General features: G+C 37.7%; 4 protein-coding genes and 1 long non-coding RNA gene across 8 annotated transcripts; 2 read left to right on the plus strand and 3 right to left on the minus strand.

Annotated features, from left to right (window-relative positions):
• Positions 1 to 6,144: 6,144 nt before the first annotated feature.
• LOC109191882 (DNA-directed RNA polymerase III subunit 1-like) lies at positions 6,145 to 34,478 on the plus strand. Of its 3 annotated transcripts, none has more exons than XM_019342556.1 (28): positions 6,145 to 6,156; positions 13,583 to 13,720; positions 13,833 to 13,962; positions 14,853 to 15,002; positions 16,022 to 16,199; positions 16,738 to 16,901; positions 18,544 to 18,656; positions 18,747 to 18,846; positions 20,528 to 20,743; positions 20,814 to 20,962; positions 21,052 to 21,193; positions 21,312 to 21,452; positions 21,900 to 22,088; positions 22,245 to 22,446; positions 23,328 to 23,421; positions 29,671 to 29,905; positions 30,648 to 30,839; positions 31,095 to 31,193; positions 31,343 to 31,546; positions 31,630 to 31,908; positions 32,339 to 32,486; positions 32,614 to 32,765; positions 32,847 to 33,002; positions 33,087 to 33,200; positions 33,320 to 33,390; positions 33,465 to 33,669; positions 33,748 to 33,950; positions 34,065 to 34,478. In XM_019342556.1, the coding sequence occupies exons 2-28, from the start codon at positions 13,647 to 13,649 to the stop codon at positions 34,126 to 34,128; spliced, it is 4,164 nt and encodes a 1,387-aa protein (XP_019198101.1). In that variant the 5' UTR covers positions 6,145 to 6,156; positions 13,583 to 13,646; the 3' UTR covers positions 34,129 to 34,478. The 3 variants fall into 3 exon arrangements, with proteins under 3 accessions (XP_019198101.1, XP_019198100.1, XP_019198102.1); XM_019342555.1 differs by lacking the exon at positions 6,145 to 6,156 and adding an exon at positions 13,246 to 13,376 and having other exon boundaries at positions 13,557 to 13,720; XM_019342557.1 differs by lacking the exons at positions 6,145 to 6,156; positions 13,583 to 13,720; positions 13,833 to 13,962; positions 16,022 to 16,199 and having other exon boundaries at positions 14,889 to 15,002.
• On the minus strand, positions 27,513 to 28,072 carry LOC109191883. The gene is made up of 2 exons (XR_002056009.1): positions 27,941 to 28,072; positions 27,513 to 27,704 (listed from the first exon to the last, which is right to left on the minus strand). It is a non-coding gene; the product is annotated as an uncharacterized LOC109191883 (long non-coding RNA).
• Positions 34,479 to 39,033: 4,555 nt separating the features above from the next.
• On the plus strand, positions 39,034 to 44,928 carry LOC109191840. The gene is made up of 5 exons (XM_019342520.1): positions 39,034 to 39,463; positions 39,557 to 39,690; positions 43,658 to 43,805; positions 43,935 to 44,041; positions 44,624 to 44,928. The coding sequence occupies exons 1-5, from the start codon at positions 39,199 to 39,201 to the stop codon at positions 44,663 to 44,665; spliced, it is 696 nt and encodes a 231-aa protein (XP_019198065.1). The 5' UTR covers positions 39,034 to 39,198; the 3' UTR covers positions 44,666 to 44,928.
• Positions 44,929 to 51,305: 6,377 nt separating this feature from the next.
• LOC109191854 lies at positions 51,306 to 52,772 on the minus strand. Its single transcript, XM_019342529.1, has 2 exons — positions 52,745 to 52,772; positions 51,306 to 51,738 (listed from the first exon to the last, which is right to left on the minus strand). Exons 1-2 carry the CDS (start codon positions 52,770 to 52,772, stop codon positions 51,344 to 51,346), a joined length of 423 nt encoding a protein of 140 aa, XP_019198074.1. The 3' UTR covers positions 51,306 to 51,343.
• A 15,358-nt stretch (positions 52,773 to 68,130) lies between these two features.
• Positions 68,131 to 70,582, minus strand: LOC109191903 (homeobox-leucine zipper protein HAT5-like). 2 transcript variants are annotated; one of them, XM_019342583.1, is made up of 3 exons: positions 69,968 to 70,582; positions 69,215 to 69,591; positions 68,131 to 68,838 (listed from the first exon to the last, which is right to left on the minus strand). In XM_019342583.1, the coding sequence occupies exons 1-3, from the start codon at positions 70,113 to 70,115 to the stop codon at positions 68,377 to 68,379; spliced, it is 987 nt and encodes a 328-aa protein (XP_019198128.1). In that variant the 5' UTR covers positions 70,116 to 70,582; the 3' UTR covers positions 68,131 to 68,376. The 2 variants fall into 2 exon arrangements, with proteins under 2 accessions (XP_019198128.1, XP_019198127.1); XM_019342582.1 differs by having other exon boundaries at positions 69,215 to 69,597; positions 69,968 to 70,581.
• Between the last annotated feature and the right edge of the window lie 1,507 nt (positions 70,583 to 72,089).

A 72,089-nucleotide genomic window follows, 5' to 3' on the forward strand; every position in this document is an offset into this window, starting at 1 on the left:
AGTTATTAATAATTAGCTATTTAATATGTATTAAAAAGAATCATTGACTAAGAATAAAAACGACATGAAAATTAGGTAGTTAAAAAATTAAATGATAATTAATACTTGATTGAAAATGCCATGAAATATATAAATTCTGAATATATATCGATAATTATATTAATAATTATAGTATAAACTAATTGATATGTATTAAAAAAAATATTTGACTAAGAGTAAAAATGGTAATGGGATTCATAAAAAAAAGAAAAATATATATTCTATTAAAATAATTAAAAATTTGAATGACAATAAATTTCATATAAAATGAAAATATATATGCTAATAAAATAAAATGAAAATTTCTAGTTCACAATTGATATGTGGAATTTATTTTAATTAGATGCAATTGAAGTGTTTTATTTAATTGAATATCTTTATATTGTAGATATTTTTAAATTTATTTGTTTTGTATTTCGGTAATAATTTTATTTTATTCGAATTTAGTTGTATATATTTTCAATCTTATATTTAAATTACAGTAAAGATTAATATTTGTATTGATTTAAGCATAAAATAATGATAATGATTTGTAGTTGTAATGATTTATATTCATAATGTAGTAATGATTTATGCTCAAAATATCATACAATAATTAAAATTATATTAAAGAATGAATTGTACTCAAAATAATGGTAATGATTCATAGTTTTAATGAATTATGCTCAATATTACTATAATTATCTAATAATTATTTTGTTAATTAAGTTAATAATTACACGGATATTAGTACAATTACAATTAAACATGGGTTGTTGAATTTTTTTTATAATAATTACAATTATTTCATTCAAATATGGAGGATGATGAAAAAACTAAATGCGATATAGTGAAAATGAATATACTTTAGGTATAAAAATATAATTGCACATATATTAGTATAATATATTAGTTTTTTACGCGCTTTGCGCGAATGAGATAATGCTCATTGATTATTTTAAATAAGTACTTTAAAATATATCAATGCAATATTATATACGAGATGTTCATGCATAAGTAATTAAATAAATATTTAATTTGTTTATTTAAATCAGTAATTTAAAGTATATAAATGCAAGATAATATATGAGAGATTGATTATAATTGTCACTAAAATAAATGTTTGCAACTTTGTAATAATGTTAGTCTAAATACTTAGTCTAAAAGTGATAATCTAAATAAATACTATTTCTGACTTAAATTTCTCTAATTCTTGTTAATTCTCTTTTGGGTAGCATTGTCATTGTCTTCATCTTCAGTACATGTCCTCCTTTTTTTTCATTTTTTTTTTATTGATAGTGTGTCATGTGCAATTGAGTTACTGGTGATAGCATAAAGGGATTCATCATGCATTGAGATTATGGTGTAGGAAGCTTTAGATTTGCTTGCTGTGTATATGTTTAGGGTCTTAGTTGTACTATGACCTTGTTCAATTGGAGCAAGTGAGATGTCAACATTGTCAATTCTCTGAAAAATGGTACTACCGTTTTATAGTCCATGTGTAATTGTATTTATGATCAACAACTTTGTAGTTAGGGCGGCGCGCAGGTTTGACAATTATGTAAGAACAATTTTGTCTGATAAAAAAATAATAGTATAATATTTGTAAAGTAATGTACAACTGTACCATTATAAAAATACATACAAAAAGTATTAATACCATAATGACCTAAATCATTCAAATAATGCAAAGGCATAATTGAAATATTAATTAAACGAAAAATAAAACTTAACCTTTTTTTTTTTTGAAAAAAAAAATGCAATAAAATCAAATGATTTTCGAACTTACTGATTTATAATCTTTGATGTTCAACTTTGAATGCTGTGTATTTAGTCGGGCTAATTATTTGACCAAAGTTTATATTAAATTTTATATTATATTTTTAAATACATTTCAACATATTTGTAGTATATGTTTAACAATTATGCCAACTCTAATTAGGATAGGGTTCGAACTTAAGACATTTCTTATGAAAATTAATGAGTAAGTTAAGAATAATAAATAGTTAACGGAATATTTCATTACTAAAGTTTATACTAACGGAATTTAGGATTATTTAAGGGAAGAACATAATATAATAGAGGGTAAATAAAGAAAATCATTTAAAAAAATACTAAAATCCAAATAATATGAACCATTCATTTTAAGAAACAATTACGCCAACATTTTTTTGTACCAGTTAAGGACCTAACATTATTGACTCTTATTAGATTTATATAGATAGATGTAGATTGACTAATAATTATTATGGTAATTAAGCTAAATATTGGTCATTGAATTTATTTTTATAATAATTACAATTAAATTATTTCTCATGTTTCCCATATTAATTTTAGTAATATAATTACATAAATCATATTACATATCGAACTTTTTAAGATAATTGTAGACAAACGAGTCATATATTATTCAATTAATTTACTGATATTTTTGCACTAATCTTATAATCAAATAAATGTACATGTTTAATATTATAATTTTTTTACAATTTTATCTGTAATATTATTATCTAAATATATAATAATAAAAAACTATCTGTGCATCGCACGGATGATTGGGCAATTATTTGCTTGAATTCAAGCAAGGATAACATACGAAAACATATTCGATCCAACAAATTTCATCAATTGCACTATATAATATTCGATGATATAATTTATATAATTGCATATTGATCCAAATATTCTTAAAATATTATAACAGTACAAATCCATCCGTGCAACGCACGTGTGAAAATACTCGTTCTAAATAATACTGAGTATTGTCTATTAAATAAATGACTATATTTAGGATTACTTTTTGATGCATTGTAACACCCCAGATTTTCGAGACTTTTTAAAACTTAATTAATAAAGGTAGAATCTTATTAATTATCAAAACATAATACAAGAGTTCGGGGTGCTATGCCACACCTGAGCTAGAGAACTCAGGTGCACAGGCTAACAGACTAATATCCTTAAAAGCGTAAATGCATAATCATGGCTCGCAGACCGAAAGGGGAACTATCTACTTCTACACTTCAAGTTCTAGCGCGCTCCAGTGACTTAATCTTCTGTGCCTGAAAGCCAAATATATCTGTTCAGCGAGAGATGCTGGTAACCCACTCCAACGCGTTGAAATACAATACATATAGATATATACATAGATATACGAAAAGTCATTTCGAAGCATGAAGATATATCCTAAGAGACTCTAGCCTTCAAATCAGGGAACCGACTCGACAAATAGGGGTACACATAATCATCAGTCATAATCAAGCATATACAATTCTCACATAGGACACAGTTATAGCTAAGTACGACCAATAATCACAATTGAGCATTACTAGCAAGAGCCCTATAGTCATGTTTCCATAACAGTCATATCATCAATCCTTCTCATCTCATCACATAGCACACTTTGTTGGCGCCACAGGACCAATCGCATGCCCATACATGAGGGTCAACGCATATAGCTCTGACACGGTCCCGCAGCACCCTGCCCCGTCTCACAGCACGGAGGGGTCGATCGCAACCGACCGATGAACCGCAGTTCTATATAATATTTATATACCTGACCGGTCTTTACCATCCTGGTTAATAGTTGGGATGGTTCTCAACCCATTCAACTGCCCGTATAGTGGACCTCTGTCCTATATAATATTTATATACCTGACCGGTCTCTACCAGCCTGGTTAACAGTTGGGATGGTTCTCAACCCATTCAACTGCCCGTATAGTGGACCTCTGTCCTATATAATATTTATATACCTGACCGGTCTCTACCAGCCTGGTTAACAGTTGGGATGGTTCTCAACCCATTCAACTGCCCGTATAGTGGACCTTAGTCCTATATAATATTTATATACCTGACCGGTCTCTACCAGCCTGGTTAACAGCCGGTATGGTTCTCAGCCCACCCGACTGCCCGTATAGCCCGATTGGTCTCAACCAAATCGGGGTAACATGCACACATAACACATAGCAAGCACATGCAACCCACATTAACACATTGGGAAGGGGGAAACGTATAACGAAACCTATGCGTGGTCATCCACAACTAAGAATACTCCTAAGGGGTTCATACTTCTTATACCTAGGTCAACGGGATACCAATTCAACCAGCATGCAATATACAAGACTCACTCGACCTACGAACGGCATCCGAACATCAAACTAGACATAGGCACGATAGGAGGGGTCCGTTGGGACGCCACGGGGGTCGGGGGAACATCAAACGGGGAAGCCGGGGTCCCAAAGTGTGGGAATTTCCAGCGGGTAGCCGGTGGGTGGGGGTTCACCCGCCGGCTGCCCGCCGGTATCACTGTTCCGGGCAGCGGGTGCCCGGTGGGCAGCTGCCCGCCCGCCGGCTGCCCCTTTTTGGCCGCGGGTAGGTGGCGGGTCCCCTACCCGAAACCATGCTTAGACACTTTCAAACACAACCGACAACAACACGTAGGCAATTAACGGATCGAAATCAAGGAACATATGGCACATAACCTATCATACTTTTCTAACATAATCAATCCCCAAAACATGCGAATTCCCACCCAATATATCAAGAACAATACCATACGAATTCCACAATACAACCTAGGGTTCTAATCACTTTTAGATCAACAAGAACACGATTCATCTTTTAATATCGAGATTCGGTAGGAAAAGTACATAAGCATCAAGAACATCATATAATCATCAAGAATATCACATAATCATCAAGAACATTAAGAACACCATTTAATCATCAAGAACTTCTCAAGAACATCAAGATCACCCATGGAATCACATTACCAATTCTCAAGATCCTTATAACGAACCGTCAATCTCACAAGAATATGGGGGAAATCCTAAGAGGGGAAACATAGCTATGAAAATAGGTTTTGTTGAGACATGGGTTACCTCTTAGCCTTAATTAATTCCTTGGCTATGAAGGGTCTTTCTTTAAGCTTTCTTGCTTTCTTGGTTTCTTCTAAGGGAATTCTTGGAACCCTTTGGGTGGTGAGAGATTATTGTGGTGGGGATTCTAGGTGCCTTCTAGGTTCCTTATTTATATATCTAAGGGTCTTATTTAGGATCTAGTCCTTTTAGGACTAGGGGTTGGGTTTAGAGATGAGGGCCCACGGACTATGGTGGGCCTTCTTCCCTAATTAATTATTGTAATTTATTCTTTCTCTTGGGCCATTGATTACATAATTAATTGGTTTTAGGGATCGTAACACGGGGTGTTACATGCATCGCCGATGTATAGGTGCTATACACTAGCGGTGAATGAGAAGATGCCACATCATTAAAAAACAAAGTCAATATTAGCCCGATCCTTTTTTACAAATTTCAAAATATTTAAAACTTGTATTTTATTATGAAACTTTTTTTTTTTAATAATTTACAAAATATATCTACTTTTGTAAACATATTTATTACTTCTTATTTCTCATTTTATATTTTCTTTTTAGTATTTGGTGGTCAATTCAACATTTTTTTTCTACATATTTTCTTAAACAATTTCTTATAATTTTTAATTCTGATTATTTTTGTTTAATAGGATTCTTAATATAATTTAAAATATATCAATTTTATTTATGTATGAATATATATATATATATATATATATATATATATATATATATATATATATATAATGGAATAAATAAAATACATAAATAAATGTAACGTTTTTTTTTTATAAGAATGGAATGGAAATAGTCTCCGAAACTCTCTCAGAGACCGTCATGCCGACGGCGACCTCTCAGTCACCGGAGGATCAAGAAATGACAAATCTCATCACTAGGAGGTCGAAAAGAGGAAGGACTGACGTGGAGGCTACCTCCCTGCCAACGCCTGAAGAGAGGGTTCAACAGTCACCACTTGCCACTGAATTTGTATCGCCGGGGTCTGCCCAATGGAAAACCCCAGATGCGACTCCGAACCAAGCTTGGAGCTGCAAGGGATTCGATGAACTCGCCGGCGAAGATGTGGAATCTGAGGACGAGGATATGATTGAGGATGATTCGGACCCAACCAACCCGGTGATACCTGTTACAGAGAAAGAAAAGGAAAGGCTCAGGAAACCTTGGCGTAGATCGTTAATTTGCAAGGTTCTTGGCCGGAAAGTAAGCTACTCGTATCTGTTACAGAGGCTACAGAATATGTAGAAACCGGAGTCTGGCTTTGAGCTGATCGCCCTTGATCAAGATTACTACCTTGCCAAGTTCGATTCACTAAGAGACTACGACTTTGCAAAATACGAAGGGCCGTGGGTGATACTAGACCATTACTTGGTCCTCCAAGAGTGGGAGCCTAATTTCAACCCATCGAAGAATACAACGGAGAAGCTTCTTGTCTGGGTAAGGTTCCCTGCGTTGCCTATTAAATACTTTGATGAAAAGTTCTTGAGGAAGATTGCAAGAAGGATATGTCGTCCTATTAAAGTCGACTATACCACCAGCTTGATATCTATAGGCAAATTTGCCCGAGTTTGTGTGGAAATTGATACCACGAAGCCACTACTCTCGAAATTTACTCTGGAAGATGAAGTTATACCTATCGAGTACGAGGGAATTCACTTGGTGTGTTTCAGCTGCGGTTTGTACGGGCATAGACAAAACCAATGTGGCAAGACTGCCGGTGAAAGGGGCAACGATCAGGCGACAGAGGGTGTTCAGAACAGAGAAGGGGATACACATTTGAACCCCCTTAGGGATCAGCTGGTTCCACAAGTGCGCGATTTTTCTGCCAAGTATGGTTCGTGGATGATAGTCTCAAGAAAAGATAGGAGGGGTCCAAGAAAGACGGGCGCTCGTCAGAACGCCGGTAGACAGAGTCCGGGTAGGATAGATGCAGCTCAGCAAGGGTTGGGAATCCCGTCATGTTTTGCCTCTCTAGATGGGCTTGATGGGGACGAGGGTATGCCAATCAATGCTGCTGTTAGTACGAATGAGGGAGCCAAAATGCGAGGGCAGTCAACCAGTCCGGGATAGGGGTGTAAACGAGCCGAACCGAGCTCGAGCTTGGGTAGGCTCAAGCTCGAGCTCGTTAATGGAAGCTCGGTTCGAGCTCGAGCTCGGAAATTTTCGAGCTGCTCGAGCTCGAACTCGATCTTGAACTCGAGTTCGAGCTTGATCTTAAACTTTTTAATTGTTATTTTTATATATTATAAATATTATATATTATACGGCTCGACGAGCCACGAGCCTAGAATATCTAGGCTCGGCTCGAGCTCGATTATCAAACGAGCTGGCTCGAGCTCAATTTTGACTGATCTCGAGCTGAGCTTTGACCGAGCCGCTCACGAGTGGCTCGCGAGCGGCTCGGCTCATTTACACCCCTAGTCCGGAAACACCAATCTCCCAAGGATCAGGACAAATCACCAAGCCAATGGGAATAGTGTGATGGCCCAGACAGGGAATGCGAACCACAGTTCTGGGGTTCGAATTGTTACCACATCTCTTCCTACACTGGCTCAACGTGGTGCATTTAAGGGCAGGAATGGGAGAGGTGGCACACCACGGAGGGTGGCGGCCGAAATGGAACACACGGTGGTTCGCGGCTCTATTCGAGGGGGACGTACCACCAGTACGGTGGTCTTTAGATCTAATAACCTCACGGAAGCAGCTCCAAAGGAGGTGTTTGAAGGTGGAGGGACTAGAGCCCATCCAGACTGTGTGAGTTTGCCGACAATTCCACCGAAGCCTCCAGACGATCCCATGGGGGTTGCGGGGGGTCGGATTGGCCAAGATGGCCCTATCGCACCAAATGCTGCGTTGCGCTCCTAAGCGTTGTTTTCCTTCGCTGTTTGGAGGATTGTGTGTTTTTCGCTTCTGAGCGTGGTTTTTTTTTTTTTTTTTTTTTTTTTTTTTGTGCAACTGGTTTCTATGATCTGCATGATATGGAATTACCAAGGGGCGGCGTCGACGGCCTTTCGCCGCACCTTCAAACAGTTTGTTAGGATGCATAATCCTTCCATCGTGTGCTTACTTGAGCCTAAGGTGTCGGGAGACCAGGCAAATGTCATTTGCTCTGACTTTGGCTTCTCTGAATGGGTTATAGTAGAGGCGGTTGGATTCTCAGGAGGAATTTGGATCCTTTGGAAGGATTTTTTGTTTGTTAACATCATTTGTACTCATCCTCAGTTTGTTGTTATGCAGGTAGGAGAAGGTAGCATGGAACCTTGGTTCTTTTCGGTGGTCTATCGCAGCCCCAATCTTCAGTTGCGAAGGAGGTTGTTCTCTAATTTGTCAAGTCAGAACTTTGACATACAAGGACCCTGGATGTCAGTAGGGGACTACAATACGGTAGCCTTCCGGAGCGAAGTCAATAATCCAGAGACTTTCAATTCGTCCAGATGCTCGTAGTTCAACGCGTGGATATTCCGAGAAGGGCTGATTGATCTAGGATTCACAGGTTCAAGTTTTACTTGGATGAGGGGTGTAAATACGACAACTTTCAAGAGTGCCCGGTTGGATAGAGCCCTTGCTAACGTTGATTGGAAATTAAGATTCCCGGGCACACATGTTGAGCACCTTCAGATGGTATCTTCTGACCATTCCCCACTTTTGATTAATACTAACCTGTCTCTTCCCAGTGTTAACAGGAAAAAGTTCAAGTTCAACATTGCTTGGACTACACACCCTAAGTTTATGGACCTTATAAGACAGTATTGGATCCCAGGAGGGGACTTGGAGGTTAGCAAGGAGACTACGGCTACCACCCTTCAATACTAGAACAGGAACGTCTTTGGAAATATTTTCCAAAGGAAAAATCGCATTTTGTCAAGGATCAATGGTGTGCAATGCAGCTTGTGTATCAAAGTTACCTCGAATCTATTGAGATTAGAGAGAAAACTCTAGATGGAACTAGAAGAAACTCTCTACCAAGAGAAGCTTCTTTGGTATCAACGGTCAAGGGAGGAGTGGATAACGTCTGGTGACCGAAATACCCGATACTATCACATGGCTACGATGGTGAAGAACTGCAGCAGTAAAATCAATAAATTGAAAGATGACTTTGGAGAATGGATAGCAGAGGATGAGAGGATTAGTGTTCACGTGAGGAACTACTACATGGGCTTATATACAAAGGAGTCAGTTCCATTAGTTCAAGATTGTCTTAGAAACCAGTTTCCTAGTGTAAGCGAGGAAGTTTGGGCAGAGATTGACAAGCCATTTTCTACGGAGGAGGTCAAGGGTGTGCTGTTCAGTATGGAGCCTTGTAAGGCTCCAGGCCTGGACGGTTTTATTGCTGCTTTCTATCAAAACGCATGGGGCCTAGTGGGTGATTCGATTGTCAAATTTGCTAAGACTTTTTTCGGAAAAGGAGAGCTTCTGAACCATTGCAATGATACGGTAATTACTCTTATTCCCAAGGTGCCCTCTCAGGAATTTGTGAAACAGTTTTTCCCAATTGGGCTGTGCAACATCACATACAAGATCTTAACAAAAGTAATGGCATCGAGACTCAAGGACATCTCCAAAAAACTAGTCGGCCCCCACCAGACAAGTTTTGTCCCTGACCGTCAGATTACCGATAATATCATGGTTTTCCAAGAGGTTCTCAACTCCATGAGATGTAAGAAAGGGACTTCGGGTTGGATGATAATGAAGATTGATTTAGAGAAGGCATACGATAGGCTGAATTGGGACTTCATCGAAGATACGTTAAAGGACATTGGACTTAACAGTATTTGGGTAAGGAATATCATGTCTTGTGTGACTACATCAAGGCTGTCAACTACTTGGAACGACCACCAATCTGAATGGTTCAAGCCAGAGCGTGGAATACATCAGGGAAACCCCCCTATTTCTCCTCTCTTATTTTTTCTTTGCATATAAAGATTTAGCCATCTGATTCGTGAATCTGTGGCTCTAGGTAGGTGGAAAGGCTTCAAAGTCAATAACCTTGCCTCTCATATTACACATTTATTTTTTGCAGATGATATGGTACTTTTTGCTGAGGCGTCAACCCGCCAAGCCGGGGAAATGAAGGCTTTCCTGGAAAGGTTCTGTAGTAGTTCTGGTCAGAGAGTTAACTTGCTAAAGTCCTCCATCTTTTTTTTTTTCAAAAAATATCCCCGTTGATTTGCAGCACGAGATAGAACACATATCTGGCATTCCCAGGGTGACGGACCTGGGCAAATACCTAGGAGTCCTCTCTATTCATGGAAGGCTGAAGAATGAGTCCTTTGTGGGCATTATAGAAAGAGTTCAAGAAAGGCTAGCGGGCTGGAGAACTCGAACACTGTCCTTAGCTGGTAGACTGACTCTTGCAAAATCAGTGCTTTCGTCGATCCCTTACTACACAATGCAATCGACGCTTTTGCCGGCTGGAGTAACTTTATCAATTGAGAAATTAATTCGAAGATTCATATGCGGGGGTATCGAGGACTCGAGAAACTGCCACCTTGTTAGCTGGAATATTGTAACCAAAGACAAATCAAATGGAGGTTTGGGTATAAGGAGTTTGGACCGAATGAATGAGGCTTTCATGTCGAAACTTGGATGGAGGATGGAACAGAACGAAGACACTCTTTGGGTGCAGCTGCTTAGAGCTAAATACGCTGTAACCTCTTACCGCTTTTCAGACTGGTCCCCGAAAGCGAACATGTCGAATGCTTGGAAAGGGATCCTTAAAGCTGCCCCGATCTTGCAAAGAGGAGTTAAGAAATTTGTTAAGGATGGGAAATACATGAGCTTCTGGTTGGATACCTGGGTGGAGGATTGCCCATTGCAGCAGCTTGCTTTGGCCCCAACACCACGTTACGAGCTTCTCAAACCAGTAGCTTATTACTGGGATCCTATCACTGGCTGGGACTGGGACAAACTGGAAGGGCTTCTACCAGAAGCCATTCTTAGTAAGATTGCAGCCATGTTTATATGCCATGACCACGAGGTGACGGACTTTGTTGGCTGGTCGAGGGAAGACATCGGGAAGTTCTCCATTAGCTTTGCTTACGAACTAGCTTCAGACCATGCCCCACCGCTGGAGGCGGCAAAGTGGAATAACATTTGGAGGTTGAAGGTGCCAAGTCGTATTTCCTCCTTCTTATGGCTTGCGAAACATGAGAAGCTTATGACGAACAACAATAGAGTAAGGCGCGGATTTGCAATTTGTGATAAATGCTGGCTGTGTAATGATGCGATAGAAGATACGGAACATGTGCTACGCAGATGCCCAAGGGCTGAGGAAGTTTGGAGGGCCATCTCCCCTTCTGATCATTTTCGAGCTAAAAATTCTGAGACATTTGCAAAGTGGCTGGACATGGGAATTGCAGGAAGAAATAGTGGTAGGAATCCTCTGAACACCAATACGTACAGTGTTTGCCTTGACATGTTGGTGGTTATGGAAGTGGTGCAATGAGGTCATTTTTAGGAATACGTCTAAGCCTTTAGCTGCTAAAGTTGCCTGGATCAAGGTTCAAGTTGAAGAAGTCACTAATGCATTCTCTAAAGCCAAAGGTGCTAAACCAAGGCAAGCTGTACCTAGGTGGAATCCGATTAAGTGGGAAAAGCCAAAGGAAGGACGTATCAAAATAAACGTTGATGGGGCGGTCAACTTAAATTCGGGCGAGGCTGGCTGCGGTGGCGTTTTGAGAGACTGGAATGGCCATTGGCTAGGGGGTTTCATGTCAAGTATAGGAGTTTGTTCACCGCTGGTAGTGGAGGCCTGGGCACTATTAAAAGGGATCCAATTCGGCCTTTCAAAGGGCTTCACGAAAGTTGACTTGGAGAGTGACTCCAGCGAGATAGAGGCAGGTATCAATGGTGGCAGAATAGAGAATATCATTGCTCAGAATATCCTTGAGCTTGCAGGATGGAATTAGCCAGAGTGGAAGATTGGAGTGTTTCCCGTATATTACGAGAACAAAACCGGGTCGCGGACACATTGGCAGCTTCGTCCAGAGGTTTACCAAGAGGTCTGCGTACCCTAGTGGCTCCACCAGATAACGTCTGTGTTTTGCTCGAGGATGATGCTATTGGGTTTCCGGCATGGCGCCAAGCTATTGTCTAAATTGTTGTTCGTTCTTTGGGTCTCCCCCTTCCGATAGATATAAAAAAAAATGTAACGTTTTTATAATTTGTATAGATATTTTATCATCATTTATTTGTTAATTATCTAGTTTTTATATATTGACAATTGACAATAATATAATTATATTGGTACAAGAAAATACAAAAATACATACATAAATTTATGTAGGTAAAGCATGAAAAATTCATTCCAAACAAATTTATGATTAAAAAAAAATTAGGTTAGCATTTTGCTTGTGACAAAACGTGTATCTGCAAAATCATTACAATACATTACATTAACTTCCTCAATGAAATTTTCTGATTCTGCTACTGCTCGCACACATACACACTATTATCAATTGACAAATATCATGACATCGTTAAAAAAATTCACCTAATGATTTTATGAATAACTTAAGAAAATAACACTTTCAATTTTATAATTATGTGAATATATATAATAGACGAAATTCTTCCACAGTTAAGATTTTTACTTTTTTTTTTTGGTTTTTTTTTTTTTTGGTTTTTTTTTGTTTTTTGTTTTTTTGTTTTTTTTTTTTGTTTTTTTTTTTGTTTTTTTTTTTAATTTTTTTGTTTCTGTATATAAAAAATTACAGTGAAGAAGTTACAATTCAAAACCTCTCAAATCTAAGTATTATTTTACTAACTATATTACTAACATTCTAAAAAAAAAAACTATATTACTAATAATTTTGGAGAATGTAGCTATCAGTTTAATAATCTTTGTATTCTTTTCTTCCTTAATAATTAATGTTAATTTAAGAGATTTACACTAATTATACCGTAATTGGGAAGAATAATAATATATATAAATTGTGTGGGAATATGCATCTAATAATTAAAAATGTTTAGGAAATTAGATATATAATAATTAAGTAACAAATATTTTTAAGAAAGTAGATATATTTTGTTAGTTAGAAATCAAAGAATTTTTTAATAAAATATGAGTTTTAAATATTTTGCAAAAAAAGACCCAGTTAATATTGACTTTGTTTTTTAGTGATGACATTCTCCTTTACTATCGGTGTATTCCGTGTATAGCATCTATACATTAAATATTAATCCTTATATTTATACTAGAATTCTAAGGTAGAAGTATAATATCATTAGGTTATTAAACAAACTAACAAAATAGTTCAGATGGTAAATATAAGTTGAGGTAGAATGCTGGAATTAGCAATAACCTAGGTTCGATTCTCACCGGTGGCTACATTATAAATGTAGGTTTTTTTTTTTTATCTCGATAAAATTCGCGGCGATCGATAGCAGTCGGAGGAGAAGAATCGACTATCTTCACCGCATGGAAGATAGCAGTCGGAGGAGAAGAAATTCGACTATGCAATCAGTGTATCTGGTAGATTTGAAACTCAGAGTGTTGTATTTATTAAGTAAATATAATTCAATGTAAATGCAATCTTATTTTCAATCAATTTTATCCATTGAACCTTCTTTGATCAATTTAAAGTAGTGTTTGGTGCAATGATGTTGAACTGTTTCGTTGAAAAATTATAACTGCATTGCTGCTTATGCTTAGGCTGAACCCTAAGGACAATATACAAGTGATCAACTTTTCAGAGTAGAGTACCTCCCACAAACAAGTTGATTGAGGTTAGTAGTGGTCAAGATGATGATGAGGAAAAGAGAAGAAATGCAGTTCACCAAGCAGCCTTACATTGAAGATGTGGGCCCTCGGAAAATGTATGCTTTCTGTTCTTCTCAATTTGAGCATGTTCTTTTTTCCTTTCTTTTTGAGTGTTTTTAAGTTGAGTTTAATCTATATATTTATCCTAATTTCATTGGCATTTTACAGAAAAAGTATTCAGTTTTCAACTTTCTCTGGTTCTGAAGTAATGAAATCAGCTGAAGTTGAAGTCTATCGTGGAGTTTACTATGATGCTTCCAAGAATCCTATTCTCAATGGCCTATTAGACCCTCGCATGGTAATGCTTACTTTTGTGATAAGTGTAGAAATGCATTGTCTAAGTTTGAATTATAAGAAGCAAGCTTCAAAACAAAACTATTAGCATTTGGCTTGATAAAAAGCTTGTTACAACTTGGCATGGATGCCATTATTAAACAAGTCATCAATGCAACTTTTAAGCTTGATAGCTAATGAAGTCAATTGTTTTCCGTATATAAAATAATAAATTATAAGTCCTATTCATTTTAACTCTTGTGGTTTTCTTCAATTTGTACTTCATCTTCTATTGACCTCCATAACTGTTCGTATTCTTTATTTTTTGCTTTGATGAGACATGGAGTTCTCTATGGTTTGTAAAATGGTAGGCTGTAGATTTAGAGCCATACACCGACTGGGCAGATTTTTGGGGACAAAGTAAAACATGAATGTAGGTGGGCACATGAAGGCCGAGTAAACTTGGAGTGCTAATATTGGATTAAGAGGATGGATGCTAATAAACATTGTAGTGAAATATGACTGGGTTCAGTTGGCATTCCTTTTGATTCATTAGCATGAAATGCTTGAATACATCTTTTATTTTTTGTAAAATTATGCTGTTAACCATTTTTGACATTATTGATCTTAATCTATATCACTTTACCTGCATTTTGCACCGTCTCTATATTCATTTTGAGAAGTGAATAAGAATAAATTTATGGTATTCGTCATAGATCATTGGAATGGAAACAAATTTGACAAACTGGCAGTGGAAACAATGGTTAAACGTTTTAGAATGACTGCCTCTCGTAGTCTCATTTATGTCCATTATATCTTGCCTACCATTGTTTGGGCAGAGCAAGTCTTGCAAACCACTTGATTATAATTGTATTTTGTAGATAACTCACACAACTTTGGGTTTCACTTTTTCAGGGCCCTCCAAACAAGACCAAATCTTGTGCAACATGCAATGGAGATTTCAAAGAATGTCCTGGTCACTATGGATACTTGAATCTTGCTTTACCAGTTTTTAATGTTGGATATCTACCCATCATTGTGGACATCTTGAAATGCATTTGCAAGGTACTTGGTTATGGAGCACTAGTTCTGGTGTTATTGTCCAAAGGAAATTTTACAGTTTTTGATGTTCGATGCAGGCAGTTTTATTAAAACTTAACTACCATTAACCCATGAATATTAAAATTATGGTTCAACCTTTGTTTTGTATAAAAAGTTTAAAAATTGCTGGTGTTACATAACTTTTGCAGTTTACCTGCGGGTCAAATGGGTGGATTGCATAGTTGGTATTTGACAAAAAGTGAACCATTTTTCTCTTTAACTGCAGTTCAGTCTGGTTTTAATAACATTGGATTTAGGAGTGCAGAGTGCTCAATTGTAAACTCCCATCCCCATTATGTGTATTCCTTCCCAGAAGACTAATCCTCCGTCCCAACAGTCAGCACACTAAGTAGTAGGGGATTGGCCAAATGGTTTGCTCCATTCACATGGGTGGAGATCAAACCCCCAACCTCATGCTTATGGGACGAGGTGCTGAACCACCACGCCAACCATGTTGGTTAAGCACACAGCTCTTTATTCATGAGCTTCATGGCACTTATTTATATCATCTTAAAGGCCCTATAGGTTAGAGAATATATGGCAAAATGGTATGTTGAATGTGACTTGTAGGAATGTAGTTGTTGCAATATTTAAGAATAATTCAGGAAGCCACGATATTTGATTTGTTTGTGTCGGAGGGGAACTGATTAGGAGGGTGTCAACTTTCAGGAAGAGGAATAGGGTGGTATCTATTGAGTTTTTTTAATTGGGATAACTATTTAAAAGAGAGAAGGATATTAATGAGGAGTTTGAACATGATTAACAGTTGGTGAATGATCATGGTTGGAACTATGCTAATAAAGAGCTTGAAGATTAACTACTATTTTTTATGGCTGTTTTCATTTTTTTGCTACCAAACATCAGGGTAGACTCTCGTTCATGATGCTTTATCTGGTGCAAGAGAAAATGGTTTGCAAATTTTCACAACTTGATCTCTGACTTCAAATTGTCTTACATTCATTCTCACCATTTTATTTTTATAGGGTTGTTCCCGCATTCTTCTTGGTGAAAAAGAACGTCTAGACTTCCTACGAAAGATGAGAAATACAAAGTTGGAGCATTTGAAAAAGAATGAGTTGTTCAAAAGAGTTGTGAAAAGGTGCACTGCCATGACAAGTGGTCGCAAGGCAGTGATTTGTTCCAGATGTGGATGCGTAAATGGTTTAATAACTTCTCTGTGCCTCTATGACTATGTGGTGGATAGAATTATTTTCCTATTACACCTGCTCACCCACACAATAAAGAATCTGCAAATCCTCCAATTCCATGAGCCTTAATTCATGATTTTCTTTGCCTATTCTTTTCTGTAGAGTAATTTTTTGTCAATATAAAGGCCAAGATCGTTTCCTTAGATGAAACTTCAACAATAACTTTACAAAAGTGTTTAGGCTGTAAAGGGAGAATATCAAACCAAATGAAAAAGTGAAATGTAATTTTTGGAATTTATGCTTTTGTATCCTTGGCGTCAAAGACATGTAATATTGAAGTGGGTCCCACTTCCAACTTTCACTTTTTTGTGATTTCATTGTTGGACCCATTTTCTAGCTTCATTATTAGTTGAGTGATGTTAGCCATAACAAAGTATTTGATAATCAAAATGGAATGAAAGAAAATTTAGATATGTTTACCTTTTCAAGAAGTATTGTTGACTTTTTGAATGAGCTGTTATTGAGTCAAGTGTAATGATTATCTATTCTAGGAATGGTGAAAAAGGGCCCTTTGAAGATCATCCATGAATATGGAAGTCAGTTTTTAGATGAGTGCCATAATGCTGTTTCAAACAAAACCAAGGGATCTATTACTGTGCCTCCAGAACTCGACTCAAAGACAGTTCACTCCCTCTTCAAGAAAATGATAGATGAGGTAGTGCTTTGTTTATATCTATAGTTACATAGTAAAATCACACAGGTTCCTTTCATTTTCTACTTCTCATTTACAAATTTTATTTTTAATTACTACCTGTGAAGTGTGAACACCTAAAAGATGGTTTGTTTTCATCTGTTTTATGAACTTCTAGAAGATGGTGCATGTATCATTTGAAGATGAATGCTTATGGTTAGTGCAAAATGCCAAAATTTGTGTTGTAGGGTTACTCTTGGGGCAAAAACCAACTGCCTAGGTGCATGGACTAGGAAAGGAAGTATTATTAAGCAGTGAACTAGGAATTAAGGAAGAGAATGGAATAATATTGAAGAGACAGTCTTCTAGGGTTAATTGGAATCCAAGAACACTCTAGGGATAATCTAATTCTATGCTACATGCACCCAGATTTGCACTCACTATTGACATGGCGGGACAGGATTTGTTGCATGAACTTCTATGCCAAGTAACCAATCTTGTCTTGCCATGTTAACATTGAGTGTGAATCTCAGTACAAGTTTCATTTTCCAATGATCAAAATCTCCCTTTTGACCTTCAAAAGAAAGTATTTATAAAAAACACTATGCTGAGTGTTGGTCTAATATGGCAAAAGATGATAATAATATAATACCTTAATGAAGCATGTGCTCAAAACTGTTATATGATAGTACAACTATGAAATTATAACATGAAAATGAAATTTAAGACTTTATTCCTGCATAAAAATTGAAGCTGCATTATGGGTTGCAAATAGCCAGTCAAAAGTATGGTCAGATCTCTAGTTGAGGGTTGCTCTTGATAGATCTGGTTGCATTCAAAATTATAGAGTAGATGGGCCAAGTAATCGTAGGGACATACATAATGATGGCCAATTGACACTCTAGTTGGGTGTGGTAAAATAATTCATAGTAATGTTAGAGGCCAGTGAAGAAAAAGACCAATATTGTGACTTAATAGTAAATATGGCCATTGATGATATTAAGTAGAGAAATATGGTTATTTTTTCTCCCTAGCGATACATGGCTTGAATCGAGTTTAGTAATTTAATATTAAAAATTTCATCTGAATAAATTGGTTAGATAGGCATTTACTTGTTTCTTTTGTATTTTTTAAAGTAAATTTTCACAAAAATGCCTCCAATCTAGATTGCTATACAATAATTTACTTCTACCTTCTCTTGAGTTAAATAACCTTGTTTTCTGTTCGGTTTGTTCCAAAATAGTTTGCGAAATAAAGTTTAACATTTGATTACACTGAAGTTGTAAGACAAAAGTTTGAGTTTGCTGGTGTTACCCTTCCTTGTTTTCAATCCTTTAGAAGATTTTTAAGTGTGGACCAGAAATTTCTTGCCTTTAAGGTTAAGCTCTAGCGTGTATTTCCCTTTCCTGAACAGTGAACACCCTTTAGGCCTTTACACTTATCAATCCATTAAATGAAAATGAAGTGTGGATCAGCAATTTCTTACACATGGTTAAGCAACAGCTAATTTAAACTACGTTTCAGAATTTGAATTCTGACATGAACTTATCACATAAAAATAAAATAACATTGGACATTTGATTTAGGTCACAGTTAGTATTATGTCTGTAGGCTCTTCCTCTTTGTTTGCACATTCTAATTCCTCCTATTTCCATGTGATGTGCAGGACTGTGAGTTGCTTTACCTTAGTGACAAACCAGAAAAACTCCTTGTCACAAGTATCCCTGTGCCACCAATAGCAATACGCCCTTCAGTCTTTGTGGATGGTGGAATGCAGAGGTATGTCTGGCTCAAATGTGCTATTGCTATACTAGATTTTATTCCTTCACATTACATAGTTAGTTGAGATCCTGGGTATTTTTGTTGCAGTAATGAGAATGACATCACAGAGAGGCTGAAGCGCATTATCCAAGCAAATTCAAGTCTTCGACAAGAAATTTCCGATACAACTCTTCCAGCTAGAAGTCTGGTATGATATTATTTTGATGAGCTCTTCTCATATTCTCACAGTAGGTGTACTAGAACAAGAGAATCTTTGCTACATTTTAGTAGATGAATCTCTCAACTATCTTTTCAAGCATATTGTGAGACCATGGATATTTTGTATCATTTTATATTTAATATGGATTGAGTTAATGGACTGCAATCACTGCATTCTTTGTGTAAATTTGAGAAATTCATAAGCAAATGAAAGACTTTGGACAATGTCCTCAGGGGCGAGGCCAGAAAATTTTCAGTGGGGGCAAATATTAAAACAAAAGAGATAGATTTAAAAAAATAAATAAAACGCATCGGAAGCATAGTTATAAATATTGTTGGATATGGACGAAAAATAAAATACATCAAAACTTAATAAAAATAATCATAACAAAATATGAAACATAATTACTTTAATAAAATGATTCGAATATAAAGCACATTATAAATCACACATCTCATTATTAGTATATTTTAAAAAAACAATAATTGTTGGATATGGTGAAAAAATATATCTAAAAAATGATCATTGTTGGATATGGGTGAAAAATAAAATAGTTAATAAGTGTGGGTTCAAACCCTAGACCTCCAACAAATTAGATGCATGCCTTACCAACTTACCACCTCATCTTTTCTTTATATTTATCTATATTTTATACTTATACCCAAACATGTAATTACTAGGGTTATATATGGGGTGGGGTGGGGAGGGGGGGTGCGCTGCCCCCGCGGTAGCTCTGCCCCTGACTGTCCTTCTAACCATATGGGACTGTTAGTGAGGAGAGTAACAGATGGTGTTTAAAGGGTTATTGACTCCAGTGCAAACATTGGAGTATAGTTGAATATATTATTTTATTTTTGATTCAGAGACATGCATGTAGGCAATATGGGATTTATTGGACTGTAGAAGCTTCTCTCAGATTTGACCTTTGTATAAAGCACTTGTAGCACCATCTTGGTGAGTTGGTGTAAATAAGATACTTAAATCTAAAAGAAAAAAATTGTATACAATGTGCTCATGTTGGACTGGTGTACTCCTATATAGTTTCAGTAGTTAAATCAGAGTATGACGTTTTAGTTAATGGATCTGCTAGTCCATGTTTTCTGATCTTTTAGGGGGCATTTGGTTAAGGTAATTTGAGATTACCAAGGTAATGTTATGTTGGGATGTTACATACCAGGTGTTGTTTGGTTCATGTTATGTGATAATCCAAGGGAATCTGATATGCCTACCACATCAGCCTTTTCCCTTCTCTTGAGGGAATGTGATTCCCTTGGTTTTCTTAAGTTATCTAAGATTTTCTTAAGTTTTAATATGACATTTTCTCTACTTTTGTTAAATTTATTTTATTTTCAGCTTTCATGTTGTCACTGTATTTATGCATTTTAGATACTCTCGTGTTGTGCCAACATGTGTAACCTATTTAAAAAATTTAAACATCAGAAGTAGATGCCTTTATTATGTCTTCACTGAGATTTGAGAATTCTTGTGGTTAATTAAATATTTTCTTCCCTTTAAAACAATTGCCATCTATAGAAGTTTATATTTGACATGGTAATGTCTAATACGTTTTGTGCTCCATTATGGTTTGCACTGTGCTGATATTCTGTGGTTTTCTTGAATTGGAGGCTTTTGCTCCTTTAGCCCTATTTATGTTTTAAAATTGTCTCAGGCTAGCTGGGTTGATCTCCAAATGGAAGTTGCACAGTACATAAATAGTGATGTACGTGGATTGCCACCACAAATGCAAGCTTCCAGGCCACTAAGTGGCTTTGTTCAGCGCCTCAAAGGAAAGCAAGGTCGTTTCCGTGGAAATCTGTCAGGCAAGCGTGTTGAATATACTGGACGCACTGTTATTTCACCCGATCCAAATCTTAAAATCACTGAGGTATTGTGTTTTACCATGGTTTTACCACTCTGTTCAACAAAGAAACAGAAAATGATGATATAATTTGCAGGTAGCAATTCCTATCTTAATGGCTCGAATTTTAACATTTCCTGAGCGTGTTTCACGACACAACATAGAGAAGTTGAGGCAATGTGTTCGCAATGGGCCCAACAAATACCCTGGTGCGAAGTATATCAAGCATCCTGATGGTACCGAGATGTAAGTAGGATTGTAAATTCCAATTTCTTCTCAATACTATTTGTATATGATGATTTTTAAATTTTTTTGGTTCATTTGCAATTTTGCAGTTCGTTAATGTACTCTAGTAGAAAGCGTCATGCTGATGAATTGAAATATGGCTACATAGTTGATCGTCATTTGGAAGATGGAGATGCTGTTCTATTTAATAGACAACCAAGTTTACATCGAATGTCTATCATGTGCCATCGGGTGACTGATTACTCAAAAAATTGTTTTTAGTGTCTTTTTTTTTTTTTTTTTTTTTTTTTTTTTGAAAACTGTTTTTTGTGTCTAATTATGTTGATATTAACATTTTCTTTGGGTGTAGGCAAGGATTATGCCATGGCGCACATTGAGATTTAATGAATCTGTTTGCAATCCCTACAACGCTGATTTTGATGGTGATGAGATGAATATGCATGTACCACAAACAGTAGAGGCGCGCACAGAGGCTCTTTTGTTGATGGGGGTAAAATGTTTAGTCAATCAGTGTTCAGTACATTCTTATGTGGCTACAGATATATAATTTTGGTGTCCGCTGTTTTATCAAATAGTTTCAGTCTCCTTTTCTCAGCCCTGGCTAATATTGCAATGGTTTCAATACCTTATGTCAAGAGTTGATTTGTTCTTTGTCCTAAGTTTTTCTTGTTTGTGTTTTATTTGCCAAGTATTTTGTGAACTGTTCAATTTCCTTCATTTGGATAAACTCATAACCTTTATATCCAATATATTTTTGGATTCCAATTTCCAATACTGCTTTAAATGTTATTTTAATCAGCATGAGATCATAAAACTAGTTATATATGTCACTCTTCAATGTGTGTGTGAAATAGACCAACAGGAAAATTGTTAAATATGGCAACATTATCTCCTAATACTCTGCCATTGTTTTAACATACTGCTGATGGTAATGCAGGTCCAAAACAATTTATGCACCCCAAAGAATGGAGAAATCTTGGTTGCTTCTACACAGGATTTTCTAACATCTTCCTTTCTCATTACAAGGAAGGACACATTTTACGATCGTGCTTCGTTTTCACTTATGTGTTCATACATGGGCGATGCGATGGATCACATTGATTTGCCAACTCCAGCTTTAATTAAGGTTGGTTCATGAACTCCATAGTTCTTGTTTGATCAAGTTTCTAGAATGAAATGCATTTCTATATTATTGCTCTCTTCCTTATCCCATTCTTAGGAGTTAATTTGTTTTCAAATTTAGAAAAAAGATACAATAAAATTTGTTTTGTTGCTTTTGCAGCCAGTTGAGCTTTGGACTGGAAAACAGTTATTTGGTGTGCTTCTACGTCCATATAGTAAAATGAGAGTCTACGTAAACCTTACTCTTCAGGAGAAGAGTTACCACGACAAAAAAGGTCTAGAGACAATGTGCCCAAGTGATGGGTTTGTTTACTTCCGCAACAGTGAGCTGATAAGTGGGCAACTTGGAAAGGCCACACTAGGTGAATTTCCAATTTTTATTCATCATTTAAATTTTATTCTATACTAGTCTTATATTACTTTTTTGGGTTAATGGTGTCCTTTTTTACTTTCTACGGAGTATTTTTTTTTCCCTGCATTCAAGTTTGTATTCATTACTGTATATGATATTGAATATTGCTCATTTATATTTTTTCTTCTTCCACTGGAAGCTTATAGTTTCACCAAGTATTGTTTTATCTTCAACGCCAATACATCTTCTTCATCTTCTCTTCATCCCTTTATATATATATATGTAATGTTGTTTTTAACATGAAGTTATTTGTTGTTCTGTATAAATAGTTTCTACTGATCTTGATTTTTTCTTTATCTGACTTAACAATTTTTTAAAATCAAGTAATTTTATGCATGGCTATTGAAAATTTTATTCTAAATAATAATTTGTATTGTGATTACTACAGATTCACATTTGTTTGTTCTCTATTTTATCCCAATGCAACTGTATTTTGTTTCCTAATTCTCAAGCTCTAAAAGTTCTACTCACACATCATGATTTATAGGAAATGCTATCTAGATACTGGATAATTATCTAAATATGGCAGATGTTGACCACAAGTATGTTGGTTTGAAATTTCGTATGTCACCATTTTACTTTTTACTTCATGTTGAAGTAAGGAGGTAAGTCATAGGTAAAGCCCATTGCATAATTGTGGTCAGTGCTGTAAGCACCAGCTTATTGTGTTTATGAAAAATAAAAATGAGAATTAGTCTTAATGTTTCATAGACCATTTATGTTAACAATATCGAGAAGGTTGTCATTGAAATGTTCATTATTCTTGTTGTTGTTAAATAGGGAAAAAATTAACTTAAACTATGAATGTGTATTTTGTGAAATGGGCAATAGGAAATGGAAACAAGGATGGACTTTATTCTGTGCTGCTAAGGGACTATAACGCACATGGTGCTGCAATATGTATGAATCGGCTTGCAAAGTTGAGGTATGTTTATGGCATTTCTAACAGCTTCTCAGCATTTTCCTTGCATATTTGCACATCTATACATGTCCTTTTGATGAGATTTGTTTCCTATGCACTTCACATTTTTTCTTTTTTCTCAATTGCAAGTTTTGTCACACATTTTTCATTCTATATTTGTGTTGTTTCATTCTTTTGTAGTCCACCAAACTTGCTTTAACACATAGTGTTGGATTCTTATGCTCATCCGTATTTATTTGGCCCCTGCATTACTTAAGTATATTTATTTGAACAGGGGCGGAGCTACAGTGGGGGCAGCTGCCCCCCTCCCACCACCCCTACCCTATATATAGCCCTTATATATATATATATATATATATATATATATATATATATATATATATATATATATGGTGTAAATACCACCTATGGTCCCTTGAGTTTGGTGGTTTCACCGCCAATAGTCTCTAACTTTCGTAATTACCATCCGTCATCCTCCGAGTCGCAAAAAGTGACCTGCTACCTTCCTTCCGTCTCAGGCGTCAAAAGTTAATACCCTCACTTTTGACGTCTGAGACGGAAGGAAGTAACGAAGGATGGTTGCAGGTCACTTTTCGCGACTCGGAGGATGACGGATGGTAATTACGGAAGTTAGGGACTATTGGTGGTGAAACCACCAAACCCGAGGGACCATAGGTGGCATTTACTCTATATATATGTATATTATAGTATATACAAAAGATTGGTTAGATTAGATGGTAAGATATGTGTTTGAGTTTAGAAATGGTCTGGGTTCGAATCCTTGCTTCAACATAGTTACATTTTTGGCATACCCCCACTGGAAAATATTTCTGGATCCGCCCATGTATTTGAACCATTTTTTCTTCTGCTAAACCACCAGATGGTATAACTGTCACCTTCAATCGGTTGCTTTTAGTCAAATGGTCATTAAATGTATTCAATTAAAGTTGTTTAAGTCGTGATAAAGGTCAACTCACAACTCTATATAGTTTTTTGTCATTTGGTCGTAACCTGTCTAATTACTCCATATTCTTATCTTTGCTATTGTACATTTGAGCACACTAAATAGTTGTTTCTCACTGAAACAGTTTTGCGGTTATCACCAACTATTTCATTTCATGTTAGTATTTAAGTTCGATAATAATTAAGGTAAAAAGAGTAGTTACTTTTCCCAAACTAGAGCAAACTCTTTTTCAGGATGCCTGAAATTAAGAAAGTATTGATATGAGACCTGGGCTATGCCTGAAGTTTCTCTTTGTTAGAATACTGGAGAGAGGAGAATACCTCTGGAGAGTCCTTCCTGTTTCTCTATCTCTTTAGGGTTAGTCAACTACCCCTTAAATACAAGCTGGATCTAAACTGATATGGTATGCTAATATTTTAGTTTCCTAAAATATAGGATACTCAATCACACAGAATATTCTATAACACTCCCCCTCAAGTTGGAGCAAAGACATTGATCGTGCCCAACTTGTTACACAAATAACTGACTCGGGTTCCAGTAAGGGCCTTCGTGAATAAGTCTCCGAGTTGTTCTCCTGTCTTCACAAATCCTGTGGAGATTAACCCTTGTTGTATCTTCTCACGTACAAAATGACAGTCAATCTCTATGTGCTTAGTTCGTTCATGGAACACCGGGTTGGATGCAATATGAAGAGCAGCTTGGTTATCACACCATAGCTTTGCAGGAATTGGAGCTTTGAAACCAGACTCATACAAAAGGTTGTGTATCCACATTACTTCACTCGTCGATTGTGCCATCGCTCTATATTCAGACTCTGCACTCGAACGAGAGACTACATTCTGCTTCTTACTCTTCCAGGAAACCAGATTATCTCCAAAGAAAACACAATATCCAGTTGTTGATCTACGATCCTCTTTGGAACCTGCCCAATCCGCATCAGTAAAACACTCAATCCGAGTGTGACCGTGATTCTTATACAAGATTCCGTGTCCCGGGGTTCCCTTTAAGTAATTCAAGATGTGCTCTACAGCTGTCCAGTGATCAATAGTTGGAGATGACATGTACTGACTCAAAACGCTAACTGGGTATGCAATATCTGGACGGGTTACGGTCAAGTAGTTTAGCTTCCCAACCAATCTCCTATACCTCTCAGGATCTTCAAACAATTCCCCCTCCTTTGACAATTGCAAGTTCGGTATCATGGGAGTATTGCATGGCTTAGTACCTAGTTTTCCCGTTTCAGAGAGTAAGTCAATAACATATTTTCGTTGGGAGAGTAATATACCTGTTTTGTTCCTCATAACTTCGATACCCAGGAAATACTTCAGTGGTCCCAAATGTTTTGTTTGGAATTGACTGTGAAGAAATGACTTGAGAGACAAAATCCCTTCGGTGTCGCTCCCTGTAATGACAATGTCATCTACGTAAACCACCAACCAGATGATACCTGTTTTGGACCACTTGTAGAACATGGAATGATCCGATTTGCCTTTCACCATTCCAAAATTCTCAACAACTTGACTAAATTTTCCAAACCATGCACGTGGACTTTGTTTCAGCCCATACAACGATCGCCGAAGACGACATACTTTCCCAGACTCCCCCTGAGCAACAAACCCAGGAGGTTGCTCCATGTATACCTCTTCATGAAGATCCCCATGCAAAAAGACGTTCTTGATATCAAGCTGATGCAAAGGCCAATCATGAATGGCAGCCATTGAGATGAGTAACCTGACAGAAGTAAGCTTAGCCACAGGAGAAAAAGTGTCAGAATAATCAACTCCATAAGTTTGGGCATATCCCTTAGCCACAAGACGAGCCTTCAATCGAGCCACAGACCCATCAGAATTAACTTTGACAGTAAACACCCATTTACAACCAATAGATCTTTTACCCGCAGGCATAGTGACCAACTCCCAAGTACCATTGTGATCCAAAGCGTTCATCTCCTCAACCATGGCATTTCGCCACCCAGGATGGGACAAGGCGTCCCTAACAGTCTTAGGAATGGAAATAGAATCAAGGGAAGCAATAAAAGAACACGAGGCAGGTGACAGCCTATCATATGATGCAACAGAGGATATAGGATAAGTACAGGTACGTTTACCTTTCCGGGTGGCAATCGAACGTTCATCAAGTAAGACTGGATTTGATGACACAGAGGTGGTGTCAGGGCACGGAGTCGGTACTGAGTTTGGAATGGGAGGCGGTGCCGGTACGAGTGCGTCAGGTCGAGGTCGACGAGAATACACTTGTAAGACAGGAGGGGTAGGAACAGGGAAGGAACAGAAGACGTTACCGTATACATCAATATATCATCCTCCTCCCCCTTACGAACAGCATCTGGGGATGAAGGAAAGAATGGGACGTCCTCATGAAAGGCAACATCAATGGAAACAAGGTACCTACCAAGCTCAGGAGAGTAACACCTATACCCTTTTTGCACACGGGAATATCCAAGAAACACACACTTCAAAGACTTGGGATCTAACTTGGTGACATGGGGACGGACATCCCGAACAAAGCACACGCAGCCAAATATACGCGGGTCAATATGGAACATAGGCTTTGAAGGATACAGAGTATGGAAAGGTGTTTTCCCACCCAAGACCGCAGAGGGCATTCGATTGATCAAGAAACAAGCTGTGGAAACGGCATCACCCCAAAACTGCTTGGGAACCCCCATTTGAAACATCAAGGCCCTTGCAGTTTCAAGCAGATGCCGATTTTTTCGTTCAGCGACCCCATTTTGGGAAGGTGTATCAACACAAGAGGACTGATGTAACATACCCTTCTTACGCATATAAGAGACAAAGGGGAACGAAAAATATTCTTTTGCATTGTCACTACGTAAAACTTTGACAGGAACACCAAATTGAGTCTCAATTTCAACACAGAATCCACAAAACACCTCAAAAAGTTCAGAACGAGACTTCATTAGATATAACCATGTTATTCGGGAAAAATCATCAACAAACGTAACAAAATACTTAAAACCAAGTTTAGAGGTCACAGAACACGGACGCCAAATATCAGAATGCACTAACTCAAAAGGAGCAGACGCTCGTTTGTAAACTCTAGGACTCAAAGGCACACGATGGTGCTTGGACAACTGACACGACTCACAATGTAAAGAAGACAAACTTGAAAACTGCGGACACAATTTCTTCAACAAGGGAAGGGAAGGATGCCCCAAACGACAATGAGCTTCTACTGGAGTGACAGCACCTGAACAAGCAATAAGCTCTCGCCTCGTGGTGTCAAGAATATAGAGGCCCCCAGACTCGCGCCCCTTACCAATAACCCTCTTCGTCAAAAGATCCTGAAACAGACAATAATCAAGGAAAAACGTAACAGAACAGTTTAAATCACGGGTAAGCTGACTGACTGAAATTAAGTTGAACGAAAAGTTGGGTAGATGCAAGACAGAGGACAAGGGGAGCGAGGGGATGAGCGTAATGGTACCGGACCCAAGAACATGGGAGGTAGAACCATCTGCTAAAGTGACGGGGGAACTATGTGGGCGAGAAGAAAGCGTGGAAAACAAACTAGAGTTACCTGTCATATGATCCGTGGCACCCGAGTCTATAACCCACTTGGAGGAGGATGAGAGAAGGCACGTAGTTGCATTACCTGAGTCAGCAATAGCAGTGACTGAAGAGGAGGATGAACGCTTTAAAGATTCTCGATACTGAGAGAACTCGGCAAACTCATCAGCAGATACAGTGACCATCTTGGAAGATGCCTCAGTTGTGGATGCAACATTACCAGTTGGATTTCCTCATTCCCTCAACCATCTCCGATAGTCCCTTTTTATGTGTCCAGGCTTATGGCAATAATGACACACAATACCACCAGAAGCGTATCCCTGAGAATTTTTTCCATTCCCACTGCGAGGATGACGGCCAACAAGAGCATTATTTGATGGGATGGCAGCCTCAGGCATATTTGGTTGCGATTGCATCGATCGACTTAGACGGGGAAAAATATCAGCAAGAGAAGGGATTGCAGAGCTACTAAAAATTGCAGACCTCGCCGTGTCATACTCAGAAGGGAGACCTGCCAAAAAACTCAGAACAGCCAAATGTTCACGTTGGGTTTGCTGCTCTTTAATGTCAGCAGTGAATGGCATAAGTTGATTAAGTGCCTCATAAGTCTTCTTAAATTCCATAAAGTATGCAGGGAGAGACAAATCACGTTTTTCAGTACGGAAAAAAGACTTGCAAACATCATAAACACGAGTGACATTCCCCTTCCCAGCGTACAAGTATTCCAAATACTCCATCAACTCCTTAACAGAGGCACAATGACTAATGAACCCAACAATACCCTCATCAATGGAATTATGGATTTGTAGGAACAAACGGGCATCATCTCGTACCAAAGTAGCATCTTGGTTAGCCAAAGGTTTGGACAGGTGGTCACTCTTATCCAAACTAGTAAGATAAAGTTTAACGACATGAATCCATTCCAAGTAATTAGAGTCATTAAGCTTACAATCCGTGATTTTAGAACTAACAGGAACTATATCAGTGACAACCACAGACCTATTCTCAGCCATTCCCACAAATATTTGACCCCAAACAGATCACAAATCACGCAAAAAACTGGGCCGAAGGGTTACGAAACAACCTGACCTTAGAACCGAAAATACCGATGCGAAACTGGTCCAAACTGAGCCCGGAACCGAGACCCCCAAACTCAGGCGACCCTGGGAAGACCGACCGGAAAGATTTCCGATCGCCGGAGACGGCGCACGTGCCGGCGCGTGTGGACGGAAGCAGCGGACAGCGGTGGCGCGTGAGGCTCACGCGCAGGTCAGATCGCCGGGAAACTTTCCAGGCGAGGTCGCCGGACGACGGCGAGAGACCCTGGACCGGCGGTGACGATCGGAGACGCCGAAAAAAAAACACTCTATTCTACTGGCTCGATACCATGTTAGAATACTGGAGAGAGGAGAATACCTCTGGAGAGTCCTTCCTGTTTCTCTATATCTTTAGGGTTAGTCAACTACCCCTTAAATACAAGCTGGATCTAAACTGATATGGTATGCTAATATTTTAGTTTCCTAAAATATAGGATACTCAATCACACAGAATATTCTATAACACTCTTCATGGTATAAGCTTAATGATGGTTGGATAGAGTTTGATATGCATTTTGTGTTAAGTAGTTTTTTTTAATGGTACTTGTTCAATCGTTACTCTGATTTCATTATATCTTGCTATATTCAGTTAACTGAAAAGGTTATTTATCTTCGCACAATTCCTGCTGTTGCATTATGACAGTGCTCGTTGGATAGGGAATCATGGATTTTCAATTGGCATCGATGATGTCCAACCAAGAAAGGAGTTAGTTGAAAAGAAGACAATGGAAATAGAGAAGGGGTATGGGACATGTGAAACGTATATAGCTTCATTTAACAAGGGGGAACTTGAGCTTCAACCTGGCTGTGATGCTGCACAGACACTTGAAGCCAATATAACAAAGGAACTGAATGGTATCCGAGTGAAAACTGGGCGAGTAAGATCTTTTTGCAATCATTTTGTCTGTGCTTTGATGGAACCATCCTCATCCTAACTACTGTAGAAAGAAAGGGAATGCACAGTGGCCATTTATAAGTTATATTATAACTATTTCATAGCTACTGATCCTGCCATTAACATGGCATTATTTTTCCTTTAGCTTTCTGGTTTAACCTTTAGTCACCTGGATAACATTTCAAAGTTTTAGACTCAGCTTTTCCCAGTTAGATCTGTGTCCATTTAATGACAACATAATTTGCTATTTAGAACTTCAGATCCTATTGATAGGTACAGTAACAGCTAGGGTATTTCAATGGAACCTTTTGGGTATCTAGTACACAATATAGTTGTATACTTGCATCTAGAAGATTAATTACATTATTATCTGATCTGAAAATATTACATCACTATTAAATTGAGCCTAAAGTTATGGCAATTGAAAAATAACATAAATTTAGGTCTAGCTTGTCAGACTTATTGTTATCATGTGTGTTAATATTTCCGTTTACTAAATACACTAATATTTTCTAATTTTGTAATTAAAATTTCAAAATATTAAATATAATTTCTCAAATTTGAGGTTGGGCAACTGGTAATTTGGCGCTGCTTCTCTCTATTCTAAAAGTTCAACCTTTTAAAAGGCAAAGACTCTATAAGCCAAATAGTGTGTATATGTTTTCTGAGTTTGCTTGTGTTATGAGGAAATAGGTATAGTAGCCTTTTTAACCCTTTTTGTGCAGGTGTGTACTGATACACTACATTGGAGGAATAGCCCCTTAATTATGTATCAATGTGGTTCAAAAGGCTCAGATCTCAATATTAGTCAGATGATTGCATGTGTCGGCCAGCAATCTGTTGGGGGTTGTCGTGCTCCAAATGGATTCATTGACCGGAGTCTTCCTCATTTTCCTACAAAATCAAAATTTCCAGCTGTAAGTTCTTTATGTTTTTTTAAAATGTTATATTGGCTTTCTAAATGGTAGACTGTCAAATCATAATTCTGGTACTAGTTTAACTAGACTGAGAATTTAGTTTATTTAAATGGAAACACTGAATAGGCTTCAAACCCTCCTAAATTATTTGATTTGATCATGTTTATCTTTCTTTTTGTTATGTGAAGATTAAGCTGAATGTACGTAACAATGTATAGTCTAACATCAATTTTATCCATATGATTGTAAATGCAGGCTAAAGGATTTGTCGCCAGTTCATTTTATGATGGTTTAAGTGCTACTGAGTTTTTTTTCCACACTATGGGTGGAAGAGAAGGCCTTGTAGACACAGCGGTAATGCTTTTAATCTTTGTCTTATTTCAGTAGTTAATGATGCTAATTTGTATTAATTTCATTTAAAAAAAAAAATTACAGATTATGTTTTACCCCACTAAACATCTAGACCAATATTTAATCATTTTCAAACTTTCTTATTTATACAGGTTAAAACTGCTGACACAGGGTATATGTCTCGGAGGCTTATGAAGGCTCTGGAGGATCTTTCAATTTTGTACGACAGAACCGTGAGAAATGCAAGTTCATGCATAGTGCAATTTGAGTATGGTGATGATGGTATGGACCCTGCACAGATGGAAGAGAAAAAAGGGCATCCTCTGAACTTTAATAGATTATTTATGAAAGTTAAGGTAGAAGCTTCAAATTTTATGATCTCTTCTCAATTACATATATTTCCAGGTTGAGTGCAATCTTGATTCATTTATTTTGACAGGCAACATGTCCTCCTGGAGAGGAAAAGAGTCTGTCATCATCAGAAATCCAACAGGTGGTGCATAGAAGGCTTTCAGAACATGATATGACTCCAGATGGGGGGTGCTCAAAGGCCTTCTGCGAATCATTAAAACAATTCATTGAAAACAACTGTGTAGCAAGCTTAGAGAAAACACGGAAAGATCTGAAACTTGATGGGGAACATAATGCAGGGGAGGATCTTGATGCTCTTGAAAGTATCGCTTTAAATATATCAGGTGTAACAAGAAAGCAACTACAGGTATATTTTTCACCAATATACCATGTTTGTTAGTGTTATAAACTAAGATTGGGCTTGAGTCACTCAACTGGGCTATAATGCACATGAGCCAAATCATACTAAAAGATTGAATCCAACCAATTAGCTAGTCTAACCCATGGCCTTATGAACCCATATGTTCTCTCTTATTTTATCAATGTCGGACTCTTAACAGTTAGCATAATGTGTATTATATATTTTCAAAGATAGCCCCTAGCTTTAATGCATTTGAAGTTGAATGATGATCTTATCCTTTAGATTTGTCAAAGTTGCTTTCATACTTCAAACATAAATTCCATGTGGTTGTAGATTTTTTGCCTAGCTAGGTGATGTACATAATATAATTATGTGTTGCTATGATGTAATATGCCCTGATTCTCAAAAACAGCTTGATGTGTTTCCAATGCCATAGGTTTTCCTAGAGATCTGCATCTCTCGTTATCATGCAAAGAAATTAGAAGACGGAACTTCAATCGGTGCAATAGGAGCTCAGAGCATTGGAGAACCAGGGACGCAGATGACATTAAAAACTTTCCACTTTGCTGGTGTTGCAAGCATGAGTATCCTTGTTTCGATTGGTGTTGGGTTTTGCTCCAATTTAGTTGGTTTCTTGGCCAACTGAATCGTTATTAGTAGTCATGATTGTATTTTTTTTTTCTTTAGAATGTTTCTTTAACACCTTTTCAGATGTTACACTTGGTGTTCCTCGCTTAAAAGAAATTATAAATGGAGCCAAAAGGATCAGCACACCGTTTATTAAAGCAAAACTTTCATGTGATGATGATCTAGCTTTTGCTAGAATGGTAAAGGGTCGTATTGAAAAAACTCTTCTTGGTCAGGTAGTCATCTTATTCTCCATCTTTTAAATAATAATAACTAGCTAGTATGTTGGTTATTACTAAGCTGATTTTCCTTTGTAGGTTGCCAAGGGTATTGAGATAGTGATGGCTGCGAGAGTAGCATCCATAGTTATAGTGCTTGATATGGAAGCAATTCAAACTTCATATCTTTCCATAGATGCTTATATTGTTAAGGAATCAATTTTGCAGACTAAAAAATTGAAGTTGAAGGAACAGGTAGGAAGGATTTGCTTGAATTCATTTAAGTTTCTTCTATTCATCTTGTGACAGCTCAACGTTAAAATATGCGTTTTCCTTCAGCACATCAGGGTTTTAGATCGTAGAAAGCTGGAAGTTATCCCTCATGCTGATCGAAGTAAACTTCATTTTGAACTCCACCGTCTCAAAAATAAGCTTCCCGGGGTTGTTGTGAAGGTAGGTAATTAATTCAATGGCACAATTTGAATTTTAATAAATTTTTATTTTATAGTGACTGGTTTCTTGATCTGCTCAATTGTGTGGATTCACAACAGTTATTTTGTTTTCCTCGCCAGGGTATCAACACTGTTGAATGTGCTGTGATCAAGAAAGGCAAAAAGGGAAACTACAAATTGCCTGTGGAAGGGTATGGCCACTAATATGAATGTTACTTGTCATGATAAAAGTTAGTTTCCCCTAATATTTAGTCATGTTTTGTAGGACTGGTCTTCTAGCTGTTATGGGCACAGCTGGAGTTGATGGACGTAATACAACAAGCAATCACATCATGGAAGTGAATCAAGTACTTGGAATTGAAGCCGCAAGAAGTTGTATAATTCATGAGATTAGGAAAACCATGTCAAAACATGGAATGACTATAGATTTACGTCACATGATGCTTCTAGCAGATCTAATGACTTTTAAGGTAGTGATACCAGAAACTTGCATACTTTTCAGTGTTTATCCAGCTTAACATAACAAAAGGTTCTTGCAATTCATTCAGGGTGAAGTATTAGGAATTACTAGATTTGGTATGCAGAAGATGAAAGACAGTGTATTGACTTTAGCTTCCTTTGAGAAGACTGCTGATCACCTTTTCAATGCTTCTGTAAGTGGGCGGGATGACAAAATTGAAGGAGTCGGTGAATGCATCATTATGGGCATTCCAATGCAGATGGGCACAGGGATGTTTAAGGTTATGCAAAGGTAAGTGTTTGGCATTTATGGTTGTAACAACAAATGGGTCAATTTATCCGATCTAACATTCATCAGTTAAGTTTTTTCTTTATCAAAATTTATAAATGTTTCTCCTTTCTGCAGCAACACTTCTCATCCAGTTGAGCTGAATTATGGAAAAGAATCAATTATCCCCAGAGACGACTAGGTACCGATTTTCACCATGATTCAACTCTTCAAAAGGTCGTCTTCAAAATTACAAAGGAAGGGTTTATGTTTGTGGAAAGGTAAAACCAATTGTTCTTACTGATGCTGACATTTGCTTGCTTAATTGCTTGCATTACGGTTCTCAAGTCTCAACAATCAGAATATTTTAGCACATGAATGATGTGAATGAATACTATGTAACGCCGTTTTACTCCTTAGGCTGTAGTTTGTTGTGGAATTGTTAGTTGTTACAGAGTATTAGATATTTTCTTCTTCTTAGGATAAATAGGAAATATTGTACTGGAGGTTTTTATGCTTGGATATTAATCAATTGAAATATCTTTTCTCTCACTTCTCTCCCTACACTCTCAGAATTTCTTCTTCTTCCCCTAGCAGTTCTGTTCTGCTCTTCCTTTTACATTCTGTTGCTCTCAAGGTTCATTACATACTATTGCATTGTTATTTCAGATTGTCCTGGTCTCAATATGTGACGTATAAGTTGTAGCATTACTGAGGGGACAAATGTGAGTACATGAATAATTCATGGAAAAAAGTGTTATAAGCATATAACTCAGGAGGAAAAGTGTTATTTTCTCAATCGTATATTTTGATATCATAATATCACCATGGGATATTTATGCTAGGTTAGTATATAAAATAATTTTGTTTCTCAAGTTCAATATTTTAGTTAATATTTTAAAATCATGTAATTATATATGATACCGTTATCTTATTTATTTATTTTAATTTTAAAATTTATTAAAATATATGAAAATATGTTAAGGATATTATAGTGTGTGAATAAAAGATAACCCTACCAAACATGATTATATTACATACCCCAATTTTAACCAAACACAGGAATCTAACATTCCCAGCAATCTAACATTCCCTAAGGTAATCTGACATTCCGTGAACCAAACGACCTCAGAGGGTTTTTGAGTTTTTTGTCAAGTTGAGACAAATACTTAATGTCGGGACTAAACACGCTACTTCATTCATAACTAAATGGTAAATTATAGATACAATCATAATTTAGAGAATGAGCCATTAATATGGGTGACAAACATTTTGTTAGGGTAGGGGGTCCAATGAGAAGAAAACAAATTATGAAAGATGATGATAGGGGACCGACACTTGCCTAACACATCATTGTAAATGACAATTACTTTTAGGGTGAATCAACGATTTGGTCCCTCAATTATTTGCGATTTGTCAATGTTGCCCCTCAATCGCGTATTCATTGATTTAGTCCCCGAAAATAATTGTTTTTCGTCAATTTAATCCCTATGGCCGTATTCCGTCAAGACTCAGGCGAGAGCTCCGATTTGCCCTGGGCATTTTGGTCTTTTCACGCCTTCTTCTTCATTAACTCTGACCAAGCTTCGCCGGAGAAGCTCAAGCTCGCCGGAGGGAAGGTTCGTCGCTGCTGACTTGCTGCTCCTCGTTGCGGTCAGACGAGAAGGATGGACCACGGCCCGTAGCTGTTGTTCTTGTTTGCCGTTGCAGAAACCGCCACCGAGCACAACCACCGAACCACCACCGTTGACCTCTATCACGCTGGAGAAATAGGGGACGAAGGAGATGAAGGTCTCTATTCTGCCACCGCCGTGCCACTCCAAAGTCCACCGTCGAAGCTCCCACCCCGCTCGCAACCGACATTATTGATGAGAGGGAGAGCCACCACCGAACCTCGTCGCCACTTTAATCTGCTACTGCCCAGTCGTTGTTCTGTTCACCGGAGATGGATGACACTGTTGTTGGTCCCGTTGATGTTCCGTCGGAGTTTTTTGCTAACAGAAGTTCGCAAGTCCGCCGGTGTTGCCGTTGGTGCACCGCAGCTACTGCCTAGCTGTTGTTGACAAAGAGGGAGGGAGGAGTAATGGTTCCTGACACACGAAGAGGGCAAAAGAGAGAGATGAAGCTGATGGAAGAGACTAAATACATGAAATGACTAAAGCTGATGGAGCTCCCTCCGGCGAGCTTGAGTTTCTCCGGCGAAGCTTGGTCAGAGTTAATGAAGAACAAGGCGTGAAAAGACCAAAATGCCCAGGGCAAATCGGAGCTCTCGCCTGAGTCTTGACGGAATACGGCCATAGGGACTAAATTGACGAAAAACAATTATTTTCGGGGACTAAATCGATGAATACGCAATTGAAGGGCAACATTGACAAGTCGCAAATAACTGAGGGACCAAATCGTTGATTCACCCTTACTTTTATTATCATTATTATTTTGTAGAGGTATGTTGATCTTTATGCTCATTATTCCTTACAATTTCAAATCCAATCAAATAATGGAATCAATATTCCTAGTAATATTTCTTCTATTAAATTTAAATTGTATTCCTCTACAATTATTTCCCACGAACTAAACAAGTGTTGGTGATGAGTGTTATGTTGGGGAAAAGGATATTGCAACAAGGATTAAGGTTGTGGTGTGAACAAAGTTCACTGCCTTTTAGAAAAGAAAATTTTCACCGGTATTTACGTGCAAGGTATAAAGAATGTCGTTGTTTCCCAAGGTTACACATCTACTCTATAGTAACATGCACTAATTAACTCCCTATCTATAATTGGAATGCTTTAAACTACTGCTTAGATGTCAAGAGAAAAGAAGGAATAAGAGACTTTTTTTTTTTTTTTTTTTTGAGGATGAAGGAATAAGAGACTTGGAGAGCGTTTACTAACAGGAAATTTTCAAGCATTTTTGGAAATTGAAAATTGAAAACAATCTAGGTGTTTACCATGATATTTTCTCATTTCCAAAATTGAGAATTATTCTCCTTTTTTCAAGAAATTAGGAATACAATCTAAAGTTGTTTTCAAAACTGAAAATTCACAGGTGAACAGTACCAAGTTCACCCATCGAATCCGGCCGATGTCATTTTTTTTTCTTTCTACCTTATTTTCTTCTTTCTTCTTTCGCACTTCCACCTCCAACACAAAGCAAGCTCAGAAGCTTATCGCACTTCAAGATTCATCTCCCGACGGCCGACGCTGCGACGTAACACTCTGCGACTACAACTCCAACTCTGCGACTATTGCCTGCCTGCCTTATGACCTCTTCCACCTCGCCATCGCCACTTCCACTCTAGTCGACAGCTCCAGACCTCCAGTTGCCTGTTGCCGACGCTGAGGCAAATCACGATGTTAACTAGCTAAGATGTTGCCGCCCACTGAAATAAATATGATAGAAATGACTGTTTGAGTCCTGTGGTTTGAGTCATGTAAGAGTCTAGCAAACTGACAGTAGTGTAATACACTTAATATTCTTTTCCTCTATTTTTTATATATTAATATTTAGTATTAAATTAAGTTGTTAATTGTTATTGATAATGTATTAACTATTATGGAGTATTTTGAGTGTGTATATATATATATATATATATATATATATATATATATATATATATATATATATATATATATATATATATAGTGAAAGGTTCCCGTGCGGATATGCGGTGGATTAATGTGCGTAAAATTTGTATTCAATGTGCGTGAGTGTTGTGCTTAATATGCCTGAGATTTCTACTTAATGTGCCTCAATGTGTAAAATGTAGCAGAAAATATTGATGTCAGCTTCTTCCCCACCCCTAGTAGCCATTTGCCCCCTCCCTGATGATGATGATGCGGAGGCGAGCTATGGTGGTTAAAAATTATGAGAATAATACAACAGAAATCCACACTTAGTTGCTGTGCAAATTTTATTGTGCGTGTGTCATTTATATAAACATTCAACTGCACTGAAGGTAGTTGATAATCTGCCAAATTGAAGGAAGAAGTAACAAGAAGCTTGGGCGTTAATGTGCGTGAGTTTCTGTTCTGCTTCCTTCTGAGCTCGTAATTCTGAAATACGCACCCACATTAAGCACAATACTCAGGCACATTAAGTACAAAACTCACGCATATTAACATGACACACATTAAGTACAAATCTCAGGCACATTGAGTACAAATCTCACGCACATTAAGTATAAACCTCACGCACATTAATCTACCGTACATCCGCACGGGAAGCAACAAATGCACCTGATCCCTTCCACATATATATATATATATATATATATATATATATATATATATATTAAAGCGTTGAAAATAAGTATATGTAAATAAATTTTCAATTTTAATTTTAAAAAATAGAGAATAATTTTTTGTTAGTAAATGGTACCTTGAATTCTCAGTGGGTGATTTAAAAAATGACAGAAGAATGACTTTATATTGTTTCAGTGAAAGAATGAAAGTCACATGATAGAAACCAACAATGACTACAATTTCTTTAAACAAATATGGGCCATGGGAATTTGTCATGATCAGAGACCGTCACAAAAACAGATAACAAAGTTTGTTTTTATTTTATCTTCGTTGGTGCAGAAGGACTAGCATTAACAACATGGGATTTAGGCAAATTATTGTGTGGATCATAATAAAAAGTACATTTTTAATATATTAAATGTATATTATTTTTGTATTGAATGTACATTATATAATATAATGTATACTCAGAATAAAAATAATGTACATTTCCTAAATACAATGTACATTATTTTTGTACTGAATGTACATTATTTTACAATAGATAAAATATGGTCTATTCAATTCACAATTGGGATATTTAGAAGATGTATAGTAGAACTCGAAGCAAACACCAGCTAGCCGCCATGTATGATGTAACAAATTTCAGTGGTCTAATTGCATTATCTGTGCAGTTGGATGGCCTATTTGACCCTTATCCCAAAAAGAAAAAAAAAAAAAAACTAGCTAGCCGCCATGTATGATGTAACAAGTCCTTTTATAATGTGGCAATTCCTTCCATTGTAATTGATGAAGAGTGGGCACGACTAAACAAAAACCAATTGCTGCGAATATAATAAAGATAGATGGAGTGGACAATATTGTATTGGGTTGAGCAGAGCTCACCTGGGATCACTGCCCTTTCGGTGTCCTCAAGAGTCACCTCAACTATCAACTAACTCCTTCTCCCCCACCGAAACCACCACCGTATTTTTCTTTCTGTTTTGTCCTCTCATCGGACAACATCATTCGGTCAATTCGCAGATTAAGGAATGGGGAGTTTGCAATTGCAGCTGAATTTCCATCCTCAATTTCTTTTGCCACCAAACCCATTATTATTTGTGTCGCAGCAGCATTGCAGATTTAGATTGAGTGTTGGAAAATCTAGTATTGGGTCACAAAGAAAGGCAAAGAGGAGAAGGGATTTAGTAACCATATTTGCATCATCATCTTCATCATCAGTGTCTGTTTGGGATGGATGGTTGCCTGACAAGGGAAATGCCCCTTCTCTCAGTGACATCTTCTGGCCTTCTGCAGGTCATATCACTTTTAATTTTATTTATTCAATTTTTTGTTTTTGCATAATCGAATTGAATTTCATTTGATTTGTATGGGCCGGCTGGGTTGCAGGGGCGTTCGCAGCAATGGCAATACTGGGAAAGATTGACCAAATATTGGCTCCAAAAGGGGTTTCTATCACCATTGCACCATTGGGAGCTGTTTGTGCTGTTCTCTTTGCCACTCCCTCCTCTCCTGGCGCTAGGGTAACTCTAAACTAAACCCACCTTTTTTTTTTTTTTTAGAGAATCACCATTTTAGTCTTGGAAATTATTACGTGGACTCCTAAATTTTACTTCTAAATTCTATTCCATTCGACATTTTGCTTGGTACCCACGTTAGGAAGTAAAATTTGAGAGTGTATGCAGTAGAATTGTTTAGTTCCCCCATAATACTAGATAGCCAATTTAGTCTCTTTTTTTTTTTATCCCTCAATTGTTTCCTAACTATTAATGTAGTTCTTAGTTTTCAATTTCAATTAATTTGATCATCGAATTGTTTAAAATTTTGTCAATTAAACCCTTCAATAATCGAATTAAAGATACTTTGAAAATAGAAAAAAAAATCATCATTTTGGATCCCTCGGAAGAATTTAATTTACAAAATTTTAAACAATTCGAAGATCGAATTAGTTTAAATTAAAAATTAAAGACTACATTAATTGTTAAGAAACAATTGAGGAACTAGAATGGTGATTTTTTTTTTAAATAGCCAACTTCCTCCCTTAATTATACTACATTTGTTTGAAAGGAATCAAATTTGTTTGATTAAAAATATTACATTTTATTTTCACTTTATGTCTTTTCTTAGCTTCCTTAATCATTTGAAAATATTTCATTATAAAATTATTTTTGTTTGTTAAAAATAAATAAATTTACAAAGAAAACAAAGTAACTATATAATGTTTTTTATTTAAAATTTGGTTTTTTTTTTTACTTATTTGATATGTGTTTTGAGAGTAAATTGGTAAATATACACATATATCATTTTATCACCGTTAATTTTAATAACTATTTAAGATAAAAACTAAAATGACCATCAAACTAACAATTTAAGACTAAAAGAGATTACATGTATAATTAAGGGATTAAGTTGACTATTCTAATATAATTGAGGGATTAAAATTACTATTTTTTCTTATTTTAATTTGTACAAATTATTTTAATAAGTTGATGTTATGGCCGCACATTTAACGTAACTATTTAAGCATAATAAAGACATCAAACAGTACAAATTCAGCTTTTGACCTTTGAATATTACTTCCCATTTTGACTTTAACACAAACAACAATACACAACTTTATTTGCATTGTTACTTGTTACTTGTTAGCATCTCCTTGTTTCCTTCAAACAACATCAACATACATAATGATACTTATATTTTTAAAATTCTCTCTAATGAATTATTAAATTTAATTCTCAACTTTTTTTTTTTAAATTGAGTATTTATTTAGTTTGATGCTGTATATTTAGAAATCTCATATTATTTAAAAGCGACAGAGCTTGATACATCGAAATTCTTAACACGTAAACTACATTATTCTAACTCATAAAATACATCTTACCCCAAAATGTTCATTATTCTAACACGCGCACAGGGCAAGGAATTTTTTAAAAAACATCAAAACGACATCACTTTGGATCGTGGTCTATACAATAATTTTCCACGCATTGTGAACCTTGGTCTAGATTATATATCTGTTAATATATTATGTACATTTATTTAACAGATCATGTACCTACTGAAGGTACATAATACGTTAATTATAGATAAATAAAGTGAATGTACATATTATATTGATTGTAGGTACATAATTTGGATCAGGGTGGCAGGATTCATAATGTTCATGATGGATCCTAGTCCACGATATAACGATTTGCGATATATATCTCGACCATCATTGACATTTTTTTTTGGTCATTGACATTTGTATTTTAATATGAAAAATAAATAGAATTTCGTATAATTGTATATTTTATAAATTGAAAAGTAACTCAATTTGAAAATGTTTTTAAAGTTTTCAATTAAAAATAAAAATATAGAAAATTTTGGAAAATTAAGGATGAAAAATGAAAAACAGTAAGCTATACTAAAGAGGGTCTTAGACTTGTGATGTCTATACTCTATATAGGCTATAGAGCAGTGCAAACCCAAACAAGATAAATCATGTATTTTTTTTTCTTTTCTTTTTCTGTTTTTTCCCCCTCATTTTCAGCCCTTTTCATAGGTTTCATTTTAGCTTAATTGAACTTTGGAGGTGGGCAAATTATGCTGTGCATCCGTATGCATCATGCATGGTGCATACGGATGCAAAAACGACGTCGTTTTAATAAAACGCGCGTCTCCCCTTAAAAAAAATCAGGTTCGATTCCCAGCAACAACATATGAACTAAAGTTCCATAATTGATGAATTATAATTCCATAATCGATGAACTATAATTCCATAATCTAATTTATGAACTAAAAATTCAAGAATGAATGAACTAAAATTCCATAATCTATAAATTAAAATTTCAGAATCAATGAACTACAATTCCATAATCGATGAACTATAATTCCATAATCTATGAACTAAATTCCAAAATGAATGAACAATATAATGTTGTTGCTGGGAATTGAACCTGAATTTTTTTAAAAGGGCAGACGCGCGTTTTTTAATAAAACGACGTCGTTTTGGCATCCGTATGCACCATACATGGTACATACGGATGCACAGCATAACTATCCTTGGAGGTGGGTTGGACAAGACTACAAAAGGTCCAACATGGGCAAATTATACCATTAACTACTGATTTTATGTGTCTGTAATAATTGACATATTCTGTACCTAAACTTTCACTTGCAATAATTGAAATATGTGTTTCATTTCAACATACTAATAGTGATCGGTGCATTTATGTTTTATATGTTATTATTAGAATTAATTTTATCTTTTATTCTAGATTTATAGGTGGCAATGCACTTTTAGTCATTTTTTTCAGAACATTTTTCTATGGTCCTACTATTATTGTGGCATGACCATTTTTTGTCTCCCATCAATAAAATTGTTTAAATTCCGTAAAGTAAAAGGACAATTGTCTTTAATTATGATTTAAAAAAAATATATAGTAAGTCAACCCACTTTGTACCCCAAAAAAAATCAAAATTAATTGTCCCTGTATTTAACAATATTTCAATGATTTTGTTGATTGGGAACCATAAATGGTTATACTACAATAATACTAGGATCAAAAGGGAATGTTCTAAAAAAGAATCAGAACAACTAAAAGTGGACTGTCACTTATTGGAAAGAATGAAAAAAAAAAAATAGAATTAACTCTTAGGGGGCATTTGGTTCACGGAATGTTAGATTACCTTAGGGAATCTTAGATTGTTGGGAATGTTAGATTCCTGTGTTTGGTTTAAAACTAAGAATGTAAATAAACCAACGGTAATAAGATAAATTGATTAAAATGTCTAAAGCTCAACATTAGTAATAAGACAAGGGAATGTGAGATTACCTAAGAAATTGGAAGGTATCTCACATTCCCTTCCAATAGCTAAAAACTTAATGCGGAGGTTATGAGAAAGTTACATAACCTGAACCAAACATGGGAATCTTATATTACCAATCAAATATAACATTGGTTATCTTATATAACCTGAACCAAACATCCCCTTATTATTATTATTATTATTTTTTAAATAACCCCTTATTATTATTATTATTATTATTATTATTATTATTATATGCTCAACAAGAAGTAGCTCGTGTCTTACTCTTTTTTGTTGATTGGTATCCCTCTTACACTACTGCAAAAATCGGTCTAGGCACCCCTAGGCCGTGGTGATTTCCCCCCTAAGCGTCTGTCTAGGCAATCGAGCGCCTAGCGCCTAATTCGACCGACTAGGCTGGGTTAACTCGTCCATTTCGGTCAAGTTAGCCAAGTTAACGTGGCCGACTCGGCCTTGCTAATATATATATATATATATATATATATATATATATATATATATATATATATATATATATATATATATATATATATATATATATACCCGTACGTGTGCATTATTTTTTTTAGTTAGCCGTCTAGGTTGTCTAGGCGCTAAGTGTTACTCTACCTCCCGACTAACGCCTAGCGCCTACTACAACCATGCCCTCGCTGATCTTGAATTGATTATTACCTGCAGAAGTACAATATGTTTATGGCGCAAATAGGTTGCGCTGCATTTGGGGTATTGGCTTTCACCATTTTTGGGCCAGGATGGTTGGCTAGGAGCTCTGCTCTTGCTGCTGCCATTGCCTTTATGATTTACACTCGTGCTGTTCATCCTCCCGGTAACCCTAACCCTAACCCTTCTTCTTCTGCACATCGCATGCATTAATTTCTGTAAAATCATATAACTAATAAGTCGTCTAATTAAGATGTTTATTAATTAATAATTACTTTGACATATATGCATACAGCTGCGAGCTTGCCTATATTGTTCATAGATGCAGCTAAGCTACATCAGCTTAACTATTGGTATGCTTTGTTTCCTGGTGCCACTGGATGCATTCTTCTCTGTATTATTGTAAGTTTCTGCCATTACTCTGTCATTACATAAAACATATATACGCTGAATTGAAGAAGCTCTGAATCCCCCCTATATATGCTCCATTTAATACATCTTATAATTATGATTTATGAACTCACTCTCACTAATCTGCAATCCATCTCTCTATGCCAAATTATACCATGGACCAAGGTACACCTTACATGGTTGACTCTAGTTCAAAATGACATTCAGATTATGTGTCTGCAGTTAACATATTATGTGCATGTAATTAATTCTATAAATAAATTGAAGACATAATATATTAACTACAAACATATAATATGTTAATTGCAAGCACATAATATACAACTAACGTATTATATGTCTGCAGTTAACATATTATGCTTAATTTATTTACATATATATAATTTATTAATTGTAGACACATAATATGTTAACTGCAAACACATAACTTTTGAACTCGGATCCACAATGAAAGGTAGAACATGGTCGATGGTATAACAATTGTGTCTCTCTCTCTATATATATATATACTACAAGTTTAATGCTATGCTCTCCATTTTTATTGATTCTTGTTGTCCCCTTTAATTGGTGCAGCAAGAGATGGTGTGTTACTTGAAAGAGAACTTCAAGTTCTGAGGATTCTCACTACCAAACCAATCATTGCATGCCAAAATTTTTTTGGTAAATAGTATAATGATTTCTTCATTGGTGAATATAGTAATAATATCTTGGAGGATATTATGTGCCCTTAATTAGATTATTTAGGTTATAAATAATTTTTTTTTTTGTTTTTTTGTTTTTTTGGTTTCTACATGTTCAACAAAAATAATGAAACATGTATAATTGTATATTATGTATGTTGGTGTTTAGATCAATGGTCCAATATAACCATTCAAATATATATATATATATATATATATATATATATATATATATATATATATATAAAGACTTAAAATTGAGTAATGAAGAAAATTCACAGCCACTAAGGCTATGCATTGTGTAATTCTTGCCTTGGGATCCTAGTTGATAAAGGATCACAAGGAGATAAAGAGTGTTAATTAATAAATAATTCTTACATTGTGCTCAGATGGCATGTAGTGACGCTCCTATATGGGAGGTCATGAGATTGAGTCTTAGTGGATGCAGTGTTGACTTTTTATGCTTCAACAAGTTGAGAAAGTATAGATGAACAGATAGTGCAATGTAATAGAGTTAGTACTATTCAAAAAAAATAAATAAATAAATAAGAGATTGATCAAGCCATGCATGTGGGTGTGGTATAAGTTCAAAATACAAAGTTCATAATGCCAATCTCAAAGTTAGGGGTTGCTATTTATACACACTTAGATTGGATGGCTCCTACTAATACATAATATACAATTAGTGACACCTAAAGCATTTATCTTGGAAATCTCTTCTATAAAGCATAAAAGTACACAATGTTAGGTAAATCTTGGAAATCTCTAAATTTTGAAGTACACAATCTCTTCTATAAAGCATAAAAGTACACAATCTCTTCTATAAAGCATAAAAGTACATTTATTTAATAACTAATTTTGAGGATACATCAATGATTCTAACATATTTGGATATATGAAAACCTACTTCAATGGGAACTCACCAAAGGAAGTGATTATATATATATATATATATATATATATATATATATATATATATATATATATATATATATATATATATTTTGATAAAGTAAAGTTCATTATTAGTTCTAACATATTTGGATATATGAAACCAATCTACAACCATATTGCTAAAAGCAAATTCTAAGGCAATAGTAGAAAAGAAATACAAACAGCTAAGAAATCTCTAACAATTTTTTGCAACAATGGATATTTCAGTTCATTAATTTTTCACTAATTTAAAATATCATAATTAGGTGTTCTTGACAACACACCTTGTAAGTAATAATCTAACAAACTCGCCTGCATGGGCAACTCAACTGGTCATAGAGGTGCAGTTTGGAAAGAATAACCAGTGATTGAGTCTCACCAGCAGCAGTGTAAGAGCAACCTCTCAAAGTTAGGGATTTCTTGTGCACACCAGATTCATGATTTACATCCTCCTAGATATTATGCCGTGGGGGCCCTTAATGTTGGGGTTCAACTTTTTGAAAACAATAATCTAACGAACTCAATTTCCCCCCAAGGTCAATCAAATTATTCACATAGGAATCATAGTCATCTCTCCCCCTCCTCTCCTCAATCCTCAACAACAACATCGAAACTTGCAATATAATATTAGAAGAACATTCATTATTAGCCTTAACTTTATATAACTTTCATAACAATAATCCTTAATCCTTTGAAGTTTTTCAGGATTATTCAAAATATATTTCCTCAAAAAATTTATGGAACTCACCAAATATATTTCCTCAAACACTTTCTTGAGTTTACATAAAGGGGAAACATTCTTCCTTACAAAAAAGTAACCGTAGTGGATAACAAACACCGACAGCGAAGCACTATATACACCAAACAACTTGTGTTGAACCAGTTTGGCATCATGGTCTAGGCTTGATCACATGGTAGAGTTCAAATGAGAAGGGGGTAGGGGGTAGGGGACTAGGGGGCCGGTGAGATAGGGTGACCAGTCAAAGAGAAGTTGTCTCATACGGACCCACAAGGATTCACCAAAAATGTAAAGATGCATGCGAATGATGCGATACTCTAATTAAAGCTTGAGAAGATGCAACTTCACAAGAAAACTGGGTGACTGCCAAATTGATGCAAACCAATTCAAGCCTAACACAATATGCAGAGTGAATTGAAGCCACTTCCCATTGTTGATGATTTTCACAACAAACACAAGTGGGTGACTTACTGATGCAATCATTATATCGTGCAACAGCGCGCACAATGCTGCCCAAAAAAAATACAATATAAAACGACATCGTTTTGACCGGAACGCATTGTGCGTCATGATGCACGATATAATTTGCCTTACTGATGGGCATGTGTATTTTAGGCTTGGATTTGGGCCAAAAAGTAAATGGGCCTTACTATAGCATTGGGCCGAGACGCATAGGCCTAGTGGCAAATACCCCAGCAGTTATCAATAGTTATGCCGTGCAACCGAATGTACCATGCGCATGGTGCATACGATGCAAAACGACGTCGTTTTGATTAAAAACGCGCGTCCCACTTAAAAAAAAAAATCAGGTTCGATTCTCGGTAATAGCATTATTGTGGATATATAGTTATGAATTTCTGGATATATAGTTATAAATTTGTGGATATATAGTTATGAATTTATGGATATTTAGTTCATTCATTGTGGATATTTAGTTCATTCATTGTAGATATTTACTTCATTCATTCACTGTGGATATATAGTTATGAATTTATGGATATATAGTTATGAATTTATGGATATTTAGTTCATTCATTGTGGATATTTAGTTCAATCATTGTGGATATTTAGTTCATTCATTGTGGATTTTTATTTCATTCATTCATTCATTGTGGATTTTTTCATTCATTGTGGATTTTTACTTCATTCATTCACTGTGGATATATAGTTATGTATTTGTGGATATATAGTTATAAATTTCTGGATATATAAAAATGTTATTGCCGGGAATCGAACCTGATTTCTTCTTTAAGTGGGACGCTCGTTTTTTTTTAACCAAAACGGCGCCGTTTTGCAACCGTATGCACCTTGCAAGCTGCATTCGGTTGCACAGCATAATTTGCGAGCAGTTATAGTGTTATACCATGGACCTAGGTCCACCTTGCAATGTGAACTTGAATTCAAAATACACAATTTACACACTGAATGTTCACAAATTGAATTATGAACATTCAGTATGTAAATTGTGAACATTTAGTATGTAAAATTGTAATATTCAGTATGTAAATTGTGAATATTCTGTATATAAATTGTGTATTTTAAATCAAGGTGGACCTAGATCCACAGAATAATTTGCCCAAATACCGCATCAGTCTAGGAGAGGATTCTATTAAGTAGTGTAGAATTGAGATTCCTTATCCTATGGATAATTCCATACCTTGTCCTAACAGCAAATTTTACTGTGGACCATGGTCCATGTAGCAATGTAGTTCATGAAGTAAGTATCATTCTAATTAAACTTTCATTTGATAATATTACTCTGTTTTTTAGTTCACTGCTGGAAATTAACAAATTTTCGATCATCCAAAAGTGGTCGGAAATAGCCTTAATCCGGTCATTTCCGACCATTTGGGGTATTCAGAAAAGGCCTCGTCGCAATTCTGACCACTTTCTTGAGTGGTCGAAAATAGCGACCACCTTTTAGCACCGCATCGCATCCCCTCAAGAACAGGAGCGCCGTTGAAGTGCCCGGGGGGTGCACCATCCTACGTGGCAACGCCATGACCTGAGGTGCTATTAAAGACAACACACAAATGACAACGGCTAAATAAAATCGCTTTCTTAAAAAAAACACACATAGACAACGGTTTTAAAAAATCGTTGTCATTGTGGTGTCGTCTTTTCTCGAAATGCACAAAGACAACATACTTACATCAACGGTTAAGTAAAAACCGTTGTCTTTGACAAAAGTGTTGCGTCAAAGACGATGGTTTTGGACAAACTGTTGTCTTTTATATAAAAGACAACATTTTTGTTAAAAATTGTTGTCTTTCTAGTGTTGTGTATGTGCATTTTTCTTGTAGTGGCTCATAAGAAACAGCGGCAAAGCCATCAGGAATGGATGCCATGAGAAAATCTAGACTAATAATATCTTATGAATGTTTGTATTCTGTGATAAAAATAATACGAAGTACAATACATGATGATATACAATAAATTATATACGATGATGAAACTCAACAGAACTAAGATTGTAGAGTCCTAACAAGAATAAACGTTTTAAAGAGTTGAAATAAGAAAATGATTTCATGTATCTACATGGAAAGGGTACAGTCTTATTTTTCATAGAAAGAATGGTGAGATGGTATCTACTAGTAAACTCTCTACGTCGTGGTCAGTTGAAATATAAAAAAAATATATGAGTGAAATACCGTTACTTGGTGGTCGGTATTTCCTAGCACTCTTCAAGGGTGGTCGGAATACTGACCACTTCGGTGGTCGGAAACAAGATTAGTTTAAAAAATTTAATAGCCGGAAAATATTTCTGACCACCCTCTAAAGGTGGTCGCAAATACACTCTAATTAAAAAATTAAATTTGGGGAAGTGTTTCCGACCATCATGTAAAATGTGGTCGGAAATACCAACCACGTTCTGACCGGAAAAACGGTGATTTTCAGCAATGGTTTCATTCTCCACACACACTAGTTTCATTATAGCAATACTAAAGTATCATTTTAATTTTACTACAGTTTCATTTCACATTATACATTATTATATGAGCTCTATTTTGTAGTTTCATTTTTCACACACACTAGTTTAATATAGTAATATTAAAGTATTATTTTAATTACACTATAGGTTCATTTGATAATATATGTTATTGTATGACTCTGGATTTTAGTTTCATTTTCCACACACACTACTTTCATTATAAAAACACTAAAGAATCATTTTAATTATACTACAGTTTTATTTGACAATATATATTGTTGAATGAGCTCTGTTTTTTAGTTTCATTTTCCACACACACTAGTTTCATTATAGCAATATTGAAGTATCGTTTTAATTAATTATACTACAGTTTCATTTGACAATATACGTTGTTAAATGAGCTCTGTCTTTTAGTTTCATTTTTCACACACACTAGTTTCGTTATATAAGCATTGAAGTATCATTTTAATTATACTACAATTTCATTTGACGATCATGGTCCACATAGCACTATGTGGACCATGATCCACTGTATAACAATTGTGTCCTAACACCCTAGGGAGTAGAGATTGAGCGCTATACATTTAGTATTAGTATATTGAATTTTTTTATTTAAAAAATAAATTTGTAAAATAAAATTAAAAAATTAGAGAAATAAAAATTTATAGAAATGGAGAATGAAAATTAAAAAATTGGAGAAATGAAAAATTGAAAAATGAAAACATAGAAATGATGTAAACGGCCTTTAAATTTTGTCATTTTGTCCAACTATGGCCATGTTTGGTTATTGGCGGATCCGCCATTTTTTGACGGTTTGACATGAAACCGTTTGGTTAGTAGTGGTTTGGAGTAGCGGTTTGCTCCAAACCGCTGCTTTTGCAAACGCTGCAAAATGCAGCGTTTACAGTTGACGTTTTGGGGAAAATTTAATTTTCCCCAAAATGCCCCTGTTTATATTTAATTATAAAAAAAAAAAAAAACTTAAAACTAATTTTGAGGAGCCGAAATGGCTCCTCAATTTGGGGAGCCAAAACGGCTCCTCAACGTTGCCCATCCCAGATGGGCAACGAATTTGTGGAGCCTTGAGGCTCCTTAAATAGGAGCCTCAAGGCTCCATTCCCACTTTTCCCACCGATGTGGGACGGTGGAAAAAGTGGGAATACAAGAGGGGAGCAGCGCTTTTTTTTTTTTATTTTTTAAAAATTATTATTATTATAAATTATAAATTATAATGTATACCCTTATGGTCATTTTACATGTTAACCGTTAATTTAAACAGCTAATTTTACCAAACACTTTTTTATAAACCGCTAATATAATCTGCTGGTCAAACTCGCTAATACAATCCGCTATCTGATAACCGCTACCGCTAATCGCTAACCGCTGATAACCAAACAAGCCCTATATGAAGAAAAAAAAAACATCCATTTTTTGTCTAGCTCATTCAAATTTGTCAATTGTCACATTTTAGTCCATTTTCCGTGTCTCTTGTGTGTGCTGGCTTAACCATTGCTTTATTTACCAAATTGGAATTTTAAAAAATGAATAAAAATTAAACTCCTAAGACTTAAACCAATTGGTTTAAAATATACACTCCACAGAAGTGAGAAGTCTTCTAGTCATATGTCATTAGTGTGACTTAACTAATAATTTTGGTATAGAATATAGTGAATGGAGTGGAAATAGCAACAGTTATATAAGAAAAGAACAAATTACACTTTTGGTCCTGTGAGTATTAGGGTACTGGCAATTTGAGTACGTGACTTTCAAAACTCCCAATTTAAACCTTTAACTATGCATTTTTTGGCAGATTTGGTCCTCCGGACCAAATTGCCGGCCAATTTTGGCCGGAAAATGATTTAATGGTTCGAATTATTTTGTGATGAGGGTAAAAACGTCATTTCACTCCCTTCTTCTTCGTTCTTCTTCTTCTTCTTCACCTAACAATCTTCTTGAAGCACTCACCCCCCCCCCCCCCCGCCATGGCCGTGGATGTGTGCTCCGAGGCCTCAAGCTCCACGGCGAGCCCAAGAATCTCCTTCTCCCATGATCTCCAAGATTCCGACGACATCGTCCCCATCCAATTCCAAGCCGCCGATCCCTTCCTCTTCGAACCCACAATCGACTTCGACTTCCACTTCTGCACCACCGCCGCCGCCGCCCACCACACCCTTTCCGCCGACGAGCTCTTCGCCAACGGCCAGATCCTCCCGGTGGAAATCAGAAAATCCCGGCGGCCTCGCCGGAGCCCAAAACGCCCCAGAGGCTCTCCAATGCCGACGAGAACCGAAAGATGCTGAAGGAGTTCCTGTCAACAAACCCAGAATCCGACGACGACGACTCGCCGCCGGCGAAACACTTCTGGCAGTTCCGCCGGAGCAACAGCCTGAACAGCGGCAACACCCTAGTCCGCTCCCTCCAATTCCTATCCCGCAGCAATTCAACCGGCTCCGCCCCGAACCCCAAACCCAACGCGCCGCCGCGGGCCAGCCGGAAACAGAGATCAAAGTCGGAGCCATTCATATCACGCTCACTCTCGTCATTACTATTCAACACCCAAAGCCATAGCCATTTGAATTCTTCAAAGAAAAACAATACTAACAGTTCGCCATTAAAGAAGAGCAGTAGCTGTAGATCTTCCGGCGGCCATGGCGTGAGAATCAGCCCAGTATTAAACATCCCACCTAATTACATCTCAAAAACTACTTTTTTTGGCTTAGGTTCTTTGTTTTGTAATGGTAAGTCTTCTAAAAAGAAGAAGAGATAACTGTAAATCCTTACATTTCTCAGAGGTTTTGTTAGGTGAAGAAGAAGAAGAAGAACGAAGAAGAAAGGGAGAATGAAGAAGAAGGGAGTGAAATGACGTTTTTACCCTCATCACAAAATAATTCGAACTATTAAATCATTTTCCGGCCAAAATTGGCCGGTAATTTGGTCCGGAGGACCAAATCTGTCAAAAATGCATAGTTAAAGGTTTAAATTGGGAGTTTTGAAAGTCACGTACTCAAATTGCCAGTACCCTAATACTCACAGGACCAAAAGTGCAATTTGTTCTATAAGAAAAGGTAGGGCCGACATGAATTTGGACCACAAATAAGGTTATAATATGTACAATTTAAAAAAATCATCCCACGTACTAAAGGCCACGTAGCACAAGAAAGTCCAAAACCAGGCGGGGCCCAGCTGATATGTAAAATATTCCAAATTGCAATGGTGGGGGCGGCGGTGTTGGTGGCGTATCCTGGTGGTGGTGCCGATGTGCTGACCACACCTCCACACCAACCCTCCGACAACGACGTCTATGAACTCTCTTCTCTTCTCTATTCAACAATTTAAGGTTAATTAACAAGGTAATTTAAAGTTGTCAAAAGCATCTTGATAGATGAATAACTAGTAGTAGTAGTAATAACGGCAACCGCCAATACAACAAGTGCCCATTGGGCAACGCTGGTACACACGCACACCAACTAAAAAAAAAAAAAAAATTGAAAATGTCTAGAAAAAACAAATAATTCACCTCTTGCAAGTTGCAATCAAAACTAGTTTTTCTCTCTCTCACGTCTCTCATATATTCTATTCCTTTTACATCACAAAATTTGACAAAATAACCCACTTTTTATAATCAATGGAAATGCTCTAAAAGTAAATTCATAAATTTCCCTATTCATTCACATATTTTAGTACTTTCAATTCATTTTAACTTTTTTCATAATTTTTAAGGAGTTAAATTATATATAAAACTACTTATATAGAACTTCAAATTTATACTGTTGGACCACTTCAAGATTGATTGCATTATGTACAAAAAGTTAATGAATACATAAGTTGATTAAATGTTAATTTAATCTTTTTTTAGTTGGACTTATCTAATAAGTCATTTAATTTTGATTGAAGCAGATAGGGATGAGTTCTTGTGACATGGACATTTGTATGGTTTCGTGTTTGCATGGCTTAGGTGCCTTGAATGAGTTTCCATCATAAATTTGATAAGTTGAATCTCATTTCATGTCATGATGTTTCTGTCTGTCGATTTTTACACAACAACAACAACAACAACAACAACAACAACAACAACAACAACAATAATAATAATAATAATAATAATAATAATAATAATAATAATGTTGAAAATATTACAAAGTGTAATAACTCGTCTATATTAGGACTCTATTATTCATATTAGACTAGGACTATATTATTCGTGTTAGACTAGGATTCTATCTAGCATCTCTACATATTCGCTCCCTGTACTCTCAGACATTATTATTTAATACAACACAATTATATTCTTATCTGGTATTAGTTAGCTAGGATTTTCTTTTCCAACATCCATGTCCCTCACTTCGTAGCAGTAGCCAATGGTATCGAACCAAGATAATCCGTGTCAAATTTGTAACCGTTTTGGTCACACGGGAGCCAATTGTGTTTGGCGTTATGATGATCCGTGTCAAATTTGTATCCGTTTTGGTCACACGGGCGCCAATTGTTTTTGGCGCTATGATGATCCTTGTCAAATTTGTAAATATTTTGGTCACACGGGAGCCAACTATTTTCGGCGTTATTCAGGGGCTCCAGGTTTTCAGGCTAATGTGGCCGTCTCTGGTGATAATGGTGATTCCAACGGTCCTCATCAGTGGTTCCCTGACACTGGTGCTACAAATCATGCTACGCCTGATTCTTCTTTGATGACTTCTGCGATAAATTATGATGGCCCGGAGACTCTGCGAGTCGGCAATGGTACAGGTTTGCCTATTGTTAATGTTGGTTCTGCTTCGTTAGCTACTGATTCTATGTCTTTTAAGTTACATGATGTAACACCCCAGATTTTCAAGACTTTTAAAACTTATATAATAAAGATAGAGTCTCATTAAATCCCAAAATACGATACAAAGAGTACGGGGTGCTATGCCACGCCCGAGCTAGAGAACTCAGGTGCACAAGCTAAATTCTAAAACCTCAATCAGTATCAATACTAAATCATGGCACGCAGGCCGAAAGGGAAAACTATCTAAGCTACGCCCCAAGCTTCTAGCGCGCTCCAGTGATCTACTCGTCTGTGCCTGAAAGCCAAATATATCTGTTCAGCGAGAGATGCTGGTAACCCACTCCAACGCGTTGAAATACAATACATATAGACATATATATAGATATACGAAAACCATTTTGAAGCGTGAAGATATATCCTACGAGACTCTAGCTTTTAAAACAGGGATAGACTCGACAGATAGAGCTAAGCACAGGCAACAGTTATACCAAGCATATACAGTTTACAACAGGCAAGACAGGTAAAAATAAGCACAATTAATAATCATAATCCAACATATACGATTCCCAGTATAGATCTCATAGTCACATCCCCAAGACACTCATAACAACGACTCATCCATATTTCATCACATAGCACACTTTGTTGGCGCCACAGGACCAATCGCATGCCCATACATGAGGGTCAGCGCATATAGCTCTGACACGGTCCCGCAGCACCCTGCCCCGTATCACAACACGGAGGGTTCGATCGCAACCGACCGATGAACCGCAGCTCATCATAGTTTGATCGCAACCAAACAGTGGACCGCAGCCCAAGAGTATGTCATCTGACCGCAGCCAGGAAATATGAACTGCAGCTCATGTAGAAACCTTTGATCGCAACCAAACGGTGGACCACAGCCCAAGAGTGTAAATCTGACCGCAGCCAGCTTCTGAACCGCAGCTCAGGAATAACCAATCCGATCGCAACCGAATTGGGGTATCATGCACACATAACACATAGCAAGCACATGCAACCCACATTAACACATTGGGAAGGGGGGAGGGGGGGGGGAACGTATAACAAAACCTATGCGTGATCCTTCACATACTAAGAATAATCCTAAGGGGTTCATACTTCTTTCACCTAGGTCAACGAGATACCAATTCAACTAGCATGCAATATATAAGACTCATACAACCTACGAACGGTACCCGAAATATCAAACTAGACATAGGCACGATAGACGGAGTCCGTTGGGACACCACGGGGGTCGGGGGAACATCAAACGGGGAAGTCAAATCCCAAATTGGGTATTTTTCCAGCGGGTAGCCGGTGGGTGAGGGTTCACCCGCTGGCGGCAGCCTTTCCGGGCAGCGGGTGCCCGGCGGGCAGCTGCCCGCTACCGGCGACGCCATCTTTAGCCGCGGGTAGGTGGCGGGTCCCCTACCCCCACCTACCCCCCCACTGACTCTTTCATCACCAAAAACGCCCCGGGAACCTTTGTGGAATCCGGAACCATGCTTAGACACTTTTTAAACACAATTGACAACAATACGTAGGCAATTAACGGATCAAAGCAAGGAACATACGGCACATAACCTATCATGCTTTTCTAAACATAATTAACACCCAAACATGCGATTTCCCGCCCAATACACCAAGAATAATATCATACGATACAACCTAGGGTTCTAATCACTTTTAAATCAACAAGGACACAATTCATCTTCTAATATCAAGATTCGGTAAGAATATCACATAAACATCAAGAACATCCTACAATCGTCAAGAACATCACATAATCATCAAGAACGTCATATAATCATCAAGAACACCATAATTATCAAGAACCTCTCATCATCAAGATCACCCATGGAATCATCATACCAATCATCAATAATGATACCACAAATCATCGATACACAATAATATGGGAAAATCCTAAGAGGGGAATCATAGCTATGAAAATAGATTTTGTTGAGACATGGGTTACCTTTTAGCCTTAATTAATTCCTTGGCTATGAAGGGTCTTTCTTGAAGCTTTCTTCTTTCTTGATTTCTCCTAGGGGAATTCTTGGAACTTCTTGTGTGGTGAGGGATTATTGTGGTGGGAGTTCTAGGTGCCTCCTTATGTTCCCTATTTATATATCTAAGAGTCTTACTTATGGCCCAATTACTATAGGTTTGCTAACTCTATTCCTTTTAGGACTAAGGATTGGGTTTAGGGCTAAGGGCCCATGGACTATGGTGGGCCTCTCTTAATTATTGTGATTTAATCCTTTCTTTTGGGTAATTGGTTAAATGATTATTTGGTTTTAGGGATCGTAACACGGGGTGTTACACATGATGTTTTGCATGTCCCTGGTGTAACACCCCGTGTTACGGCCCCTAAAAACCAATTAATCATTTAACCAATTACCCAAAAGAAAGGACTAAATTCCAATAATTAATTAAGAAAAGGCCCACCATAGTCCATGGGCCCTTATCCCTAAACCCAATCCCCTAGTTCTAGAAGGAATAGAACTAACCCTAATTAGGGACTCTTAGGTATATAAATAGGGGGCATAGGAGGCACCTAGAACCCACACCACAATAATCCCTCACCACACAAGAAGTTCCAAGAATCCCCCTAGGAGAAATCAAGAAAGAAGGAATCTTAGAGAAAGACCCTTCATAGCCAAGGAAATTAATTAAGGCTAAGAGGTAACCCATGTCTCAACAAAACCTATTTTCCTTGCTATAATTATCTTCTTTGGCCTCCTCTCTATACTTGTGTCTTGATGAATCGTTTATGATATTGATGATAGGTTCTTGATAATTGTGAGAAGATTTTATGTGTGATCTTGATGATCTTGATGATGATAAGAGGTTTTTGATGATTATGTGATGTTCTTGATGAATCTTGATATTTTAAAGAAGAACTATGATTTTATTGATTTGAATATGAATAGAGCCCTAGGTTAAAATTTTGGAATTTCGTATTGTGTTATTCTTGATATAATTGGGTGGGATTTCGCATGTTCGGGCGTTGATTATGTTTAGAAGTCATGATAGGATATGTGCTATATGATTCTTGCTTTTGATCCGTTAATTGTCTACGTGGTGTCATCAATTGCGTTTAAAAGTGTCTAAGCATGGTTTCGGGTTCCACAACGGATCCCGGGACGTTTATTTTGGTAAAGAGTCAGTGGGGGTAGGTGGGGGTAGGGGGACCCGCCACCTACCCGCTGCCCGAAAAAGGGCGTCGCCGGAAGCGGACAGCCGGCGGGCAGGCGACTGCCCGCCGGGCACCCGCTGCCCGGAGACTGGTCGCCGGCGGGTGAACCACCACCCACTGGCTACCCGCTGGAAATTTTCCACTTCGGGACTCCGGCTTCCCTGTTTGATGTTTCCCTGACCCTCGTGGTGTCCCAACAGACTCCGTTTATCGTGCCTAAGTCTAGTTTGATGTTTCGGGTACCGTTCGTAGGATAAATGAGTCTTATATATCGCACGCTAGTTGAATTGGTATCCCGTTGGCCTAGGTGAAAGAAGTATGAACCCCTTAGGATTATTCCTAGTTTGTGGATGACCACGCATAGGTTTCATTATACGTTTTCTCCCCTTTCCCAACGTGTTAATGTGGGTTGCATGTGCTTGCTATGTGTTATGTGTGCATGATACCCCAATTTGGTTGCGATCAAATTGGTTATTCCTGAGCTGCGGTCAGAATTACACTCTCGGGCTGCGGTCCACCGTTTGGTTGTGATCAAACGTTTTACATGAGCTGCGGTTCATATTCCTGGCTGCGGTCAGATAATCACTTTTTGGGTTGCGGTCCACCGTTTGGTTGCGATCAAACGTTTTATATGAGCTGCGGTTCATATTCCTGGCTGCGGTCAGATGATTACTCTTGAGCTGCGGTCCACTGTTTGGTTGCGATCAAACATTATGATGAGCTGCGGTTCATCGGTCGGTTGCGATCGACCCCTTCCTATTGCGATACGAGGCAGGGTGCTGCGGGGCCGTGTCAGAGCTATATGCGTTGACCCTCATGTATGGGCATGCGATTGGTCCTGTGGCGCCACCAAAGTGTGCTTGTGTGTGAGGAGATACGATTTGGGATGTTGATATGAATGAGATGAAGTGAATCTGTGACCATAGGATACATGCTAGTATCTTTATATACTTGATTATAAATGTTGAATGTGCTTATCCCTATCTGTCGAGTCTATTGTTGGTTTTAAAACTAGTGTCTCCTAACCATATATCTTCTTGCTTCAAAATGGTTTTCGCATATCTATATATATCTATCTATAATGTATTTCAACGCGTTGGAGTGGGTTACCAGCATCTCTCGCTGAACAGATATATTTGGCTTTTAGGCACAGAGGAGTAAACACTAGAGCGCGCTAGAGATTTGGAGCGTAGAGTAGATAGTTTCCCTTTCGGCCTGTGTGCCATACTTATGTATCCATATTGTTGAGGATATTAGTTAGTTAGCCTGTGCACCTGAGTTCTCTAGCTCAGGTGTGGCATAGCACCCCGTACTCGACTACACTATGTTTTGGGATTTAATGAGAATTTACCTTTATTATATAAGTTTCAAAAGCTTTAAAATTTTGGGGTGTTACAGTTGGTATCAGAGCCTAAGTTTGACCCTAGGATAAGACTCTTAAGACCAAGACCTTAGAACAGTAGGCTTAAAACACTAGGAAGATAGGACTTAGGGAATCATAGGATGCGCGGTAAGACTGTGAGACCTTACACTTTCCCTCACCCTAACCCACACGAAATTTTAATAAACTCTCTCTACACACATAGCATCAAGGTAAGGATGCAAAATAATATCAACCTATGAACCCCAGGCTGGCACCAAAGGAAATGAAGGAACTGAAAACACAACTTCAGGAATTACTGGATAAGGGGTACATCCGCCCCAGCACCTCACCATGGGGAGCACCAGTATTATTCGTTAAAAAGAAAGATGAGAGCATGCGCCTGTGCATCAACTACAGGGAACTAAATCAAGTCACGATAAAGAACAAATACCCTCTTTCCCGAATCGACAACATGTTCAACCAACTTAAAGGAGCCGGGGTGTTCTCGAAAATTGATTTAAGGTCCGAATACCATCAGATAAAAGTGGCCAACTCAGATATTCAGAAAACGGCCTTTCGAACACGCTACGGTCATTATGAATTCACGGTGATGCCCTTCGGACTCACCAATGCACCCGCTATATTCATGGACCTCATGAATCGGGTATTCCGACCCCACCTAGATAATTTTGTCATTGTATTCATCGACGACATCCTGCTCTACTCGCAAAACAAGGAGGAACACGAGAGGCACCTCCGCATAACCTTGCAAACCCTACGAGAACACCAACTATACGCCAAGTTCTCCAAATGTGAATTCTGGAAGGACAACGTAGCCTTCCTGGGCCACGTAATAACCAAAGAAGGGATCAGGGTGGACACCACCAAAATCCACGCCGTCAAGGAATGGCTCACCCCAAAATCACTTTCGGAGATCAGAAGCTTCCTAGGACTAGCAGGCTATTATAGAAGGTTCGTACCCGACTTTACCAAGATAGCTCAGCCTCTCACCAGACTCATGAAAAAGGAGACCCCTTTTCAATGGGACAACAACTGCGCCACAGCCTTTCAAGAATTGAAAGAGAAGCTGACCACGGCTCCCGTCCTAGCCCTTCCATCAGGGACGGAAGGATTCGAAGTCTTCAGCAACGCCTCCAAAAAGGGGCTGGGATGCGTACTAATGCAAAAAGGCAAGGTAATAGCATACGCATCTAGACAACTCAAAACCCACGAAGAAAATTACCCCACACACGACCTCGAGCTAGCTGCCATCGTGTTCGCTCTGAAAATTTGGAGACATTACCTTTACGGAGTAAAATGCAAGATTTACACGGATCATAAAAGCCTAAAGTACATCTTCACCCAGAAAAACCTAAACATGCGACAACGAAGGTGGTTAGAACTTATAAAAGATTACGACCTAGACATCCAGTACCACGAAGGAAAGGCTAACGTTGTGGCAGATGCCCTAAGTCGAAAGACTAACCACTCCCTCAACACCACCTGGGTCCTGCCTGTCCAGCTATACAAGGACTTCCAGAAGTTGAATTTGGAGGTAGTAGAGCAAAGACAAACCAATTCTGAGATCCGCCTATTCAATACCAGAGTCATACCCATGCTATTCGAAGAAATCAAGGCCGAACAACATCAAGATCCAGATCTAAATAAAATTCGAGGCACCCTAACTCAGGAAAAAGGCGGACCCTTCGAGATATGCAAGGATGGCAGCCTCCGCTATCAAGGAAGGTGGTGCGTGCCCGCAACACACCCCCACCTAAAGCAACGAATCCTAAAAGAAAGACACCACTCCCCATACTCAGTGCAACCCGGAGGCGACAAACTATACCAAGATGTGAAAAAGATGTTTTGGTGGCCCAACATGAAAAAAGAAGTCGCAGACTTCGTGGGCAAATGTCTGAACTACCAAAGAGTAAAGGCTGAATGATGCAAACCCAAAGGGCTCATCCAACCCCTGGAGATATCACAAGGAAAGTGGGACTCCATATCCATGGATTTCGTCGGGGGATTACCCACAACACCAACCGGCAAGGATAAAATCTGGGTGATAGTGGACCGGCTAACCAAGACAGCACGGTTCATTGCTATGAAAGAAACATGGACCATGACGCAGCAATCTCGGGCCTACCTAAACCAAGTAGTAAAATACCACGGGATCCCCCGAAACAATGTGTCCGATAGGGATCCCAGATTCCTCTCACAATTCTGGAAGTCTCTACAAACAGCCCTAGGGACACAGCTGAATCTGAGCACTGCCTTCCACCCCGCTACTGACGGCCAAACCGAGAGAACCATCCAGACTCTCGAGGACATGCTAAGGGCCTGAATGTTAGATTTCCAAGGGACATGGGAAGAACATCTAGACCTCATCGAGTTCTCCTACAACAACAGCTACCACGCGAGTATCCGCATGGCTCCCTACGAAGCTCTGTACAGTCAAAAATGCAGAACCCCCCTATGTTGGGAAGACATGGTCAGCCCAGTGACACTAGGACCCCAATACTTACAAGACACAATAGCTAAAGTCAAGCACATACAAGAAAGAATGAAGGCCGCCCAAGACCGCCAAAATTCCTACGCCGACCTAGGGAGAAAACAAGCCGAGTTCACCACTGGAGACAAGGTCTGGTTGAGAATCTCACCCACGCGAGGGGTAATGAGGTTCGAAAAGAAAGGGAAACTCAGCCCCCGGTTTATCGGCCCCTATGAAATCATAGAAAGAGTCGGGAACCTGGTCTACCGCCTCGCCCTACCTATCGAACTGGAACGGGTACACAACATATTCCACATATCCCAACTAAAGAAATATGTACACGATCCAAACCACGTGCTACAACTCGAGGCCGTGGGCCTCGACGACACACTAACTTACGAAGAAAAACCCTTAAGAATCCTGGACACCAAGACAAGAACCACCCGCCGGCGAGCCATAGAAATGGTAAAAGTCCTCTAGACCAACCATGGGACCGAAGAAGCAACATGGGAACTCAAAGACACAATGAAAGAACGCTATCCCGAACTCTTCACACAAGGTAACCAGGGCGAAAACATAGGATAAGAGACGAGGGCACTTTACGAGGACCAAAGCTTCGGGGACGAAGCTTCCCATTAAGGGGGGGAGAGTGTAACACCCGTGTTACGGCCCCTAAAAACCAATTAATTGCTTAACCAATTACCCAAAAGAAAGGACTAAATTCCAATAATTAATTAAGAAAAGGCCCACCATAGTCCATGAGCCCTTATCCCTAAACCCGATCCCCTAGTTCTAGAAGGAATAGAACTAACCCTAATTAGGGACTCTTAGGTATATAAATAGGGGGCATAGGAGGCACCTAGAACCCACACCACAATAATCCCTCACCACATAAGAAGTTCCAAGAATCCCCATAGGAGAAATCAAGAAAGAAGGAATCTTAAAAAAGACCTTTCATAGCCAAGGAAATTAATTAAGGCTAAGAGGTAACCCGTGTCTCAACAAAACCTATTTTCCTTGCTATAATTATCTTCTTTGGCCTCCTCTCTATACTTGTGTCTTGATGAATCGTTTATGATATTGATGATAGGTTCTTGATAATTGTGAGATGATTTTATGTGTGATCTTGATGAACTTGATGATGATAAGAGGTTCTTGATGATTATGTGATGTTCTTGATGAATCTTGATGTTTTAAAGAAGAACTATGATTTTATTGATTTGAATATGAATAGAGCCCTAGGTTAAAAATTGGGAATTTCGTATTGTGTTATTCTTGATATAATTGGGTGGGATTTCGCATGTTCGGGCGTTGATTATGTTTAGAAGTCATGATAGGATATGTGCTATATGATTCTTGCTTTTGATCCGTTAATTGTCTACGTGGTGTCTTCAATTGCGTTTAAAAGTGTCTAAGCATTGTTTCGGGTTCCACAACGGCTCCCGGGACGTTTATTTTGGTAAAGAGTCAGTGGGGGTAGGTGGGGGTAGGGGGATCCGCCACCTACCTGCTGCCCGAAAAAGGGCGTCGCCGACAGTGGGCAGCAGGCGGGCAGGCGACTGCCCGCCGGGCACCCGCTGCCCGGAGACTGGTCGCCGGCGGGTGGACCACCACCCACCGGCTACCCGCTGGAAATTGTCCACTTCGGGACTCCGGCATCCCCGTATGATGTTTCCCCGACCCTCGTGGTGTCCCAACGGACTCCGTTTATCGTGCCTAAGTCTAGTTTGATGTTTCGGGTACAGTTCGTAGGATAAATGAGTCTTATATATCGCACGCTAGTTGAATTGGTATCCCGTTGGTCTAGGTGAAAGAAGTATGAACCCCTTAGGATTATTCCTAGTTTGTGGATGACCACGCATAGGTTTCATTATACGTTTTCTCCCCTTTTCCCAACGTGTTATTGTGGGTTGCATGTGCTTGTTATGTGTTATGTGTGCATGATACCCCAATTTGGTTGCGATCAAATTGGTTATTCCTGAGCTGCGGTTCAGAAGCTGGCTGCGGTCAGAATTACACTTTCGGGCTGCGGTCCACCGTTTGGTTGCGATCAATCGTTTTACATGAGCTGCGGTTCATATTCCTGGCTGCGGTCAGATAATCACTTTTTGGGCTGCGGTCCACCGTTTGGTTGCGATCAAACGTTTTATATGAGCTGCGGTTCATATTCCTGGCTGCGGTCAGATGATTACTCTTGGGCTGCGGTCCACTGTTTGGTTGCGATCAAACATTATGATGAGCTGCGGTTCATCGGTCGGTTGCGATCGACCCCTTCCTATTGCGATACGAGTCAGGGTGCTGCGGGACCGTGTCAGAGCTATATGCGCTGACCCTCATGTATGGGCATGCGATTGGTCCTGTGGCGCCACCAAAGCGTGCTTGTGTGTGAGGAGATACGATTTGGGATGTTGATATGAATGAGATGAAGTGAATCTGTGACCATAGTATACATGCTAGTATCTTTATATACTTGATTATAACTGTTGACTGTGCTTATCCCTATCTGTCGAGTCTATTGTTGGTTTTAAAACTAGTGTCTCCTAACCATATATCTTCCTGCTTCAAAATGGTTTTCGTATATCTATATATATCTATCTATAATGTATTTCAACGCGTTGGAGTGGGTTACCAGCATCTCTCGCTGAACAGATATATTTGGCTTTCAGGCACAAAGGTGTAGACACTGGAGCGCGCTAGAGATTTGGAGCGTAGAGTAGATAGTTTCCCTTTCGGCCTGCGTGCCATGCTTATGTATTCATATTGTTGATGATATTAGTTAGTTAGCCTGTGCACCTGAGTTCTCTAGCTCAGGTGTGGCATAGCACCCCGTACTCGACTACATTATCTTTTGGGATTTAATGAGAATTTACCTTTATTATATAAGTTTCAAAAGCTTTAAAATTTCGGGGTGTTACACCTGGTCTCTCTTCTTCTCTATTATCTGTCCAACGTTTTGCAAAGGACAATAATGTTTTCTTTGAGTTTCACCCTCTTTGTTTCTATGTGAAAGACATTTTGACCAAGAAGGTTCTTTTTAAGGGACATGCGTCTGAGGTCTCTACACATGGCATGCGTCTTCTGCTTCCCCTGCTGCATTTTTTGTTGCACAGTTCTCTTACGTTTGGCACATGCGATTGGGGCATCCTCATTCTCGAGTCTTACGTAAAATTTTAGCATCTTCGTCTGTTGGTACATTTAATTCTAGTGATCTTCCCAATGTTTGTTCCTCTTGTCAATTAGGAAAATCTTCTCGTTTTCCTTTGTCTCGTGCCGAAACTACTAGTACGCATCCTTTGGAATTAATTTATTCAGATATTTGGGGCCCTGCGCCATTACTTTCTGCGTTTGGCTTTAAATATTTTGTATTGTTTGTGGATGATTACACTCGTTATATGTGGTATTATCCCATGCGTGCTAAATCTGATTTGTATGCTATATTTGATAAGTTTCGGTCACTAGTTGAACGTTCCTTTTCTCGCAAGATTATTTCTTTTCAATCTGATTTATGAGGAGAATATAAAAAGCTTGGTTCCACTCTTGCGTCCTTAGGTATTTGTCATAGGCAATCCTGTGCGTATACTCATGAACAAAATGGCAGGGTAGAACGTAAGCATATGCATGTTGTTGAAATCGGACTAGCACTAATGGCCCAATCCTCTGTTCCGTCTCGTTTTTGGGATTATGCTTTTGAAACTGCGATTTATCTAATCAATAAAATGCCCACTCTTGTCACATCTGATAAATCTCCTCATTATGTTTTGCATCGGTCTACTCCATCTTATTCATATCTGCGTGTTTTTGGGTGTTTATGCTTCCCAATCTGCGTCCCTATAATCGCAACAAACTACAGTTTCGGCCATCCCCTTGTGTCTTTCTAGGATATCCTCCATCTTTTCGTGGCTATCGTTGTTTAGACACTAACACTAACAAGGTTTTTTTATCTGTCGCCATGTGCGATTCGATGAGACTGTCTTTCCTTTTGTTGCTTCTGTGGATTCGCATGTTCCAAAACCACGCCCGGAGCCGTGGGGTGTTGCACCAATTGTTTCTGGTGGTGATCCGACTATTGTCACGACTCGTGACCCTCCTGTCGCGCCCATAGCCGCTTTTGAGCACCACCGCCAGCAGCCTGCTACTGCTGAGCCCGTGACCGAGTCCGAGCGGACAGTCACGGACCAGCCGGCTCCTCGGCGAAGAGGCTGGCCTCGTGGTCGGTCTCGTCCCGCGCCCTCACCCGTTCGCTCTCATGGAATGAATACGAGAAGTCCGGGACCACATGATCATGTTGCTTTATCTGCTGTTGTTACTCCTAAGCCTACATGTTTTACTCAAGCGGTTAAATTTCCTGAATGGCGTGATGCAATGGATTTGGAATTTAATGCCTTGGTGCACAATAATACATGGAGGTTTGTTCCCTTTAAATCAGGTATGAATGTAGTTGGATGTAAGTGGGTGTTTAGAACCAAGAGAAAGGCTGATGGTTCGATTGAGCGTTACAAGGCTCGGTTAGTTACCAAGGGATTCAATCAGATTGCCGATGAGGATTTCTTTGAGACCTTTAGTCTCGTTGTTAAACCGACTACGATACGTCTTCTCTTATTCCTAGCTATTTCTCGTGGATGGACTATTCGACAGCTAGACATACACAATGCTTTCCTAAACGGCAATCTCGTTGAGACAGTTTATATGCGCCAGCCCCTGGCTATGAAGACAAAACGATGCCCGGGCACGTTTGTCTCCTTCAACGTTCTTCGTATGGGCTTAAGCAAGCTCCCCGTGCTTGGTTCACACGTTTGCATGATTTTCTGGTTTCTGTTGGTTTCTCACCTTCCAAGACTGATATATCTTTATTTATATATTCACATGGCAATACTCGTCTATATTTTCTGGTTTATGTGGATGATATTTTGGTTATGGGTTCTGATTCGGCTCATGTGACTGATCTTATTGACAAGTTGGCTCTTGAATTTAAAGTTCGTGATATGGGAGTGCCTTCTTTTTTCCTGGGTATTGAGACTATTCTGTTGTCTGGTGGCATGCTTCTGTCTCAACAACGGTACATGAAGGATATTTTAAAACGGGCAGGTATGGTCGAGGTATGGTTGATTGCAACCCCGTGGCCACTCCGGTTTCAACCGCGAAGGCCGAGACTGGTGCTGTGGTGCCATATGCTGATCCCACTCAGTATCGCAGCTTTGCAGGTGCTCTACAATATCTTACGATAACTCGTTTTGATCTTTCCTATGCAGTCAACTGTTTGTGTCAGCACATGCACTCTCCCTCCACTGCGGATTGGGCGGCTCTCAAGAGGGTGTTACGGTATGTAAATGGGACACTACATCTCGGTCTTAAAATTGCTTCCTCTCGCTCTCTGGATATTCATGCTTATTCTGATTCCGATTGGGCTGGCAATCCTGATGATCGAAAATCTACCAGTGGTTTTGCTGTGTTTTTGGGGACCAATCTTGTCTCATGGGTTTGTCGAAAACAGCGTACTGTGGCTCGTTTCTCAACTGAGGCAGAATACAAAGGACTCGCTGATGTTTTTGCAGAGGTTACTTGGCTCATATCTTTGATGAAGGAACTCGGGTTTGCGCCACCTTCTGCGCCCAAAATCTGGTGTGATAATCTGGGTGCTACTTATCTATGTGTTAATCCGGTGTTTCATGCTCGCACCAAACACATTGAGATCGACTACCACTTTGTTCGTGATTAAGTAGCAAAGAAGAAATTACAAGTCAATTTTATTTCTACCAAAGATCAAATAGCGGATATTTTACTAAGTCTCTTTCGTCTGTACGTTTTAATTTACTCCGTTCCAAACTCAATGTTTTGGCTGACCAAACTTGTGCTTGAGGGGGAGTATTAGGACTCTATTATTCATTTTAGACTAGGACTATATTATTCGTGTTAGACTAGAATTCTATCTAGCATCTCTATATATTCGCTCCCTGTACCCTCAGACATTATTATTGAATACAACACAATTATATTCTCATCGTCTATACTTAGCTTATTAATATGGGAGTTTTCACGTTTAAGAGCAAGCTCAATAATTTTTTTCTTTTTTTTTGGATTTTTGCAATGACGAGTAGGAAAGGGAAGAGGGAAAAAGAAAGAAAAAAAAAAGTAACTTACAGGCCCTGCTAGGCACGGCTGTCCGCCATACGTGCAACATTTGAGCAGCTTTTTTCACTTTCCTCCATATGCAGGTTTCACAAAAAATTTTCATGTGTAGGAATAAAAATCCATTACTCTTCCCCTATTTGCAAAAACCTACCATCATATTTTTTTCTTCTGCAAAATTACAAAAACCACCCTAAAGTCCATTGATGGGGTTACCCCATTTTATCTTATTAAAGGTCATCTCCAACGGGTGAGGCAAAACGGAAAATTCTCAAAAGAAACGCCAAATTCAATCTTCAATGGGAACGACAAAATGACAATTTTTTGTGGATTGTGAATACAGTTGCGCCAAATATGGCGTAACACTATTTTTAAAATTTTTATATTCATGTTTTACCCTTGTTCTTTTTTCTTAATTCCTTTTATATATATATATATATATATATATATATATATATATATATATATATATTGTTAAACACTTATACGTAAATTTTATATTACTAAACATAAATTATATCATTTGAAAAATCCCATTAAGACGATTAAAACAAGACTAATATTAAATATAAATTAATTAAAAATTAAACTACATAAAGTATAATTTTAACAAAATTAAAGCAAATTACATCTAAAATTATTTTAATTATAATTATATGTTATATTAAAATATTTAAAGTTTTAATTTATGAGAATACTAATTATTTTAGTGAAGATATAAAATTTGGTGTGATGGGTTGAAGATGAAAAAAAATTAGTATAAGAGTATGCTGAGAATATTCTTTTGGTGTAATAGTTCAGTAAACAGTATTTGAGACAAGAAGAAAAGGTAAACATTTATCCAGGCACTCGACAAAATGCATCTGATACAGTCTTAATTAATTGAAAGCAGTACTACTACAAAGTGTAACATTACATGGTTTCCAATTCCTGATTGGATTTTTTATTGCTGTTGACACAAACTAATATACAATAATACATGAATGGACAGTGTGGACAGTATGGTATTACTTGCTAACTTGGTGCCATTTTATAAGGAACATCACCTATGTCCCTGCAGGCCATAAATTCACCAAGTCAACGAGTAATTGCAGCTTAATAAGGCCAAAACCCAAAGGTTTGATCTTCAACTGGGAATCCATACAAGGATGAATTGGTGGGAGGTATGGCTATGGGGTAATGATCTTCTCTGACCTTTGGGAACACAGACAACGACTCCGAAGCAGCCATGAAATTCTTGCTGAACCTATCGTCTTCGTCTTGTGATAAATCTGAGTCTGACCGCTCTGGCTCGAAGACATAGGAAGAGTCCCCCCCGATGTCGGGAAAAGACGAGTGAACCCCATCGGTGTAGCGAGGGCTGTCTGAATCCAACACGTCGCTCTTACTCGGGCTTGTACCTTCCAGCTTAACAGGCAGGGCTGGGGATGATGCTGCAACTGAATCAGCCATATGGTCTTTCGACAGTGCTTCCAAAGGGTGTTGGATATCATCTCGAAACTTTAACGTTTCCTTTTCTTTACCCTTCACAACTAGCTTGTCCGTGACGCGAAGAACCTGGGCAAACAAACACAAGCTAAACTTATTGTGTTGAGCATATAACCATTAATGTGCAATCCAACTATCAGCTTAGGCTTTTAGTTGAGATGGAGCACATGCTTCGATTATTATTAGGCGGAGGCCAATAAAGGGCCAAGTCCATCAATTGGTGGCTAAGGGATTGTTGGGCGAAGGCCGGTGAAGGGCCAAGTCCAGCACCCTGCCTCTCGAAATTATGATAGTAATCTATAAGGAAATAAAGTTGCACCTTCACTATTATAAGCGTTTGATCCTAAAAAGTGGTATCAGAGCCAGGTTTCGGGATATATGGGGTTTGAATCTATTGTAATCTATTGTAAAGCTAGCTTAATGATGACTTGAGATGTTACTATACCTCGGCCTTCAGACTATCCTTCTCCTTGAGAAGGCTATCGTATTTTGCTTTCAGATCATCATATCTAGCCTTCAGCCCATCGTAATCTTTCTCGAGCTGTTTGCCCTTCCAGCGTGCACGACGATTCTGAAACCAAATTGCAATTTGGCGCGGCTGCAGCCCGAGTTCCTTAGCGAGCTGAACCTTCCTTTCTGGCTCGAGTTTGTTCTCGACCTCAAAACTCTTCTCAAGGAACTGCACTTGGTCACCCGTAAGCCGCCTCTTCTTCTCTGGCTGAAGAAAGTATTCGTCGGAGTTCTCACATTCATTCTCATCTTGATCATATTTTCGAAAGAATCCCCCTTTGCCATCACAGAAGCTAACCATGGAACTTGACCCTGAGCCTAACACAAAGGTTGGGTTTTTGTTCAATCAAGACATTAATGATTCTAAACAATACAATGGATCTTTCATTTCTAGCATAAACTATATATAGTTATAAATCTAATCTTAGCCTATCTGTACTATGAATCATGCAGAAAAAGAAGAAGAATATCAATATGCAATCCAATTACAGAGCCAAATCTTCATCATACAATAAACTCCAAAACAGATTAATCCAATTTCCAGAAATGATCTCCCCAAACATAACAACAGATAAGCAAATACATCAAAATTTCCACTTTCTTTGCAAAACCATAAAGATTATCAGAAGAGTGTAATAGCAAAGCAAGAAAAAGAAAAAGTCAACGGTGAATAAGTGAGAGATCTAACCATGAAAAGAAGGTGAAAAGCCAGGTGTGAGGAGAGGCTCTTTGGAGGACTGGAACGGAAGCCTCTGGTTCTGAAGAAAAAGAGTGTTGAAACTAGAATCCCCGGCGCCGGCGCCGGCGCCGTAGAACAAACCGCGACCCGCTTCCATAGCTGTGAAGACAAGATCACGAAGGGTAATTACAAAAGAAGGGTTATCAGGCAGCCGCCGTAGCTAGACTTTTTACGGTAATCTTGATCCCAACCCGGAGCGCCTCTCCTTCCCTTACCCCTTAACCCGGTTTGCATACACAAATAAACGGAAAAATAAAATCTGGGTTTTAGATCTTATGGCGGAAAAAGCTGGTGATGATGATTTCAGTGATGTGGGAAGTGTGAGAACACCTGCTGATCACCACCGCCATCATAACCCCAATCTCTTCTTTCACAATTCTATGTATGTATGATTGTGTATATACACAGAGAAGTAGAGAGGGAATCTCTGGTAATAAGGATATGGGTATTTGGAAGAGAAGACGACAATGGAGAGACAGAAATGTGAAATGAGATTCTGCCTTTGAAAGCAGAGAGAGAGAGAGAGAGAGAGAGAGAGAGGAGTTGGCGAAGTGGAGAGGAGACTTTGAAATGGAGGGTTAATATAACAACATTGATTAGAGAAAAGCCAAATAACAGCTGAGCTGCCAAAGAAGGATTCTTGGATCTGGTTTAGTGCCTAAACCTGAATCTAACCTCTAACTTACCATAATACCCTGCATTTTTTGTTTGCTTCAAATAATATTTACTACTATTTTAAGAAAAGTTAAACAAACCTTTGATTTTTTTTTCTCATATAAAATTATAGAATTTTCTTAAAATATACTTCATTCATGGCTTTGCCAAAAAATTGATAACTTTGCTATAGTCAATGGATCATTTCGATTATCACATGCACTATTTTCTTCAAAAAATTAATTACTAAAATATTTCATTGTCTATAGTGAAATTACCAATTTGGTCGTAAGTTAACGGATGTCTAACGGCAAAACAAACGGAAGACCAAATTGGTTAAAATTTTTAATTGGTAAAAAACAAAGAGTCAATGATTAAATTGGTAATTTCACTATAGTCAATGGGCCATTTCTATATTTAACTCTTTATTTTAGTATATGGAACTAGAAAATTAAATCTGATGATCGACTATTTTTTGGGTGTATCATGTCAAAAAAACTTTAATATAACATTTCTCTGTAAGAGTCAAATTGTACTTGTGCAATCCATGTCGAATTTGAATTAATCTCACAATGGTGGAGATACTGAATTTTGTATATATGAAAAAAAAAAAATTATTACCATTTCTTTTAGTTTATGCAACTAGAAAATTGGATGATCAAATTTTTTTTTTTTATGTGTATCACGTTAAAAAGTCTTAGTATAGCATTCTCCGAAGTAAAAGTCAAACTATATGGGGCAATCCAGGTTAAATTCGAGTTAATCCCACAATGATGGAGATATCTATCTACTATATATATATATATATATATATATATATATATATATATATATATATATACTAATAAGAGTCCAAGAGAGTTAGGCATATAATGGGTAGAAAAAATGGCGGTCACAGATTTTAATCAAATGAATGGCTCAGATTGATTAAAAGATTGATCAGACTTAAATTTTACACTAAAATTTCCTAAAATACCCACACACCATTACTAATTCCGTTAAAATTTTAAGAATTGCCGTTAGTTCACCGTTAACTTACTCATTGATTTCAATAAAAAAAAAAAAAAAAGTCTTAGATTCGAACCTCATCCCAATCAAAGTTGGCATAATTAGTACTCTATTTTACTCTTATTAAATTATATAAATAATAATTTAGTAGTTACAACAAAAAATAATACATATGCATTTCTTTAATTTAGAATTATGTGTCCACAATGCCTTTATTAAAAAAAAAAATTCATTATCAATAAATTAAATAAGAGAAATAATTTTATTAGTTATATTGTCTTTATTTTTTTTCAATATAAAAATTATTTATATTCAAATTTATTAATTGATTATATTCGCTACATTGTCCGTACAATGTCTTTATTCAGTGAAAAAAAAATTATTAATTATCAATAAATTAATTAAAAGA

Source organism: Ipomoea nil, unplaced genomic scaffold, assembly GCF_001879475.1.
Source record: "Ipomoea nil cultivar Tokyo-kokei standard unplaced genomic scaffold, Asagao_1.1 scaffold1721, whole genome shotgun sequence".
NCBI classification, from domain to species: domain Eukaryota; kingdom Viridiplantae; phylum Streptophyta; class Magnoliopsida; order Solanales; family Convolvulaceae; genus Ipomoea; species Ipomoea nil.

Coding starts and splice junctions, on each gene's coding strand:
- LOC109191840 (XM_019342520.1), top strand. CDS start 39,199: ATGGGGAGTTTGCAATTGCAGCTGAATTTCCATCCTCAATTTCTTTTG. Junction 39,464..39,556: donor CATCTTCTGGCCTTCTGCAG/GTCATATCACTT, acceptor GCTGGGTTGCAG/GGGCGTTCGCAGCAATGGCA. Junction 43,806..43,934: donor TCGTGCTGTTCATCCTCCCG/GTAACCCTAACC, acceptor ATATGCATACAG/CTGCGAGCTTGCCTATATTG.
- LOC109191882 (XM_019342556.1), top strand. CDS start 13,647: ATGATGATGAGGAAAAGAGAAGAAATGCAGTTCACCAAGCAGCCTTAC. Junction 15,003..16,021: donor TCTTGAAATGCATTTGCAAG/GTACTTGGTTAT, acceptor TTATTTTTATAG/GGTTGTTCCCGCATTCTTCT. Junction 33,003..33,086: donor AATTGAAGTTGAAGGAACAG/GTAGGAAGGATT, acceptor GTTTTCCTTCAG/CACATCAGGGTTTTAGATCG.
- LOC109191903 (XM_019342582.1), bottom strand. CDS start 70,115: ATGGAAGCGGGTCGCGGTTTGTTCTACGGCGCCGGCGCCGGCGCCGGG. Junction 69,598..69,967: donor CTTTTCACCTTCTTTTCATG/GTTAGATCTCTC, acceptor CCTTTGTGTTAG/GCTCAGGGTCAAGTTCCATG. Junction 68,839..69,214: donor AGGATAGTCTGAAGGCCGAG/GTATAGTAACAT, acceptor TTGTTTGCCCAG/GTTCTTCGCGTCACGGACAA.
- LOC109191854 (XM_019342529.1), bottom strand. CDS start 52,772: ATGGGCACTTGTTGTATTGGCGGTTGCC. Junction 51,739..52,744: donor TTGTTGTATTGGCGGTTGCC/GTTATTACTACT, acceptor GGAGCGGACTAG/GGTGTTGCCGCTGTTCAGGC.